Below are 72089 nucleotides of genomic sequence, written 5' to 3'. Positions count from 1 at the left end.
AAGCACACGGTGGTTGAATATACTCGGTAACGACTTATGAACTCTTCACAAGCTCCACCCCCTAAACCCCACTGCATGTGCCTTCCGTGCCTGAGCGATCTAAAACATATTTGACGAGAGGCATCTATGCAATCAAATGAAATATCGCCTCCCTTATGACGTCAATGAGCTGAGCTATCGTAATTGCTGGCGCGTCTATGCGGACCCTGTCCGAGTCTGACGGCGGTACAGTTGCCACTGCACTCTTAACAAGCCATTAGTGAAGGCAGCTGGTCAGAGACAAAAAGGGCGCGACAAATTTAACGACTCTATTCTGGTAAAACTCTTGCTTGGGCTAGTTGGTTCATGCTTGAATTAGTAAAGGCAAGGCGCAGAAGACCAGGACTAAAGAAGAACACAAACGACAGGACCGGCGCCGCTCACAACTAAGTTGATTTCCGCAACAAGCCTGCCTTATGTAGGTTAATCAAGCCGAATCACACACGAAACATTAGAAGTAGTATGCAGCCATCTATCGACCACTCAGGAATCATATCTGGCACAATATACCATATGAGCAAACAAGAACCACACGTGGAGCAGCACGGGAAGCAATTCATCGAGCATAGTCTTTCATCGAGCGTGCAATGGAACATTGTCGTAATCTGCGCAACAATGAAGGGAGCTTCCTTGCAGAGCATTGCAGAGACTGCATTAATTGCGGCCCTCGGTTGGACAAAACTAAATTTTCGAAGTTTGGAAAAGGCAGGTTCGAGCGGAAGATTGCGGAAGCCTATTTCATCAAGAAAGAGGGAAACAAATGTGTCAGCAGGCCAGCCACTGTGCTTAGTGACAAGGAGACAACCTTTTTAGAAGGTTTCATTTAGGCCTCATGTTAGAGTGATTTCATTGACGTTTTTCCGTCTGTCTTCCTTTTATTTATCTAGTTTTTATTTTGTTGACGATTTTCTAGTGGCTCTTACGCTTTTGTTGCGTCCTCTTTTTTTTCGTTTTGTACCAGACACTGTTCTTTAGACCCTTTATCGTTCAACTGGTCTGCCCTTTTCATTGTTTGTCACATGGTTCATTTTTCGCGCGGTCACACGTTCTATAAATTTTTTAGGTGAATGGCTATTAGAGATCTTAGTTTTGACGCAGATGCTGTACTTAGACGCCTTTATTCATGTTTTTTCCATGTTATTCGATGGTCATTATTCCCATAGTCGTGCGGGTTTTATCACTGACTGGGCCTTAGGCGTTTGAAGTGTGTTATGTTGCGGATAGTGTGATAGTGAAACGTAGACGGTACTTTTTATGTCTCGTTTGTTTCTCCCCGTTGGCTTGGAAAGACTATGCTTGATGAATTGCTTCCCGTGCTGCTCCACGTGTGGTTCTTGTTTGCTCATTTGATATTTTGTGCCAGATATGATTCCTGAGTGGTCGATAGATTTCTGCGGTTTACTTCTAAAGTTTCGTGTGTGATTAGGCTTGATTAACGTACATAAGGCAGGCTTGTTGTGGAAATAAACTTAGTTGTGAGTGACGCCCGGTCCTGTCGTTTGTGTTCTTCTTGAGCCCTGGTCTTCTGCGCCTTGCCTTTACAAATTCTATTCTGGTGCTCCTCGTTTCTCGTCTTTCGGGAGTGATGCGAGGAGAACTACGGATCCTGGTTCCGGCCAAACCGGCATCGACCAGTCATGGATCATAAATTGCAATAAACGAAACGAGTACTTTTACTACACTGGTCCAGTTATTGCGAATGAAGATTTTGTGAATCCGGCTTCCATGGATGACGAAGTGGATTAAAAAGGAATACATCATTGCCAACAGCCTAATTTGGAAACTAAATTGTTGCCGCTCTCTCTCGTACGTAACGAGCTCCCAACGCCTCCGCATGCTGAATCCGAAACCGGCTCATTTTTCTCGCCCGTTGTACAGGGGGTCTCCTGCTGCTATCATAGCCCGGCTGGCAAATTTACGCTATTGTGCGGAGACAATGAATGTATCACCGACAGGGGCAGAACCTGCTCTCTGCAGGCCATCAGGAGAACCGAGCGAAAGCGAGGTAGTGCTCTTCAAGCGACTCGAAGTAAAACGCCACTAAACGGTTGCCAGAGTCGAGCACGATGGCGTGGCATGCAACCAAAGCTGCACCGAGTTCGCTTCGCTTGATTGTTGGCTGTTTTAGCGTGCGGCCCAGACATTGTCAATTAAGCTTCTGGATGAAAACGTAGGAAACGTAGAAATTGAGACTTGTGGACCATCGCAAGCGACGGCAGTAGTCCTAATGTTTCAGTTCGGCGAACACTTAGAAAATCTTGTTAGTTCCGTCGTGTCACCGGCTGTGCCTGGATGGAGGAGACTCGAACGCACTTAAGAATGCTTCAAATGAGCAAACGTTGTTCGCAAACGGGGCCACAGGCAAAATTATTTCGCCCACAACGAACGAGCGAAAGAGAAAGCAAACAAAGGAATGAAGGGAAGAAGAGACAGTAAAGAAAGAATTAAGTAATGGGTTGACGATTGCGGCAGTTGTGCTCAACAAACGTAAAGAATGCGCTCAGAAAGGTACACCAAGACAACACGGGCAAAATAAAACCAGCAGAAACACTACATCGTGTCTGACACAGCGTCCCACGTCGGCACAACGCAAGGTTGTAGCGGGCCTAATTTGCCTAAATGCGTGGTTACTGCACGGCACCAAGCGGGTCACTGTAGCTCCATATGCGGCAAACTGCATTAATAAATAAAAGAGAGCTAACCTTCGCATGTCAACGTTGAAGCCGTACCGCTACGCTCATGTCGACGCATTATGACGTCGCGATTTCACATTTTTTCCGGAAATGTTGCGGGGTTAAATTCTAGCTCATGGACCAGGGCTCTGAAACTTCCATGATGATGATTGACTACTGACGCACTATTGACATCCCCTGTGAAACGGGGTGGCTATACATAGTCGCCGAGCATCGCTTGACCTAATTAGGCTGTACTAAACCAGTTTTAGTCTATCATTCTGCGTATCTCACCTCGATTTTGTCACTACTCACTAAAACATCTACCTCTAAATTGTACATTTAGCTATGCCTGCAACAACACCGGCTCTGTTCGTCTCTTCCCTACTTTTTGGAACGCAGCTCTTAGGCGCCCGTTCCTGTGTTGAGCGTCATCGTGGCTCGGCACCATAACCGCGCGAACGAGCGCAGCGAAAGATGAAAGCCCGAGCGCGGAACCCAGCGGGGGACGAAATTCGGAGAGAGTGAAGAGAGCGCAAAGAGGAAAGCGGACGAGGAGAGTGCAGAGGAAGCATGAGGGAGGAAAGTGGAGGAAGCCACCTTGAAGCACCACCAGATGACGTTCACGTTCAGCACAATGCGTTGGCGGGCTAGTTGGTGCGAACCCATGAATACTTTGTTTAGCGCAAAACAACACACACGCCTTGTCCTGTCGTCTTTGTTGTGTGTGTTGTTTTGCGCTAAACAAGGTATTCATGGACGTTCACGTCCGCGCATCCTCGGCAGCGGCGGCACCGTCCGTGCGGGGAAAGGGTTAAAAATTGACGCAGAAACTGCCCTGCAAGTTGTCGAAGTATAAGCATTCTACCACTTGCTTGTTTTCACGCAGCCCGGGTAGGAGATGAACAAGATCAATGTTATAAGGTCGATCCGGCCAGTATAAACAACCTCATTGCGGCGACACGAACTGGTGCGGACGGCGTCGCAAGGTGCATTGATAAAGCAAGCAAACAACTGCAGGTGGTGGCGCCAGGTGCGCTGTTGACGTTCCATTTATTTTAACCCGTTATCGCGTTTTAGCGCCTTATCCATCCGCGTGGTACCCTCATGAAACGTGATCAAAGATACTCCGGTGGCGGCTGGCCGCGCGGACCGTATCTTGAGGGCGATCTGCAATGCGGACAGAGAGTGCCGACTGCTGATAGCTGCGCGCGCTGTGTTTTGGCAGCTTCGCGTTGAAGAGAGACGCGCGGGCCCATATCTTGAGAGCGATCTGTGAAAGGGGCAAGGTGCAGCGTGGGCTGAGAGTTTCGTGAGCCTGTGTTCTCGACGCTCCTTTCGCGTTGAAGCGACCAAAAGCACTAACGTAAAGTCGCTCGCTGCTGTGGGCTCCATCTTGAAAGCGATCGCCTTGCATGACGAACGGACGAATAGAGGGACGGACGGACAGACGGTTTTTCTCGTTGGGTAAGCATAGAAATACTTACGCATTTACATAATAACCAGGCAAGTCGCCTTCGCGCCTAGTGTTGGCCGCAAGCATTTCCCGGTAAAGATTACGGTTGCGCAAACTGCTGTGGCCGGGAAGCGGCAACAGTGTGGCCGGTCGCCGCGCGTCATCGCTCTGCCAGTCGGTGCTGTGATCGGTGCGATGCGAGCATTTATCTAATGCGAAAGTACTAATGGAAAAACAAACTGCTCGTAGTAATCTGATACAGTCGCGTCTGGATGAAATGGAAGACAGGTCTCTGCGCAATAACTTAACCTTTCGCGGTATCACTGATGGAAAAGAGTATTGGCAACAAACAGAACCCAAGTTGTTTTCAGCCATAGCAGAAGTGGTGGACTCGTTTTCTACTGATTCAATAGGGCGTGGACGCCGCTTGGGTGTTTTCTCAGGAAACAGTTCCCGACCCGTCATTGCCAAATTTAACAATTTCGAAACGAGAGAACAAATTTTCTCACTGCGTGATCATTTCAAGTAAAAAGATATTACTATTAGCGAGGACTTCTCAAGTCGGTACCCGTATTGCCCGAAAAAAGCTTTTGGAATTCGGGAATAACCAGCCCGGAAAACCAAGCGTGAAGCTTCGTCACAACAAAATGTTCTTAAACGACAAATGTTTTATCTATGATACGTCTGTCGATCGCATCTGCAATGTAACCCGCAGCAGCAATAGCGGTGGTGATGACACTTCACCACGTGTATCAACTTAGGGACGCACGAGGGGTGATGAACAACCAACTTTACATCGTGTGTCAGTCCTATACACCAATGCTAGAAGTGTGCTTAACAACAAGCATGCATCGCTGCCTTCTGCTATTGATACCTGCTAAGCTCATATCATTGCTTTAACAGAAACATGGCTTTCGGTGCATGTTCACGATTCCAAGGTTTTTCATTACCCGCATCTTTTTTCTATTTATCGACGTGACCGCGACCGGTGGTGTATTACTTGCCATCAGTAAACAAATTCCATCCTCAAGTATTCCTATTCAGAGTGACCTAGAGATTACTTTTGTATCACTTACACTCGGTCATCTTAATATAATCCTAGGAGTGTTATCGCTCTCCCACTTACCCATCCTCGTTTGTTAATTAATTGCACGATTTCATTAATCTCACTCTTTTTTTTTTCACCTCTCTTTTTTTCATGGGAGACTTTATTTTCCGAATATTATGTGAAACTCTCAACCCCCGCATCTCTCACCGCCCTCTGTCCAGGCTCAGGAATTCTTGGACTTCTGTTCTTTATTCTCACTAACTCGGCTAATAACAGATGCAACCAGAGTATCGCTTAACGGTGCCAACACCCTTCATTTAGTATTCACAACTAATCCAGGCTTCGTATCTAACGCTGTTCATTTGCCAAGGATCAGTGATCACGGTCTAGTTAATTTTCACCTAAACACCCCGCATCCTAAAAGTCAGAAGGTAAGAAAAATTATGCTAGAATACAACCAAGCTAACTTCAGGCCATTAATAGCGATCTAGCCATTTTTCTCGACTACTCTTTAGCTGGCTTGAATAACCGATCTGTTGAAGCTAACTGAGATCTGTTTAGAAACAAAGTGCACCAACTAACAGATAAATACATCCCAAAACGGAGCGTTGCGACTAACCCACGTGCCCCTTGGTATATTCCTAACACTTAGCGCTTATCTATCAGGAAGAAACGTTTTTATCGTTTAGCTAAATTCTCGCAGATCAACTCAAAGTGGGCCCCCTATCAGTTAGCCTCCGAGGCTTACGTACAAGCACTCAAATCCGCTAATACTACCGTCATGTCAACAACTCTTCCATCTTTGTTGAAGGACAATGTTAGAAAATTGCGGCGTCTCATAAACCCAGCATGCCACTCATTCATTTCGCTTGAAAGTCATAAAGGTGATAGCATTTCCTTACTACTTATGTGCTGCGACTATAAACGACCAGTTTGTTAAAAACTTTTGCCCGGTTTCAGATGTAAAGCTACCAGGTCTGTACCACTTTGATTTTTCTTTTATACGTACTGTCTTTGTTCATGTACCAGGTGTTGCTAAACTAATTGATTTGGTACGTAACAGTTCATCTCCTGGTTACGATTATATATGCGCTAAATTTTTGAAGAGTACGCCAATCTATGGTTCTATTATAATAACAAAAATTTTCCAGCAATCTCTTGACACATCTATCCTTCCTACAGACTGGAAACCTGGGAAGGTGGTCCCGCTCCATAAGTCGGGCAGTAAAACGTCACCCTTTAATTATCGCCCCGTTTCGCTCACTAGCACATGCTGCTAACTACTTCAGCATGTCATATTTAAATAATTAGTTAGTTTGCTTGAAGATCATGCCTTTTCGCATCTGCACAACGTGGGTTTTGTAAAACATACTCATGTGAAACTCAGCTCTTGTCATTTACTCACAAATTACACCACATTCTTGACGAATCGTCCAGCGCGGACTGCCTATTCCTGGACTTCTCCAAGGCATTCCACAAGGTGTCTCATCAGCTGCTACTGCACAATCTAAGTTTTCTCAACCTTGACCCTAACCTTTTTAAGTAGATTGAATCCTTCCTTCTCAAATGATTACAATTTGTTAGTGCTAAAGGCCATAACTCCTCCTTCACTAACGTTCATTCCGGCGTTTCACAAGGGTCCGCCCTGGACCCCTTCTATTCCTAATTTACATTAATAATCTGGCTTCCGTTGTTTCCTGTGACATCCTTCTCTTCGCTGACGATTGTGTAATTTTCCGTGAAATTAATACCGATAGGAATACTAACGCTCTCCAATCTGGCATAGTTGCTGTATCTAAATGGTGTAAAACATGGCGAATGGAACTAAACGTACAAAAATGTAAGATTATGAGTGTCGCACAAAACACTAGCAGTCCTCCTCTTTATCTGTTGAACAACGTTCCTCTAAAATCCGTCACATCTTATAAATAATTAGGTATTCATACATAATGTGACCTAAATTGGACAGTGCACACAGAAAACATTATTAACAATGCTAACCATATGCTAGGATACTTACGTCGCAACTTTTCCACTGTTCCCTCTTCAGTTAAGCTAACACTTTACAAAACATTAATTCGACCAAAGCTTGAACACTTGATCCCTGTCTGGGATTCTATGCATGTAAAATTAATCACTGCCCTCGAACTTGTTCAGAATAACTCGGCTCGTTTCATTCCCTCTAACACAATATTTGTAACAGAAATGGCAGGCATCCTAAGGGTTACGTGGCCGAAAAGCTCAGTGTTATTGACTAAATTAGAAGCAATACAAATAATTCTTGAACTATTTCTATGCATTATACGTCGTTCGAGCGGTGTCCTCGTTGAACTGAATGAGGGACCTTATTTTCGTTTCGTGAGAGAAAGGGCCAAGCACCGGTTCATGTGTTGGCGAAATTCAAAGTTGGTAGGTGCGTTGCAGGTTTTTCGCAATAAGTTATGTATGCAAGTGCTACGGAGCGTGATGATAGTTCTATACGACCGCTCATGATTTAGCCTGTTTTCCCTAGCAGAACTACACATTTTACCGACATTAAATTTAGCGATAATGGAAGCAAGGCTACCACAAATTCGTGCGCGAAGTTAATTGTGTGTGCAATAAATACTGCTTTTGGAAAAAAAAATTAAGCATGTGTTCGAAAGTGCCAAACTACCGTTATCAGCTAGGCTTGCCGATCACTTGAAGTAAGTGTACGTTACGCCAGACATATTTCCTCAAGTCGGAGTCACGTTAAGTGCAATCTGTTACGAAACTACAACGTTCATGGCCCGATTAAAAGCTTGGCAAATATTTACTGAACATTCTTCTCTCTCTCTCTCTCTCTCTATCTCTCTCTCTCTCTTTGCGGTATAGGATGTTCGTAGCCAAGTTTCCACAGTATCCCCAATGAACTTGAAAATGTACATTAAAAGCGTGCTTATAGGTCACGTGTGAATGAGGTTCAGAGTGCGGAAATTTTTAATGTCTTCAATTACGTGTGTGGGCTATCCGGTGCGTTATAAGTTTTATTTAGGAAAACCTCAGAATTTACCCTCCGCCCTGTGGGAACTATAAACACACCCTAATCGAACCGCATCCTAGTGGAATGAGCAAGTATTCACCGAGCGAGACATGTAGGTCACATAGACCTTCCATAAGCGCTGGGATACATGGAAGCGTTAACAGGTCAGCAATCGAGATAAGCAAGAGACGTTTAGAGTATTGGTGAACAAAAAAATCACTGAAGATATTGATAATACCGGATCCATTACCCTAATAAGTAACGGCGCAAGAACATGGAAGAAAAAGAAGATTAAGGAGATTAAAGAGATTAGACAAAATGCTTGACTGAAGAGCATGTATAAGAGTACTCGATTAGCTCAAGTAGTCTAGGTCACTATTTCATACCGCCCCGTTTCAAAGGACGACGTCAATAAATTATCATCATCGGTAGCGTCAGCATAAAGATGCAGGAGGCCTACATTGAAGAGAACTCTGGAATTTTTATTGTATGAATAAGCAAATAATTTCACTTTTTTGAATGTTTCCGAATTTTAGTCATCTTGGGCAGCCTAAAACATACGTATTTGGCGTCGCTCCTTGTCTTCCGCTTGGGTTTCCACCTTCAAAGCATGGCCAGACAGAACTATTTCATGTTACGAATTAGTAACCTGCCAACACAGCCTAATAAATCCTTTCCTTCAGTTTCAGTACAAGAACAACAACAACAAAAAAAAGAGAATGTGAGGTATCGCCGCTTGCACACTTCTTACTCTTAAACTCGCATTTGCAAAACGTGAACCATCTCCATCTTCGTTTTTGCAGCACCCACATTTGTGGTACAGTGGCTATGGAGCTCTGTTAATAAGTACAAGGTCGAGAATTCGTTCCCGGCCTCGACAGCAGCATTTAGATGGCAAAATGAAGAAAGGTTTGTGTACTTGTATTTTACCAGGCGTTAAATAATCCTACGTAGACTTATTCCGAAGCACCTCCACTGCGGCTTCGTTCATATTTTGCATTCATAGTGGCGGCGCAATGTTGTATAAAACGCGCGTACAATGAGGGAAAACGAAATAAACAGTACAAGCGTTGGACATCAACTGATGCTTTACCAGCGTTGTTTTGTGGCATCAAGCCCCACCAATAAATCAAGTAAATTGATTTTCGGTGGTGTTTACAATGCGTTCTCTTGAAATCACACCTCGTCACCTTTCGATATGTTGCGAGCACTCGGATTCTCGGACACATTTCTGCATTCCCATTACTGCGCCTCCGATTTACATTTGTTTCCATCTCCTTTGTGAAATTATCCGCGTCTTCCGTCTTCCTGACTAGCTTCTCCGGTTTCATCTGATCCTTGTGCGAGAGACTGCATTCTTTCTCGAGGCCTGATCAGGTTCCTGTTCACTCGATGCCGCGATGCTTCTTTCTCGGGTATTGGTTTCCGCACATGCCCTACCGCCTACCGCCCCTTACCAGATTTCATTCTCTACCGCCACCGGTCTCCCCGTTCCCGAATATCCTTTATACCATGGCGCCGTCTGCCTCCTTACTCTCCCGTTGAATCCCAGCGAACACCTGACGACCAATGTCTACCTCCCCTCGGCTTCTGTGAGGCGTACCCGCAGGCAGCGCGCGAAGTAAAGAAGGAAAGAAAGAAAGAAAGAAAGAAAGAAAGAAGGGCGAAGTGTTGAGAGATCAAACGGCACCGACGATCGGAGAGTAAAGAGGAGGAAAGCGCTGAGGTTGTTTAATCCCGACCTCAGTATCACCTTTCCCGGGCTGAACGCGAAGAGGAGAAAAAGAAAAGAAGAGCAAAAAAAAAAAAAGAGAAAGAAATACGCGGAGTTGGAAAGCTAGCCCTGGAGAAGTACACTGCAGAACTGCCGAGGCAAAGGAATCAAGACGAGCAAATTAGGAAAACTGTGGCAAACAGCCAGATGAAAGAGCCAAATTTCAATCGAATGAACAAACAAAGTTACACCTGCGCAAGGAAAGAATAGGAAAGTTATAGGAGCCGAATGCTGAAAGGTGTAAAAATGCCCATCATTCTAGCCCGGAGTGCAGTCGGGTTTTTGCCACTCTAGCGTCCACGCACACACCTCGCTGGTCGTCTCGGTTTGCAAAAGGACATTTGTTCCCGGAAATCCCTCGTTTCTTGCGCTGACGACGGCAACCAATGAAAAAAAGAAAGGAGAAAATAGCGATGAGAAGTGTTGCCGGTAAGAAAGCGTGATACGAGCTCATCACCGGTGTAATCTGAGCACGCTGTTCAAAGGAGCCGCCTACAGTTCGCACTTATTTCTCATTCTCAGTGTTATTCTCGCAAATTGGTTCGCAGCTCATACGTTGAACTCCGGTTGACTGCGCAAGCGTTATCGTTCATTTCCTTTTGCTTCTTGGTATTTCGTGATTGGCTCGTATTCAGCTGCATTAGAGCTAGAAACATCGCGAAATTTGTGTCACCAAACTCACATGTACTCCACCTGCGCATTGTTTTAGACGTGGTATTTATGTCGCTGCACAAAATTTGCCTCTTTTGCGATTCCAGCGAGCAATTAGGGCTGCTAGGTCAAGTAAAGCGCTCTTGCAGTTATCACCATTGCGTTCGCTTAACAATGCGCCGCGAGCAGTGGAGTCACGCGTAGAGTATAGTCTCAGCTCTGAAGCATCCTTCAACTTATGTGAACAAAGGATACAATAACCTTCAGATTCGTGAGATACGCAAGCACATCACTGAATGAATGAATGAATGAATGAATGAATGAATGAATGAATGAATGAATGAATGAATGAATGAATGAAAATGTCTTTCGCATGCCCGGTTAGGGTCACACCGAGCAGGCTCTCTCTAGGAAAAAGGGTTGCGAACTCACAAAAGCGTCAATTTCATTTATAGGGCGTTCTATGAGTCGATTCTCAGTGATGGTGACATCATATCCAAAGGCCTTCGCTTTATCTTCTTAGATTTGATGTATTTCATGAACATAATAGGGCATTGCAAATGGCTGCAATGACTCCTGTCATAATTAATCTTTGTTGTAATCTGCGGACGGCTTGACCATCTTCCCTGCTTTTCATCGTCCTTCTTTCTTTTGCAGCCAAGCTGTTAGCCTCTAGTTGGTCAAGATTTTTTGGTGGGCTCGTTCTGTACTCACAAAAAAAAAAAGAAACAGTACCGTCACATAGAGTCCGTGGCCACTCAGACAGACCTCAAACGGCAGCTGGAAAAGGGCTTTGTGTTCGGGTTTCCGCGTAAAAAAAATTGTTCTTCATATATTCGAATGTCTGTAGGTTGTGTGTAAGTCGCACTTTACGCATTTTCTGGAGCAATTTAATTTTAACCATTGATTTAGTTAAATAACGCACCTACGCTTGGCTGAGGGCCTGCAGGAACGAGGATGCGTGCGTGCGGTGCTTTGAATGCGGTGCTGGTGCTTGCGTACCTGTCATCTAATGTAGAGATTCGCTCTACATCCCCATTCACAGGGTGGAATGGAGGTAGAATCCATACACAAGGGCAAGTTGTCCGTCGCGCGACCGTCCACTTGCTTCCGCAATTCAATTGTACAGACCTAGTACACAACCAATAAATTGTGCACAAATTGGAAAATGCTTACATTGAAAGCTTTCTTATTATACAGCAGGTCTTTTATCCCCGAGAGGGTTCTAGATTCGTACATGTGTGTAAATGTGAGATTTTCCACAATCCAGAGCTATACCATATCTATACCGCCTACAACCTGTCGTTGAAGCCAATCCTTATGGCAGGGTCACGAGATACCACTTTGTAAAACCTACATTCTTTATCAAGGCACCTACGTAGATTACTTTACAATATTTTTTAAAATCGTAATAGCTTGCAAAAAATATCTTATGTGACGCAATGCAATTGTAGACCTAGCATAAACGTGTTATCTGATTTCTGCTTGAGGAGAACATGTACCGCCTTTCTCTAATAGAAAAAAAAAATTAATGCTCCATTTCACTCTGTGAAGGTGACAGCGAAACTGTTTAGCGCACGACACACAGGCGATACCGAATTATGGACAAAGGCACGAACATATTGACGCGCTAGCGTTGAGGGAAGCGTGTCGCAACATATTCGATGTCGGCGTCGGACGTTGCTTGGCGAAAAATGATACTTAACCACAACCACGCAGGACCTCCGCGTGGCGCAGTGGCGATGAAATAATTGAATTCCTCAAAGTAAAGTGCGTAGAAAAATCGTAAAAAAAAGACCTGCACAGAACGTACAGATATGATAGCATCCGAGTTTAATTTCAATATACCAGAAAGTATACCTGTTACGCGGAAAATCTAACACAAACCCCTTTTGCGAGCGGCGCGGCTTGCTCGGTTCCTTCCAACAACAACATCGCACACCCCTCCGCGCATCCCCAAGAAAGCTAACAAGCAGTCGCGGATCGGTGAAATCTATCGCGTCCTACTCTTAAAGGCGAAGCTTAAGCGTTCTCCAAGCTTTTTATTGTCCAGATCTGTGGTCATCGTCACCGTATAGGTACGCACATACATTTGCGTGTCACCTTTGTTATTTCACTCAGGTCGACCTCTCCACCTTTCTGCCATAAAATATTCTCTCTCTCTCTCTCTTGTTAATAAATCCATCCGTCACGCAAGAAATTGAATGGCTCATACCCCTTTATGCAATGGCTCAACCCCCCAGAACGTGGCCTCCCCACTACGTGGACAAAAAAATTGGAGGACGCTTAAGCTTCGCCTTCAAGAGTGGAACGCTACAGCGTTCCCGTCGACCCGCCAAGGGGTGTAAGACAATGGGCTACGGCGCAGCCAATACGTGCCCCGCATCGGACGCGGTGAGCGTCGAGGAACGCAGCGTTCGGCGCGACAACGAAATGTGCGCCTGAGCAAGCGACGCACGCCTGAGCGTTTCCAAGGCAACACCGCGTTCACTAGAGGCGCTTTTGTACCGCTTTGAAGCATCGAACTCGTGGCTCAGTGGTAACGTTTCCGTCTCACACTCCGGAGACCCTGGTTCGATTCCCACCCAGCCCGTCTTGGAAGTTGCTTTTTAACGCGATAGCGTTAAGGAGCTCGTGTCGCAGAAAAGCCCGTGTCGTCGGCGTCCGCGGCGTTGGCCGTGAGCGATAAATCACGGCAGGCACTTCATAAATAAAAAGCAACTTCCAAGATGGGCTGGGTGGGAATCGAACCAGGGTCTCCGGAGTGTGAGGCGCAGACGTTACCACTGAGCCACGAGTTCGATGCTTCAAAGCGGTACAAAAGCGCCTCTAGTGAACGCGGTGTTGCCTTAGAAACGAGCTGTTTCTAATGCTCAGGCGTGCGTCGCTTGCTCAGGCGCACATTTCGTTGTCGCGCCGAACGCTGCGTTGCTCGACGCTCACCGCGTCCGATGCGGGGCGCGTAGTCGCTTCGCCGTAGCCCATTGTCTTACACCCCTTGGCGGGTCGACGGGAACGCTGTCGCGTTCCACTCTTGACGGCGAAGCTTAAGCGTCCTCCAATTTTTTATTTATTAAGTGCCTGCCTTGATTTATCGCTCACGGCCAACGCCGCGGACGCCGACGCCGACACCGACGCTGACGACACCGGCTTTTCTGCGACACGAGCTCCTTAACGCTATCGCGTTAAAAAAAATTCTACCCGTGAATGATGAGTGGCAACGGAGCTTGGTGTTGAAGACGGCGACGACGACGAACGCGTGAACAGTGGCACGAGCCCGTTCGCGTGGTTGGCGCCGAGAATTTTTTAACAGTCCTTTTCAGAAAGTTGTACGAAACATTCCTTTTTTTTCAAAAACGTCCATTCTTACCCTTGTGCCTGGGACCTCTTTGGGTCCCACGTGTCACAAGGGTACTTCAAGGGCGCGTTATAGGTCCCCGAGCCCCCAAGAGTATGTGCCATTGAGCTTGGACCCTTTCTGCACTCACCAAGATCGGCCCCCACATGACGATAGTTTCTGCACATAGACGTCGTCTTGCCGATAGGTTTCCGCTGCAGTCACCAGGTCGACCGACGCGCACCGTTGGCACTTGATCTGGTTGATCGCGTTTCGTGAGTATCCTGACCTAAAGAGTGAGAAAAAAGGGCGCTAACCGAGGGGCCCGATTTTCCTTAATCATATCATGAGAAGCCAACAAACACACCAAGGAAGACATAAGGGAAATTGTGCTTACTAAATGAATTAAAGAAATTGCAAATAATGGACATGAAGGTGGATTAAACAACAACTTGCCGCAGGTGGGCAACGATGCCACGTCTTCGCATTACGTCTGCGATGAGTGTATGCCTAAACAGTGTAAATCTTGCACCGTAGTCATCTTAAAACACTGCCCGTTCGAGCTCTCTTCAGCCAAAGAATGAGGGCATGAAGGACGCGCCCTTCATGCCCTCATGAAGGACGCGTTTCTTTGTTTTCTATGTACTACGTGAACAAACACAAGTAGTGCAGGCAAAGTAACACTTAACACCACATCACGACTGTCGTATGCCGTCAACGTCGCCGCCGAATACCGTCAGTGAACGCAAACAGCACAGAAAGCTCCCCTTACATCGATGCGCACCCCAGTGCGCGAAATCTGCATTATCTTTCTCTTAATGTTAGCTAGAATATCGGCTAATTTTTCTTTATTATTGTTCTTGATAAATACGTTACTTTTACGAACTTATGAGCGCCGAAAACTATAAACAGCCACGTGTATTTTTTTTTCATTGCAACACACTTTAACGAACCCGGCAGCCGCCAGGAGTGCACCAGTCACTAATACTGAAACTAAACCTTGCTATCGTACATACGAATGAGGACGCACCATAGATAGCTGTAATGAGATCTGAATAACAAAATAACTAAATTAGAAGCATACGGGCGCAGAGGCTCGAGAAAAGCCGCTGGTGGCGCATCTTGCGCGGCAGTAATGGAACGTTCGGCGCCAACTCCGTGAGGTCTCCTTTTCGGTGACAGCACATCGAACTGCCGCGTCACGTCTGGAACGACGACAACAGCGCAGCAAAGTCCTCGAATCAGCGCGTCAGTGTGACGGACACAAACGACACCCGTTGATGGGTGCACATCTGTGCACCCATCTAGGTGTCACAGCGAATGAACAGCGTGAAGCACGGCACGACCATAAACCTACCTAGGCAAAGAGCAGCCACTCGAGCCGTTTCGCGGCCGTGCAAGTAAGGGTCTGACCAACCACCAAGCGGCGTATAGTGATGTCCGCTTCCAGTTTACCTCAACGCTAGACAGCTTATCATACGTTCACCGGATTGCGCCGACAAGCATTCCGTTTCCAGAGAGACGTTGATGCTGCGCCGGTCATGCACGTGCCGATGGTTACGATCGCCCCACCGCGCTTTTCAACGCGTCACCTCGCTCCTGCGGTAAGGTGTTTCGTTTTGCCTGCAGAATAATTTTTGCTGTTTCTTGCATTAAAAACATTCTTAGCAAGACCTTTGTTGAGCTGGGTGAGCGTAATTTGCAACTGTAGCGTAGAGTATGAGCCGTGGCGTCCGTTTACCGTGCAGCCACCCGTTTGTTTTTGCACCTGCATTTTGCGGAAGAGCGTGGGTACTATTTCCAGCGCGTAATTTTCCACAGGTCACTCACAATACGAAACACCTTCGGTTGAAAGCACAGAGTTTGCTATCTGTGGCTCACCCGTATCATCACAAAAGCGATTTCTTTGGTGCGGTTCGTGCAGTGCAATGGGCGTTTGGGATCGTTTTGTCAAGGCTCTTTATCTTACTGTATATAGTGCACCTGTGCCAGTTCGCAAGTGCCAGTTTTACTTGACGCATTGCTTGTCATGGTTAAAACGTTCCTCTTGTGGTCTGTGTCTGTCTGTGTCTTTATCAAGTGTGTGATCCAGTATTTTCTCTGTTCAATTCACAGTTTAAACAAGCAAAAATAAACTTTTTTTTTTGTATGGAAGGTCTGCTTCCTATATTGTGCAACTGAGAAAACCGGTTCAAGCACGACAAGAAATTGCGATAGGAACAGCTCTGATCGCTTTATTATTATTTTTTTTATCTGCATGAGCTAATTCAGCCTTGCTTAGGTTCTTCGAGAAGCTTGGCGGTTTCTCCAGCATATAGAAGGGTTGCGATCAGCGAGTTTATTACGTCTGTATGAATGGCATGGTTAAACATGAAATATTAAAGCTCTTGCGCTCCACTATAGACGACGTAGTTGCACTGTTCGACAGCCAAACAGGAACATAGTCGAAAGCATTGCTATCGATATTGAAGCCAAAACAGTGCTAAACCACGCGTCCAAAATCTCAGAAGACGAAATTGGCGGTCTGAGCAGCCGTTCGGGGCGCTGGCGGCAGTACGGTAGCTCGGCCGCAGTGGCTCGGCCGCAGGGCCCTGCGGACGTGTCCGCTCTTTACGGATATGTTTCTCTATGTTATAACGCCATGGGGGATGCTCTTCTGGAGATAGTCGAATTCTGCCATATTGTCGAGCCCGCCACCTACTGGGCTCCGATTGGCCTGGGGAGATGGTGCTGTGCGGCCTCTCTGATTGACTCAAGATGCTGTTACAGAAGTCGACGACATCGCCAGATTTGCTGATGTCTATAATGGCCCCCAATTACACAGGATTACGGTGTGTCTGCCAGCTTAACTCTGGTGTCTTCCCGTTGTTCGCGCTGTTTAGTCACCCCAATGCGTTGTCTTGCACATAGGGTTCCATGCAACAAATACGAGAGGTAACTCTGGCGCCAGTATCTGCGGGAGCTGCATTGGGAGCGGTCTACCCAGCATGGGAATTATGGGAAGTATACATGGATTTGCCTAAACTTCGTCCTTCTGGCTTCAAGCGGCTTCGTGACTTTGTCGTTTTCAACAATGTACTGCGTAATAAACAATTAAATGAACCCTATTAAAACTTTCCGACGGTAGAATTCGAGCACGGGACCTCTAGCACGGACGCTCGATATTGAGACCATCACGCCACGGACGCATGCTTTGACAGGCGACATGTAATGTCCTCATGAATTTATTGTGGGCAAGCCAATGCCTTGACATGCTTGGCGCGTTTCGATTTGGCAGCCTCGGCAAGCTTAACCATTGCAATTAGTTGCGTTCTTGCGTGTTCGCAGCGTCTTCTGCACTTAGAAAAGTATAGAGCACTCTGAAATCTGCGACAATGAAGGCGCACATACCGTAATAAACAAATCCACAAGAACGTCTGAATCCTCAAGCACGAAGATCAGACAAATCCATGTACTTCCCATCATTCCGATGGTGGCTCAACAATTGCAGCGCCAGATTTCCCTCTAGTATATTGTGGGAAACTTTATGGTTTCGTCGATGTCTCTGACCAGAAGTGATTACTTATCATAGCCACCATTACTGCGTTTTTTTCCTCGAGCAGAAAACATGACGCCTTAATAGACTGCTGTGACGTATCTTGAAATTGTGCAAGGCTCCCCCACACGCTTCTAGTGCTCACATAGATGACGCTCAGGAAGCATTCACTGCGGCAAACACCTTATACAATATTTTGACATGATTCTAAAGTTGCTGTCAAAAGGCCGGACCTGACGTCATCAACATTATTGTGACGGCATGACAGAGCATAATTTGCTGACGCCGTGTATAAAGCAACGATGCTGGTATGATGACAATGATTTTTTTAAAGAATAAAAGGGCTGCGTCTGTTTATTCTGGCTGCGCTCGGTGTGCGGCAGCGTCAGAGATCTAGGGAAAGAAGCGAGCTATTTTAGCATGATGTCATGACGCATTCAGTTCTTCGATACCGACCGAAGATAGTTTATCGAAACAAGCATTACGCTAAATTAGTTAGGGTGCTCTGATGCTCCCAACTTTAGAGTTTAGAAGGTTTTGATATTCGCTAAACGCATATACAGGGTGTTTCTGAGAACACTTTCAAAAATATTAAAGAGTTGCCTGTGGCAGATATCACAATTCTAGTTGATGAGCTAGGCTACTCGAAACGGCGGACAATACTTACACAAAAAATTGATATCCAAAATCGCTAACTGATAAAAATTCACTAATTAAGTTTTGAACCAATTACATTATGGCCCGTATTGCAATTTACAAATTCTAGTCATGGAGTTCGCAAGGCAGATCAGCTTGGAACGAATTTTCAAGATGACACCAGTTTCGATATATAAATTTCCGAACTTTGCGGAGAAATGCATTGGCGTTCCAGTTAATCTGTTAACAAAGCGTCGTTTCATGCACTAAAGCACACAGTAACTGGAACGCCAATACATTGCTCGGCAAAGTTCGGTAATTTATATCTCGAAACTGCTGTCGTTCTGAGAATTAGTTCCAAGTGGACCCGCCTTGCGAAGTCGACAGCTCTAATTTCTAAATTGCAATATGGGTCATAAGATAATTAGCGAAAAAGTTATTGAGTGAATACTTGTTAATTAGTCGATTTTGCTTCGCAATTTTTTTGTGCAAGTAGTGTCCGCCGCTTCGAGTAGACCGGCCATAAACTAGAAATATATATATATATATATATATATATATATATATATATATATATATATATATATATATATATATATGTATATGTATATATATATTTCACTCTGGTGTCAAGCACTGGCGATACAGCTGGCACACCTATTCTTCTTCCTTACAATATATATATATATATATATATATATATATATATATATATATATATATATATATATATAGTTCGAAGTCCCAAATATTGCAGTATACAGTGCGCAGATTGTGTAAAAGGTATTGCGCCATCATTATCCTATGCTGTCGGTGCAAGCGCTGTTGTCTTTTTCGAACATTTCTTTTTACGCTTGCCACGGGTTTGGCACACTTCCCTTTATTGGACTTGTAAGCCTCGAGAAAAAGACCGTCCCACTTGCCACATGCTAGACCGCGCCAGTGCTGAACGATGTTTTTGCTAGACACCGCTTAGTTGTTTTTAGATTTCCCCCGAAGTGGGGGTGCTTAAACACGTCACCGCGCTTCTAAAAAGAGTAGGAGCACATCCTGCGAAACCACTTGGCATTAACTTTGCTTCCGTTGCACGCACGTCTCTGTAATTGCACTTTAAAAAAGAACAAAGATTTGTATATGTAAGACCTTTAAGGAAAATAACTTCTCATGTGCCTCTCATGGAGGCGAAGCTGAGGAAGTTCCTTCTGTGATCGAGTGCAAAATAATTGTACAAAACAAGAGAGAAGGTCATAAAAGCTGGCAGTTAGGGGAGATCGAAACAGACATGTGCAGCTGTAGTAATCCAATACGCAGATCACGCTCTGCGTTCGGCAACAGAATGTCGAATGCAAGAACTAGAATATACGGGGGTTTCTGTTTGGTTTATTTCGATTCGGCTCTCTTCACTGACAGGAAAAGAGAAACGAACAATTTAGAAGCTCCTATTTCCTCGCGATCTCGAGGAGTCGCCGGAGGCATGGCACTTTCTCGGCTGTGGCAATCCCACCTTAAGGCGATCACCAAGGCACGTTTTTTTATTATTATTGACGAAATGTTCGATTATTTCTTCACGTAATCACAGGCGTGCTTATGTGCGTTTTTTTAGCACAGTCGATGTCGATATTACTTACTGTTATGAGGCAGGCTTGAGCATGTTTTAAGGGCTTTGATTTCGGGTAACTGCTCTCCAGACTTCCAAAAGAACCTTTACTTTAGGATCTGAGTTTTTTTCTAACTTATGCGAAACGAAGGAACACTCTCATTTGGGCACCTCTGAAGTGGTTTGGATTAAACTTGTTGCACTTAGGCTATGGGAACTTGAAAAAGTTTGTCTAGCCTCTATGGGGGCACATTTCTGTCTTACCCATTCAATTCAGCACTGCGCTCCTCGTCGCACATATTTTGTCGGCTTCTTCTGCAGCCGCCTTCCCCCTAAAACATCACGCCCTCTACAGATTTGCAATTGAAGGGCTGAAAACACGCGTCATGTTAAAAAGAAAGTAAGCTTGCAGACACAGACACGAAACGCGGACACGGTGTTTGTCTTGTCCCTTTCCCTCTATACTTGTGTCCATGTCTGCACGCCTACTTTTTTTCACGCGTGAATCGCTACCACGGAACTCAAACATGAATGACCCTTCGTGGAACGAGGGAGTGGGCCGCTGCAACCGCTCGACGGAGAGCCTCATCAAAGTGTCCAGCAATCTGTGCGAATATGTGTAGATTCGAGTTCCATATGTGACGGCGGCAGCATGAACTGAAGAGCACGTGCTAAAATCCCCCTAGAACTTTACGTGTTCTTCTGTACTTACGCTGTGCTTTGCCGAATGCCCAATCAGAGAGCGAGAGAGACAGAGCAGACTAAACCCTGTGCAGGAAAATGAGGCGAGGGAACTGAAAGATGAGAGGGAGAGCAGGTCAGAGTTTGCACATGGACACGAAGAAGCTTATTTCCCAGAAAGTTCCTTATACGTGACAATCCGCAAATTTGGTCTATAGGGATTACAGCTTGTTCTGACTTTTATTTGCATTCTATTTCGTTATTCTATCTGGTTTATTAACGCGACAGCGTTAAGGAGCTCGTGTCGCAGATAAGCCGATGTCGTCGGTGTCGGCGGCGTTGGCCGTGAGCGAAAAGTCCCGGAAGGCAACTCATAAATAAAACCAACTTGCAAGATGGGCTGGGTGGGAATCGAACCAGGGTCGCCGGAGTGTGAGACAGAGACGCTACCACTCAGCCATGAGTTCGATGCTTAAAAGCGGGACAAAAGTGCCTCTCGTGAATGCGGTGTTGCCTTAGAAACGTGCCGTAGTAAGTTATACTGCGGTGTATATAGATAATTATGAGCATTTAAATTACAGCTAGAAGTCGCAGCAGTTACAGCTAGAAGCGAAGTACGTTTCCGCTACATTTCTTCTGCACTTGTCGTGCACCCAGAGCCATCTTGCGGCAAACACAGAAGACCCCCTCCTCGCAATGTACGGCGCTGCCCCGGCAGCTGGCTCGCCACTCGCCCGCTTCTAGAGGATGATCCTATCGAGGCATCAGCCCCATGATCGCGTCCGTCTTCATGGCGCGTCATGGCCCGGCTGTCCGTGCCGATGACGACGTTTGGCTCCCGTAGATCGTTTCTCCCTCCGAGACACCGAGTTCTTTGGTTCGCTCCGCTTCATTCACCGCCCACCGTTTGCACCGCCCACTCATTCGCCGAGCGAATGAGTGGGCGGTGCAAACGGGGTGCAATAACGCTATCGCGTTCCACTCTTGAAGGCGAAGCTTAAGCGTCCTCAAATTTCTTTAGGGTTTGTTGAGATGGCCTGTGTTTGCTACGCACCGTTTGTCTTGTTTGCTCTTTTGTGTGTTTGAGCACGGCTATCTTTGCTATCTACTGTTTGTCTAAGAGAGAAAGAGTAGGGGTCGTTACCCATTTGCCAACCTTGATTATGCAAACATATCTATAAAAAGAAAAAAAAGTGTATTTGTTACAGCAGCGAAATTGAAGAAATACGTTCGCACAAGAATGAATACATCTTGGCACATTGCGCTAGTCCTCTATTCTGCGGTTGTCAGCTTATATTGTCACGTGGTACTCACGGTGAAGAAAACAAGACTGTAAATGGCGAAAGTAGCGTTTTATTAGGCGTACTTGTGCCCCAGAAGCAAATTACACTCAAAGCACGGCAATAGTGGCGAATACGGTCGGTGGTCGTCAAAAGCTGATCAGCGGGTCAAGCGCGTCGGCTTTTATACATCAGTCATCAAAGATTCCAGAAATATCGCTGGTGCCCGCGTCTCTTCCAGAAAATTCTACATCATTCGCGCTGCGCATGCGTGAAATCAGATTACACAAGGTTCGGTGACAACAGACAGCGAATAGAACCATCGATAACTTTGGAGAAACTTCCGATACATGCAGGTGCCTCCTGCGCTGTGCGATAATATTTGTTGCGCGGTAAAACGTGGTCACCCGATAAAGAAGGACGCGTCAATACTAAACGTGCTGCTTTAATTACAACACTTAATTTCCTGCTAGCGCCCATCGGTACCTGCTAAACGACGGCCTTTGGTTTTGCCACGTAAAAACGCATAATTTAATTTTTAATTTTAAACGACTGCCTTATTTTTCGGCGGCCATTTCGCAGATGAAATGCATCTCACAAGTGCTGGATGTTTCTCTCCCGCATTGTGACAGAAATACAGCGGCACTTTCTCCATGCCACTCGAAGTTCTCATTTTCTCCTTTCATTCATCCGTATTGTTCGTTATTCCAGTCGCCTGTTTTTTATTCGCCTTGATTTTATCGACGCTCCACCGTCTTCTCGTCAAGATAGCCAATGTGTTGCAATACACGAGGAACGAGATTTTCTTTTGCATAAAAAAAGAAAGAATGCTTCGTTTTTTTTTTCCGCAGTCGCGTATGTAGCACCTGTAGTGTGCTAGCTGATAAACTCCTTCCTACACGGCAGCGACGCTATTTGGCAATCGACGCGGCTACCACTGTTATATTTTATCGTTGCGTGGTTTGCTAGTTCGCGAGGAGCGAGCAGCGAAAGAGCAAAAAGAAAACGTGTAATAAAACTACAAAGCGCCGCTGTATTGCGTCTCAAAATCGTGCAATGTCGTTAGGCAGATGGGGTCAACACCTCTCTTAGCGTTCCCAGTTTCATCATTCGCCTTAAGACGACAGCGCGTCATAAAGTCAGTGACCTTCTGCTTACGCAGCAAGGAACGCAAGCAGCCCGGGGCCATAGTCACGCACACGAAAATACCGTTAACCGACTCCCACCACGCGCACCGAACTGTGCGCTATTCCGCAATAACCCTGTTGCCTCAACGGCGACGCCTGCGACCCGCAGGCCGCCGATATCAGTTACGAGAAAAAAAGAACGATCTAAACAAGCCCAGAAACAGAGCATTCTTTTATATTTTTTTGAAGAAAGGAAATAAACAGTGTGGGAGAGGACCAGTTTCGTTGACTTTGAACCGTAACGTTTTCACCGCGGGCGACGTTGTACTCGGGTTTGAATCTGCTCTTCCCCAGAGTCACCCTATAAATCTCCTCAGCTCCCCACCCACCCTATCTATATTTTATTTTTATAACGAATGGAGAAATCCCCGCGGGGCAGAAGTGCGGTGAAACTATCATTGCAATCCCTCTGTACTTTTTCTGCCTCTCACGTGACGCATGCTACCCGTGCTGACACTCCCATTACCTTTCTTTGTGAATGCTATTATTATTATTATTATTATTATTATTATTATTATTATTATTATTATTATTATTATTATTATTATTATTATTATTATTATTATTATTATTATTATTATTATTATTATTATACCTATTTCTCTCCTATGCACAGATTCTAAATTATTCGAGTCAGCGCTGCACTCAATAATTCCATCCCTTATTGAAAATACTATCAGTCTTCAGCCGCACGGATTCGCATCGGGACGCTCCACTACTACCACCTCGTTAGCTTCATGCTGCATGCCTTTCAAGCAGTATATAAGGAATGACAGCGGGATGCAATTTATTTTGACCACAGTAAGACGTTTGATGTCGTGCGCCGCAAAATACTCCTTTAAAAGTTGACACAACTCGATCTGCACCAATCAGTCACACCGCTGATAAGAAGCTACCTACGCGACCAATACTGATACATTAGCGTAAATGGTCAGTCGTCAGAACTTTCTGCGGTTACAGGTGGAGTTCCTCAAGGGTCTCTCCAGGGCCCTCTTCTTTCCTCGCTGTTTATTAACCATGTTAGGGCAGTCATTCAAAACTCTTCAATTCTGTTGTATGCTGATCACGCCAAACTTTTCAATGCGGTAAAAAAAGTAATCATTGCACTGCTCTTCAGAAGGACATTGCAAATTTTGCATCGTGGTGCGCTGAAAACAAGTTGGTCATAAATGCATCAAAAACGAAAGCTGTAAGCTCCATGCGGAAGACTAAGCAGGGCTTTATTTCCCTATAGCGTTAAAGAGGTTCTCCTGCCAAGAGCTCAGTGAACGAAGGACCTTGGAGTGCACTTCGATAGCTCTCTGACTTTCTCGCCCACACTCAACAGATGAGGCAGTGCGCACTTCAAACGCACGGAACACTATGTCGGGCGAGGAAATACTTCAAACAACCGGGGCCATTTGTAACTTTATATAAGAGCGTATGCCTTCCAGTTCTTGAGTACGCCTCCGTGATTTGGGTCGCCACTTGTAGGTGAAATTGTGAACTTCTCGAAAAGGGGCACAAAAATTTCACATCTATATTTAAACATTGATTCTGTCAAAAGCCTCCCGTCTCCACAGAGCTAACACATACACTCACGTTACCTGCTCTCGCCTGTAGACGCAACAAATCGGATGTTCTTTTTCTTCACAAATTGATGCATTGGAAAATCTGCTGCTCGCAATTGCTTTCTAATGTGCGCTTTTGCATTCCGCAGGAAAGCACAAGACAGCAACGCGCCTTTCAGCATTCCGATTTTTCAGACCCTCTATGTATACAATGCAGGCGACATATAACGCCTATTCAGAGTGCCTGGATATTTTCATCCCTAATTTTAATATTTTCCTGAAAGGAGTTGCAAAGGGGTTGCAATAACTGAACAAAAAATCGCACATCTGTTGTGTCTTCCGCCATTCTGCAATTTTATCTTCTGTTCCTCCACTTTTACTTTGTGTTCTCTTCGAGTACACATCTTATGCTCTGTGAAAATCTGTATTCGCGAAATTATTATTTTTATTTTTATGTGTGCGCACGTGTGTGTCTATGTGTGTGTGAGCTTGCATTGTTCTTTCTGTGCATTGTTTTGCCGAGTGCGCAGGCAAAGGACCCTCGAGATTGTTCCTGGGCACTTTATAAACGCGTCTGGTCGATTTGAATAATTATTATTATTATCCTCATAATCATAATCATCATCATGACCATAATTCTGAACTGCCCTTCTCATTCTTCTTGTGTATTATACCTTGCGCATTATTGCATGTGCACACTTATTTGCAACATATTTCTTTATATATTCACTGTTTTTTTTTTGCTTATACTCTCCGGCAGTATTTTGGTTTTTCTTTATATTTTTTGTCTTTATTTTGTATGCTTGCACCAGCGCTCCGACCTTATGGTTGTTCCTTGGCACGGTAAATAATTGACTGACCGATTGATTGATTGATTGATTGATTGATTGATTGATTTTGCACCATACTTTCTAGGAACTCCGCAAGGACCTCACGCAGTTAGTAACACCTTTTGTATTCCTCGGATAGTAATTTCTAATGTGCGCCCTCTCCCTCAATAAATCTGCATAACATATTTGAAACAGTTAACTCGAGTCATTAAGCTACGAGGGTAGCCATCAATCCAATTCACTGACGCCTCCGGCGTAAGCAAAGTCAAATGGAATTAGCGCCACCTAGCCATACTCTCAATAACAAGACCTGTAACGAAGGTTGCAACGGAAATTGCGTAATCACTGCAAGTCACCTCCTTTATCCCTGTCCAAATTGAGTTCGCTGTAGGACAACATTCTTCGAGCGATCTTCAATTACACTCCTCTGGCGTCAATCGAAACTGCTTGCGATAATTGCACTCTCACTAGACCATCGTAATTTCTGCCCCTCTCGATTCTGAAGCCGAATTCACTGAGTATTTCAATCGTAAGTGCTCTTTGCCAATAGCTAGCTGCCTTCACAAATGATACGTCCAGCATCAGGATTGGCTAAAATTTGCTCCTACGAACAACTTTTACGTAAGAAGGTTCTGTGAATACTTGCACTGCTTTTTTTCCCCTTTGCTTTCCACTTTCATACTTTAGTAGAATGCCGGTATTCAGAATAGACTTGATCAGTAGCGATTCTTATGAAAGTTTGGTGGAAACAAGCTATGAATTTGGTTGTAAGCTATCAGATACTGTGACCAAACATAGCGCTTGATTTCGAAAGTAGAGGGAAAAAGCCACATAATCACAAGGCAGGAGATAAGGCATTCAACTGCCCTCCTTTTTTATTGCATTGTTCTTTTTGCCCTAAATTACAACTCAAGTGCGTCCTACGCGCTAAATGATTACGAAAGTTTCACCTTTACCTCTGGAGAACTTTTTCTTTTTCTGCGCATACAAATCCCGTGCGAGTGGTGTGTCGGGGAAACAAAATTATGCAGAACGCACTCGTGATTTCTTAGTTTTAGAGAACGGTGCATGGAAACACAGCACAAAATTTAAAGAATGAGCAGGCGTCTTTATTTACCCATTACGTCACTGTGACGCCGCAGCCCCAAAGTGCGACGAGAGAACGGAAGCGAATCGCCTCACCCCTCCATGATGGACCCTGCCGAGGAAGCGCAAGTTTTGTTGAGCATTAAAATTTGCAAGATATTAAATAAATTTTTCACACACGCATACATTAAAATGATGTTAAATCACAAGACACGTCATGCTTCACCTTGTAGAAATGCGCCATAGCGCCCCAAACATGCTGCTAGTTTGCGCGATGGACGCGTCTTGTGACTCGTACTCGTGGAGCAAAGTTAGAAGAGAGCTTCGCGCAACGCGATTGAAGCCAAACCTGTCGGCCTAACACGTGATCGCACATCAAAGTGCGCCGTTAGTTCTAATGTTCCCGCTCTGCAAACAGAAGCACGGAATTGCAGCCGAACAAGCGCGCACCGAATAAAAACTACTGGCATAGCTGCTGGGAAGCAAACGTCTCAGCGAATCTCAATTCTTGCTCTGTGATCGCGACACAAGAGGTTACGCGTTGGGCCACCACTGAACAAATTCATGGGCTTCACGAAGCGTTCGCTTGCCAAGGCTGGCAACGTGACGCAACGCTCAGCCCTAACTTTTTTTGTCCTACCTCCGTACTTCCGCTATTCGTCGTCAAATAAAAAATGGGCGCGCTCACTTGCTATGCAACGGAGCTAACTCGCCAAGTCTCTTAAAGGGCTGGTTTCCACGAGACAAGCATGTAATACTGTTTTAGCCACTTCTTATTTACTTATAATCTTTAAGCGTGCGTCCATGGCCAAATAGAGCGTCCCTCGTGAGTTTCTGGAACACGGCTCGAAACCAACCATCGGAAACGTGTATTATATACATGATTTCCAGGATGGTTTTCGTGAGTCGTGAGAGCGCGTCGCTTTGAAGTCAGTGTGCGCCTGCAAAGTCAGAAAGCGGTTGGAAGAAACGAACACCAAAGCGCGCGAGTGATGATCAAATGACCTTGGTAATGCTAACAAAAATTCGCTTAACAAAAATCTGAGGACCCCTAAGCACTTCTCAGTAGTTATGAACGCGAAAGCATGAATGTCCAATTGAACGCTGCTAAGCGGTCTTTAGGGTAAAGAACTCGCGGGCAGCGTTGTGGCGCTTGGTGCCTTTTGATGTGGCCTCACCGAGGCGAAGTTGGAACGCAGGCGAAAGTTTGCGCGAACAAGAAACGTACGGATGACACAGGCTTCCAAGCGCGAGAGAGAGCGTGACGTGGCGTCGCGTCAAGGCCCTTGCCCCTCACGCAGCACGTGACCAGCCAATGCACCAGCAGGATGCTCCCTTTCACTCGCTCTGCTGCGTCCAGGCGCGCTCGTCACGTGGGGTCACAGCCAGCGAGAATTTCCCCGCCGTTTCGCTGCTAGAGACGACAGACGGCGGCCTTTTCGCACAATCAGCCATTTGACGCCTTCGCATAAAACGAAAATGCCCCAGTGTACTCCGCAACACTCCAGCTAGAACGACACGTCCGAGAGTGTGGACTAAATGAGGCAGTTAATCTTTCTGATCATCCTGTTGCAAGCGAAGGCCCAACCTTCAGAATTTGCAGTTTTCAGTTTGACAATTTTCACAACTCGCGGTGAGTCATTCGTGAGTCTCGGGGTTTGTTCAAAGAACTAGCGACTGCAGTCCCCGTCCTGCCTCGTGGAGAAGTGCAAGTGACCGTGGTCCGAAGCAGATCATCATTTTTGATGGAGATTGCAATATATATATATATATATATATATATATATATATATATATATATATATATATATATATATATATATATATATGTATGTATATATATATGTATATTCCGTCCTTCCTCAGGGAGCCTTCGTCACACCGGACCCCGGCCGAAACGTATGAAATAAATCGCCGTTCTTTTCTTACGTGCGTCCTCAACCTACAAGTGCCTATCCAACTACTGAATCTAGGCATGCTCTCAATATGTATACACGACTCTACCACGTAACCGGCTTTACTCTCGTCATAGACATGCACATTTTTCTACTTTGGCACTCCTAGTACTAACGCATAAGAATTAAGTAAAAAACAACCCCAGTGGGAGTCGACCCTACAGGCGTTTTCACCGGGATGAGTGAGATGCTCCTGTCGGAAATGCGGCGCAAGAGTACAGAGGCACGCGTGCCAGAGTCTGCATTGCTCTTGCGGGGGGGGGGGGGGGGGGGGAAGGGTTCACAGACCACAGAGCATGACGTCGACCGATTCGGTCGCGCTCGTTAAAACCCTCAGCCCAAGCTACATGCACGAAGTGTTGCGATGCTCAATTAAATGAGCCGCGAGTTTCAAAGTGCGTGGTGAGGTTGTGCGCGTTCTGTGCTCGGCTGACGTGCAGTGAGGGAATAGGTATGTTAGAATCAAGTGGTTCCCGGCGCACGCGGGCAAACCTGCGTCAGAGAAGCACGATAACCACAACGAGACGGTACACGCAGTGGCGCGAGCGCTAACCAACCGCGCCGCTGCAACCGACCGTCCAACGTGGTGTAGTGCCAAGGACCGCATGACGACGTTCAACGAACTTGCACAGTTTCACCGTCTGGCTCGAAGGACTTTCCTACCCGCGCACCCGGTGCTGAGCCGAGCGGCGGCGGTGCTGTTCAGACAATTGCAAACTGGTTCCATACCCACCCCATTGTTAATGAGTTATCTGTGCCCGAAATTATTTGTGAGTATAGTGTGCCGTGTGTGACAGCGGGAGAGGGCCACCCTCACGCACATCCTATGGGACTGCACCAAGTTCCCCTTATGAAAATGGATTTAGAGTTCCTTTAGAACTCCTAATGAGTTCCTATGGAGTCAAAAGGGACTCTATAGGAACTCGCGATCTATAGAGTCGTCTGCATAGAATCTCTATAAGAAGCCTATAGAAACCTTTCTATAGAAACAAGTCATTTCACACACAATAGATGTGCAATAGAGGGTGTATTGACGTCCTATGTACTGAATTCTATAAAGTAATTTTTATAGAATGTCTTTAAAACTTCTAACGCGACCTGTCTATAGAATGGCTCTCCATTCGTTCTCTATAAATGTTCTATAGAGAGTGTATTGATATCATATGTACTAAATTCTATAAAATAATGTCTATAGAAAGTTTTTAACACTTCTAATGCGGCTTTTCTATAGACTGACTCTCCATTCACGCTCTATAAGCAGTCTATAGAGGGTTTATTGTCATCATATGTACAATATTCTATAAAATAATGTCTATAGAAAGTTTTTAACACTTCTAATGCGGCTTGTCTATAGACCGACTCTCCATTCACCCTCCATAAATGTTCTATAGAAGTCGTATTGACATTTTATGTACCAAATTCTATAGAAAAATTTTTATTGAACGTTTTCAGAAACGTTCTATAGAGGTCGTATTAACATATTATGTGCCAAATTCTACAGAAAAAAATGTTTATAGAACCTTTTCAGAACTTCTAATGTGGCCTGTCTATAGAATGGCTCTACATCCACCATAATAATTCTATAGAGGTCGTGTTGACATCTTATGCACCAAATTCTATAGAAAAATTTATAGAACGTTTTCGGAACTTCTAATGCGGCCTGTCTCTAGACTGGCTCTCCATTCCCGTTCTAAAAATGTGCCATCATATGGCATATGTACTGAGTTCTATAAAGGAACGTTTATAGGACATTAAACAAGCTAAAGTGCGGCCTGTCTAAGAACGGATCTATATTTTCACTCTATAAACAGTACCCAGTATCCAGTGCATCACCGGATTATGGGTCCAGTGCCGCGCGCTGGATGCATGGGGCGCTGGGCAAGCGTGGCGTACTGGGAGGCGCTGGTTACTGGTGCGAAAAACAGCTCTAGCGCGTTAAATACGCGGTGCCTAGACACCGTATGTATTTTTTGAATAGAGAAAGCAACAGAGAGCGTTTTAGTGCAATGAAAAACGAAAAAAAGAATATGTAAAAGCAGAAGTGCTCTGACCAGGATTCGATCGTCGCACCTGCAGATCCCCAGCCCGGATCACTACCGCTACGCCACGCCAGCATACGAACACAGGCGGATAATTTAGCATACCGAAATCGAGAAGCACTTTTAGTTTCACAGAGAGAAGTCTTGCACAGACGTGGTAGATGCGCTATCGCCCAGCAACTAAAACTCACGCCTGTACCACAAAGAAAAATTTGCTTTCCGTATTCAATAGTGTGCTCGGAAGTGCCATACCCTTACAAAAATTTTTAATGTGTTTTTTTAGAAAGTCTTTTGAATGTTCTCTATAGAACTCTATTGTGTTTATTTTGATTGCCTATAGAATTTTCCTATAGAGTTTCAAAAGTTATTTGGCCACCGCATTCTTATAGGAACTCTAAAGACGCATTTCTATAGAACATTTCTATCGAGTTGCTTTAAAGATGCTAAAGACAAATTTCTATAGAATATTTCTATCGAGTTTCTTTAGAGATGCTAAAGACAAATTTCTATAGAATATTTCTATCGAGTTTCTTTAGAGATGCTAAAGACAAATTTCTATAGAATATTTCTATCGAGTTTTTTTAGAGATGCTAAAGGCAAATTTCTATAGAATATTTCTATCGAGTTGCTTTAGAGATGCTAAAGGCAAATTTCTATAGAATATTTCTATCGAGTTGCTTTAGAGACGCTAAAGACAAAATTCTATAGAATATTTCTATGCAGTTGCTTTCGAGTACCTACAAGCAAATGCCTATAAAAGCTAGGCCGATATGTGTAAAGAACTTGCAATTTACCAAAGTTCTACTGTAGGCAATAAGGACTACAGTAAATGCAGTGGCAAAATAATTGGTGCTACAACCACAAAGTGTTCAGTTTGAAATGTTTATTGCACTTCAGACTAGATACATACTTCATATATGTGACATACACGCTTCAGACTAGAACTTGCAACACACAAACTGTAGCTGCCAACATGCTTCTCAGGTCAAGCTGGTGGTGCAAACACGCGAAACATGAGGTAAAAGAATCAGTGGCAGACTTGATTACAGTTGACACCTGGCAATAACAGGCTTGACTAGGACAAGAAACCATACCATTAAAACTGCAAAAGGAGTGCCTGTTCCAGCAGTGCACATTGAACGGTTGGATACTAAAGCCTGAAAATAGACTGATATGAATGTGCACTGCAATGTTGTGTCAGCCTGATGAAACGACACAGCATTTTAGTTTGTTTAAGTGCAAAAATAACACTGGCAGTCGCTGCGAAAATGTGGCAAATAATGGCTTTCACAGATAAGTACACCATATATCGAAACCACAGAGCATATTAGTCTATGTTTATGTGTAAAATTAGCACTGGCAGGCCCTGCAAAAATGTGGCAAACAGTGGTTTTCATAGAGCAGTACAGCATATATCGTACAAAGTTTAAAAGCTTGTATTTCGTTGTAAGGGAAACAATTTTGAGATCAGAGCCAATATTCTAATTAGGGTGAGAAATACAAACCAGACCGACACACGCAATGACTAAAAAAGAGAGTTAGCTCAGGAGCTCTTATGTAATGCACATAAACAGTAAAATAATTTTTCTCGGCAACTATGGAATCAATTTTGATGAGGTTTGATACATTTAAAAATGTTTAAATCATAGTTTTACATTAAAACCATCAATATTTATTAAAATTTGCTGAAAATAGCAAAACTTGAAGGAAAAGGACTTAGTTTGCAACTGTAAAAAAATAAAGAAGAACTAGCACAAGTTCGTTAGTTCTGTAAATTTTCCTACTCAAATACATCCAAAATACAGAAATACTTTTGAGACAACCACAGCACTAATCTGAAGTTTGTGGCATTTGAGAATTCAACTTGTTGCAGGAAGAACTATTTGGCAGGTTTAAGAAAAATAACACCACGAAGCTTACTAATCCCCGTCTCTGTGCCAGAAAGAGGTATCACAGTTCTGCAGACTCCATCTGCTATGTCTAAAGTCAACAAACTTTATATATGAATTTACAGCTTACATGAAATTGTTGCAATGTTTGACAGTTTCGCACATCTACTCATAAATTAGTGATTGTATATTAGAGCAGCATATGGTATCTCTAATTTGCCAGATTAAATTATGGTATTAGGTCCAACAGAAATGTGATCTCATTTTTTAGTTATGAGTAAGATTTGTTAACCTTACTGCTCTGTTTCTTCAAAATTTGCAGTTTTCATGAATTCGTATCAAAAGCAGACTAGTTGTCTGAAAATGTTTTATCATGGTACTGTGCTACGTGAATTATGCTTTTTCAAATAACATGTTTACTTTGACGCAATGATATTTCTTTATTTTATCTGATTCCGTGCTGAAAAACTGCACAGTATTCACGAGATATGAATAAATAAATATTAAGTGAATAAGTAAACAAATAAATATTGCGGTTTGTCTTATCATTCCACCACCAGCATGACCTGTATGGAGCTTTGGCTACTGCTCACATGTTGCAAGTTCATTCTTACATGATCACCTGCTATTTCACTTCCCAGGAAAGGAGCGAGGAAAGGCTAGTTTTTGGCCTCATTTGGTCCGTCTAGTAACGGCGACGCTGGAGCCTGGAAAATACAATTGAAATTAATTTTCAAAAGGTGTAATGAACATTCAGCCATAATGTATTAGCAGGCACAAACATGCCACAAATATCTATATAGTTGTAGCATTATGCTAAGTTTCATTTCAGTATTTTAGAAAAAAATTATAACAGAAAAGTGGCAGAACACCCCACCTCCCCACCACTCTGCCAAACAGTGGCAGTTCTTTTGAGAATCATTTTTGACAATATCTTTACTTTCCCAAGATACTGTGACATCAGCACTGGGCCAATGTGCCTGGCAGTAGAATATCATTGCTGATGACAAAAAGCATCTCCAAACGACAACAGCCTAGTCACACATTAATCTCATCTTGCGATGACAACACATTCCCCATTTATAAGATAAGCAAGCAGGAACACCCATGAGCTAAGAGTCCTATACAGACGTCACACTGTGCATAGGAAACAAATTTTTTGAAAAGAAGGGAATGACCTACTGGCTTCTATTGCTGAGCGGTAGACAAAATTAATATTCCATCCGCTGTTAGCCATAGTTGGTATGTACTATGCTTAATATGCCAATAATAAATTTCTCACATGGAGCTTGAGCAATCATGATGATGCATGTAAGTATCCATTGTATGGGGAACAATAATGTTTTAAGTTGTTTTCGCAAATTATGACGGATAACTGCCAATTAGTGGTATTTGGAACACAGTCGCAGTGTCACTGTCAGATACAATGGACACAGTATATTCGTGCTTTTTGAGTTATTGAAATAATTAGTTTCTAATCTAGTACAGGTATGTACACTGATATGTATCCTAAACGCAATGATAAGACTTCTCAATTGCAATTGAAAAGTTAATTCAGTTTTAATTAAAAAGGGTCCTTCTTGCAACATGGCATGTGAAAAACAGAAAACAAAAATTATACTAATCATGTCTCTTTGAAAATTGATTGCATAACTGCTCTGTAGGTCAAGCAGAAAATTTAACAAGAAATAACGTGCCTAAAACTAGTTGCAACAAACAAATTTGTTCCTACGAAGGTTGCAGACAATTCAGTAAACAGATTGTGACCCAGTCTTTTTATGTGGCATTCCTCAGCGAATTTGTTGGTCAATTGGTTGCCGCAGCTGAACAAAACAGATGAACAGTCTAAATCTGGCGTGCAGCCCCAGTCCCATCGGTGCATGGTCAAGTGGGACGAACATACTGATCCGGGGAGTGAATTATGGTGCTGTCTTAGGCACGTCTTAGGCAATCTGCTGCATGTACATTTGACCAAATATACACATGATCACAAGAATAGACTACACTACCTCTGACAGACACAAGACAAATTTAGTGGTATCTAAGCAAGCCTTTCTTGTCGGGGTGCCTATATGCACAGCAGTGTGCAAGAGAATTGAGAAAGGCAAGCAGGCAAGGGAGGCTTGCTCGGTGAAAGATACCACCAAAATTGGTGTGTGTGTCACAGGCAGCGTACTGTATCCGTTTCACATGTGGTCAAGTGTACATAGGGCAAACTGGCCGGTACCGTATGTGTATAAGAGACCACCATATTTCATTCAAAAGACCAGTATGGTCATCCAACTCGGCCGTACATTTCCACAACGGGGCTTCATGTTGGATTACAATCGTTCATCTGTTTTCATCCACTGTAAAAATTGACAAGTGAAATCGATGAGGCATACCACATATATAGTAAGACATGTGGGTGAGCCGCCATTTTTAATGCAACAAACAAAAAAGGCATCCTGTGTAGGTCACAAGGTATCTATATCAGTCTGTGCCTATGTACTACTGAAGTAAATGCAGCATAGTAAATACTGACCATCATATTAATTTTCAAGAAATTAAAGCTCACCAAATGTGTATTTCGCAGTGGCTGTTAATAAGGGAACAGAGAAGTAACAGTAAAGATATCAATGATAAAAAAAGGTGTGCGCACTACGTGCTTAGACCTGTGACATATTTAGTCCACTACACTTCGAATTCCTACATGCACAGAAAACTGCACGAGATTGTAGCACAAACAGAAAAAAAATTATGCAAATAAGGGGTACAGCATAGGAAATAGTTTTCAAAGAATAAAACCACAATAAAAAGTCATAAATACACTACGTACAAAGCAAAAATTATATTTAACTTGCAGGTAAGCAACTTACGCAAAAGAAATACTAAACATCAGGAAAGGTTAGGTATAGTTTTATACAGAACACAATAATGTGGGCATAATGGCTATGCACACAAATAGGTAGCAAGTTCAATAAGGTTGCATAAATATTTAGTCTCTTTAGTAAGCTGCAGTATGGAATGTGTTGACAAAATTCACGATGAATGACACCAAGCCCCCTTTTTGGAACACATACATTTCATACACACCTGACATGACCATCCAGATCACACGCCATGCTGCTGCAGCCATATATCCACAGGGTCTGCATTTCTGGGGGCTCCTCGATCTTGTAGTTTATGTTGTGGGTCACGGCCTCGCCACTACAAAATGAGGTCTATGTTAGCTTATAGCAGTGGCACAATAAAGCTGTGATATCGTGATAACATGCAATCAGCACCTAAAAGGGTCATGAAAACAATGTCTGCACTAATGTGGAAAGAGAGCAAATGCTTGAAATTATCGAATGTCATGACAATAGGGACCTCTACATCAAATAAAGTTTTGGACGCGCCGCAGCAGCAGATTACAATCTAATCTTAATGTTTTTTCCATTACTTAGTATAGGCAACGTTCCCCTGTCATGTTTAGTTAAGTCAGTTATGACAACACATCTTGTCTTGGAAATAAAGCTGTACTAGTAGCAAGCTGTGATTGGCTTACATTTTTTCCCTAGAACTGTTCGTTAGCCAAAAACCTCGTAAGCAGAGATTGTGCACAACGTCGAAGCATTTATGTGAGGAAACGTCATTGAAGAAAGAATCGATGAAGAGGTAGACGGGTCGTTACTATGCAACTTTAACAGACAGGCGGGAGCTCACGCACAGCTGCACAAGGTGAACACGATTTCCGAAACTTTTCTCAGCGGAAGCAAACGCTTATCAGGATTATCAATTCCGCACTGTGGCAATAGAGTTGCGTACACAATTTTTACAACCAGCGCGTAGCAAGTATCAGCACAGGGTTCACTGTTGACGTGGGTGTTCCACTTGCTACGTTCGCAAGGCACTCTATACACACACGGGAAGCACACACAACACGGATGAACGCACGTGTAGTTGGCGAGCACGATTGCTTACCGTTTCAACAGTACGGCGAGGTCGAAAGGCGCTCTCCAAGTTTCCAGTGATGCGTCTGCGATGTTACTTGCAGCAAACAAGCTGCTGGGTAGTGGACGAGCTGAGGCACGCTAATAATACGCATTACTTCTTTGCGCCGTCCACCAAGCTTTCCACGACAACCAGCGGAGACAAAGGAAACGCACTCCACGGCATGAAAATCGTTGGTTTACATTTAGATGGCGCGCCACGCATACGGCGTGCTTACAGCGAGACTCAAGCCATCTTCTGGCACTTTCGTGCTCGCGAACTACGTCTCATTTCATTACAGCAAACCTAATAACACACGATCAAACGAACACATCGATGCAGCTCGCACAACAACAGTTGAAGACGGAGCAATTACAACACGCCGTATCTTCGTATTCTGTCTGTCGCGTTGAATACGAAAATACCGGCGCTGCCAGTGCCGTCTGTATAATAGTGCGGCTGTTGTGGCCTCCGTGATTCCTACAATAATACCCATTACAGCAGGTTTTGTGCCGTTTTGGGCCGAACTACATACATATGTTGCTAGACAAGAAGAAACATTGACATGCTCATATTGTGTGCTATAGTTTGGGGCAGAAATAAATTACATGCAGTCTTCTTGCTTTTGAATCGCTTATGCCACATGAAGTCATCAAAAAGCATGGCCTTCAAGATCCGGACAATTTACCCTGCGTAAGCTATTGCTGGGGTGTGATTTTAACGATTTCAACCTCGGTCACTGGCCTTAAAACCCTAACTGACTTTATGCGCAGCCGTTACCTGCACTACATGCGCCCTCACTTCGTTTCTCATTGAAGTAACTTCCTGCTGTCGTTTAAATGTAGCCCAGAAATTGTCCACACAACCTCGGAGGTACACATGTGCAGTGTGTGATGTTTCCGTGCGCTTGTGTCCGTCGCACAACAACATAATTTATATACGATGATTTTTAATTTGACCCGTGAGGCACAGGTTACGCTTATGTGTTCCCCATCTTGCTTTCGTGGCGATGTGCTTATCATGCGCGGATCGCGCTCATGTGGTCCGTGACTTTTCAAGATTCCTTGAAAAAAAAAAATCGTTTCTGCAGCGTGCATTTGTCGCATTTGAGTGGTGTGTGCCAGAAATGTGCGGCGGCGTTCGATGTGTTTCCGCCCCAAGTGCTGCAGTCACTGCATGCCAGCAAATAGATATGACGCGATTGCTAAGGCGCAGTTTTGCTTAGTTTTTTTTTGTATACATCTTTGTGATTTACCTGCATATGCGATATAAACCACAATGCGCGCTTCCGTTATATTTCTTTGGTTTTCCTAATTTCGATTAGTGTGATGTTTGCCTTCGTCAATGAGTGTCTTTTTAACGATACTCTTACTTCATAGTAAAAAACCTCGGAAATGCCGATTGCAAGAAACAGCGTCTTCCAGTGCCTTCCAGTGTGAAATCAGCGCGTTATTTTTTTGTTTTTTTTTGAAGCACTGGATTGCACTGGGTACGCTGGCGCTCGCTGGGACTCACTCGAGACCAGTGAGAACGCTGGATAAGAGCTGGGTCACACTGGAAGAGACGGTCGCATTGGAAACTGCGCTGGTTGTGTTTGTGCCGCGCTGGTTCCAGTACGCAAGGACGAGCGCTGCTGAATATTAAATGCTTTATACAATTTCATCACTTCATACTAGTCTCTTGTCCTAAATAACGCTATATCTTAGGGTCATAGAACTATTTCGTGTCGCAGCATGGAATAAAGGTGCGTGAGCTGCCTTGTTTATTCCTGCACATGTGACAATGAAAATCACTTTTGTTTTTTGCATTTTGCCTTTTGACAAGGCGGATAGCTAAATTCTTGAACGAAACCATGCAAACGCAGAGGACGCCGCTTTTTTAGTATTTCGCATGTAACATATGATTGGGAGTTATCGCCATTGTCGCAGTGTTGTGGAGTGGACATGAAATCCAGAAGTCGTTCAGACGCGCTCGAACAGACCCCGAGTTCGAAGCCTACCGCTGCTTGATATTATCGCACCGATAACAAGGCTGAGGCGATTCGTGCGCTTCCACTTTCCCTATTGTACTAAAAAGAGTTCTGAGGCTCAAATACACACATTTTAGCTTTCGCCAGCTACCCGCGCCGAGATCAGTCCCCACCGAAGCTTAGGCATAGCGTATCCGCCGAGTCCGTCTGCACGCTATCGGCGCGTCTAACCTCAAGAATCAAGGAGTCTAACAAGGATAAATTACTTTATATTTCAGATTTCGCATCGGTGCTTTTAAATAAACAATTTTTTCATGCCTACAGTGCCAGCACAAGAAGTGAGGAGCGCCGATGTGACGCGTCATAAACGCAGGTATATGTGCTGTCACCGAAGGCTCCCAGCACTAGCCTGCGCTTCTCTGACGAATATATATGACTAGACAGACGTGTAGACTGAAAGACATCACTGAACTAAGAAAACATAGCATACCCCTCGCGTGAAGAACAAGAAACGGCTATCGAAATCGGCAGTAACAGCCCATTCATGCAGCGTCCCGGGTCGGTGGTTCATTTAGGACTTTTTTCGAAGTTAAAATACCAATCGCAAGTGAAAGTCGATGTTATGGCACTTCCGAGCACACTATTGAATACGCAAAGCAAATTTTTCTTTGTGGTACAGGCGTGAGCTTTAGTTGCTGGGCTATAGCGCATCTACCACGTCTGTGCAAGACTTCTCTCCGTGAAGCTAAAAGTGCTTCTCGATTTTGGTATGCTAAATTATCCGCCGTGTTCGTATGCTGGCGTGGCGTAGCGGTAGTGATCCAGGCTGGGGATATGCAGGTGCGACGGTCGAATCTTGGTCAGAGCACTTCTGTTTTTACATGTTCTTTTTTTCGTTTTTCATTGCACTAAAACGCTCTCTGTTGCTTTCTCTATTCAAAAAATGCATACGGTGTCTAGGTGCACCGCGTATTTAACGCGCTAGAGCTGTTTTTCGCGCCAGTAACCAGCGCCTCCCAGTACGCCGCGCTTGCCCAGCGCCCCATGCATCCAGCGCGCGGCACTGTACCCATAATCCGGCGATGCACTGGATACTGGGTACTGTTTATAGAGTGAAAATATAGAGCCGTTCTTAGACAGGCCGCACTTTAGCTTCTTTAATGTCCTATAAACGTTCCTTTATAGAACTCAGTACATATGCCATATGATGGCACATTTTTAGAACGGGAATGGAGAGCCAGTCTAGAGACAGGCCGCATTAGAAGTTCCGAAAACGTTCTATGAATTTTTCTATAGAATTTGGTGCATAAGATGTCAACACGACCTCCATAGAATTATTATGGTGGATGTAGAGCCATTCTATAGACAGGCCGCATTAGAAGTTCTGAAAAGGTTCTATAAAGATTTTTTCTGTAGAATTTGGCACATAAGATGTTAATACGACCTCTATAGAACGTTTCTGAAAACGTTCAATAAAAAATTTTCTATAGAATTTGGTACATAAAATGTCAATACGACCTCTATAGAACATTTATGGAGGGTGAATGGAGAGTCGGTCTATAGACAAGCCGCATTAGAAGTGTTAAAAACTTTCTATAGACATTATTTTATAGAATATTGTGCATATGCTGACAATAAACCCTCTATAGACTGCTTATAGAGCGTGAATGGAGAGTCATTCTATAGAAAAGCCGCATTAGAAGTGTTAAAAACTTTCTATAGACATTATTTTATAGAATTTAGTACATATGATATCAATACACTCTCTATAGAACATTTATAGAGAACGAATGGAGAGCCATTCTATAGACAGGTCGCGTTAGAAGTTTTAAAGACATTCTATAAAAATTACTTTATAGAATTCAGTACATAGGACGTCAATACACCCTCTATTGCACATCTATTGTGTGTGAAATGACTTGTTTCTATAGAAAGGTTTCTATAGACTTCTTATAGAGATTCTATGCAGACGACTCTATAGATCGCGAGTTCCTATAGAGTCCCTTTTGACTCCATAGGAACTCATTAGGAGTTCTAAAGGAACTCTAAATCCATTTTCATAAGGGTAACATCGACTTTCACTTGCGATTGGTATTTTAACTTCGAAAAAAGTCCTAAATTAACCACCGACCCGGGACGCTGCATGAATGGGCTGTTACTGCCGATTTCGATAGCCGTTTCTTGTTCTTCACGCGAGGGGTATGCTATGTTTTCTTAGTTCAGTGATGTCTTTCAGTCTACACGTCTGTCTAGTCATATATATTCGTCAGAGAAGCGCAGGCTAGTGCTGGGAGCCTTCGGCGACAGCACATATACCTGCGTTTATGACGCGTCACATCGGCGCTCCTCACTTCTTGTGCTGGCACTGTAGACATGAAAAAATTGTTTATTTAAAAGCACCGATGCGAAATCTGAAATATAAAGTAATTTATCCTTGTTAGACTCCTTGATTCTTGAGGTTAGACGCGCCGATAGCGTGCAGACGGACTCGGCGGATACGCTATGCCTAAGCTTCGGTGGGGACTGATCTCGGCGCGGGTAGCTGGCGAAAGCTAAAATGTGTGTATTTGAGCCTCAGAACTCTTTTTAGTACAATAGGGAAAGTGGAAGCGCACGAATCGCCTCAGCCTTGTTATCGGTGCGATAATATCAAGCAGCGGTAGGCTTCGAACTCGGGGTCTGTTCGAGCGCGTCTGAACGACTTCTGGATTTCATGTCCACTCCACAACACTGCGACAATGGCGATAACTCCCAATCATATGTTACGTGCGAACTACTAAAAAAGCGGCGTCCTCTGCGTTTGCATGGTTTCGTTCAAGAATTTAGCTATCCGCCTTGTCAAAAGGCAAAATGCAAAAAACGAAAGTGATTTTCATTGTCACATGTGCAGGAATATACAAGGCAGCTCACGCACCTTTATTCCATGCTGCGACACGAAATAGTTCTATGACCCTAAGATATAGCGTTATTTAGGACAAGAGACTAGTATGAAGTGATGAAATTGTATAAAGCATTTAATATTCAGCAGCGCTCGTCCTTGCGTACTGGAGCCAGCGCGGCACAAACACAACCAGCGCAGTTTCCAATGCGACCGTCTCTTCCAGTGTGACCCAGCATTGCCCAGCTCTTATCCAGCGTTCTCACTGGTCTCGAGTGAGTCCCAGCGAGCGCCAGCGTACCCAGTGCGATCCAGTGCTTAAAAAAAATAATAATAACAACGCGCTGATTTCACACTGCAAGGCACTGGAAGACGCTGGTTCTTGCAATCGGCATTTCCGAGGTTTTTTACTATGAAGTAAGAGCATCGTTAAAAAGACAGTCATTGACGAAGGCAAACATCACACTAATCGAAATTAGGGAAACCAAAGAAATATAAGGGAAGCGCGCATTGTGGTTTATATCGCATATGCAGGTAAATCACAAAGATGTATACCAAGAAACACTAATCAAAACTGCGCCTTAGCAATCGCGTCATATCTATTTGCTGGCATGCAGTGACTGCAGCACTTGGGTCGGAAACACATCGAACGCCGCCGCACATTTCTGGCACACACCACTCAAATGCGACAAATGCACGCTGCAGAAACGATTTTTTTTTTTCAGGGAATCTTGATAAGTAACGGACCACATGAGCGCGATCCGCGCATGATAAGCACATCGCCACGAAAGCAAGATAGGGAACACATAAGCGTAACCTGTGCCTCACGGGTAAAATTAAAAATCATCGTATATAAATTATGTTGCTGTGCGACGGACACAAGCGCACGGAAACATCACACACTGCACATGTGTACCTCGGAGGTTGTGTGGACAGTTTCTGGGCTACATTTAAACGACAGCAGGAAGTTACTTCAATGAGAAACGAAGTGAGGGCGCATGTAGTGCAGGTAACGGCTGCGCATAAAGTCAGTTAGGGTTTTAAGGCCAGTGACCGAGGTTGAAATCGTTAAAATCACACCCCAGCAATAGCTTACGCAGGGTAAATTGTCCGGATCTTGAAGGCCATGCTTTTTGCTGACTACATGTGGCATAAGCGATTCAAAAGCAAGAATACTGCATGTAATTTATTTCTGCCCTAAACTATAGCAAACAATATGAGCATGTCAGTGCTTCTTCTTGTCTAGCAACATATGTATGTAGTTCGGCCCAAAACGGCACAAAACCTGCTGTAGTGGATATTATTGTAGGAATCACGGAGGCCACAACAGCCGCACTATTATACAGACGGCGCTGGCAGCGCCGGTATTTTCGTATTCAACGCGACAGGTAGAATACGAAGGTACGGCGTGTTGTAATTGCTCCGTCTTCAACGGTTGTTGTGCGAGCTGCATCGATGTGTTTGTTTGATCGTGTGTTATTAGGTTTGCTGTAATGAAATGAGACGTAGTTCGCGAGCACGAAAGTGCCAGAAGATGGCTTGAGTCTCGCTGTAAGCACGCCGTATGCGTGGCGCGCCAGCTAAATGTGGACCAACGATTTTCATGCCGTGGAGTGCGTTCCCTTTGTCTCCGCTAGTTGTCGTGGAAAGCTTGGTGGACGGCGCAAAGAAGTAATGCGTATTATTAGCGTGCCTCAGCTCGTCCACTACCCAGCGGCTTGTTTGCTGCAAGTAACATCGCAGACGCATCACTGGAAACTTGGAGAGCGCCTTTCGACCTCGCCGTACTGTTGAAACGGTAAGTAATCGTGCTCGCCAACTACACGTGCGTTCATCCGTGTTGTGTGTGCTTCCCGTGTGTGTATAGAGTGCCTTGCGAACGTAGCAAGTGGAACACCCACGTCAACAGTGAACCCTGTGCTGATACTTGCTACGCGCTGGTTGTAAAAATTGTGTACGCAACTCTATTGCCACAGTGCGGAATTGATAATCCTGATAAGCGTTTGCTTCCGCTGAGAAAAGTTTCGGAAATCGTGTTCACCTTGTGCAGCTGTGCGTGAGCTCCCGCCTGTCTGCTAAAGTTGCATAGTAACGACCCGTCTACCTCTTCATCGATTCTTTCTTCAATGACGTTTCCTCACTTATAAATGCTTCGACGTTGTGCACAATCTCTGCTTACGAGGTTTTTGGCTAACGAACAGTTCTAGGGAAAAAATGTAAGCCAATCACAGCTTGCTGCTAGTACAGCTTTATTTCCAAGACAAGATGTGTTGACATAACTGACTTAACTAAACATGACAGGGGAACGTTGCCTATACTAAGTAATGGAAAAAACATTAAGATTAGATTGTAATGTGCTGCTGCGGCGCGTCCAAAACTTTATTTGATGTAGAGGTCCCTATTGTCATGACATTCGATAATTTCAAGCATTTGCTCTCTTTCCACATTAGTGCAGACATTGTTTTCTTGACCCTTTTAGGTGCTGATTGCATGTTTTCACGATATCACAGCTTTATTGTGCCACTGCTATAAGCTAACATAGACCTCATTTTGTAGTGGCGAGGCCGTGACCCACAACATAAACTACAAGATCGAGGAGCCTCCAGAAATGCAGACCCTGTGGACATATGGCTGGAGCAGCATGGCGTGTGATCTGGATGGTCATGTCAGGTGTGTATGAAATGTATGTGTTCCAAAAAGGGGGCTTGGTGTCATTCATGGTGAATTTTGTCAACACATTCCATACTGCAGCTTACTAAAGAGACTAAATATTTATGCAACCTTATTGAACTTGCTACCTATTTGTGTGCATAGCCATTATGCCCACATTATTGTGTTCTGTATAAAACTATACCTAACCTTTACTGATGTTTAGTATTTCTTTTGCGTAAGTTGCTTACCTGCAAGTTAAATATAATTTTTGCTTTGTACGTAGTGTATTTATGACTTTTTATTGTGGTTTTATTCTTTGAAAACTATTTCCTATGCTGTACCCCTTATTTGCATAATTTTTTTTCTGTTTGTGCTACAATCTCGTGCAGTTTTCTGTGCATGTAGGAATTCGAAGTGTAGTGTACTAAATATGTCACAGGTCTAAGCACGTAGTGTGCACACCTTTGTTTATCATTGATATCTTTACAGTTACTTCTCTGTTCCCTTAGTAACAGCCACTGCGAAATACACATTTGGTGAGCTTTAATTTCTTGAAAATTAATATGATGGTCAGTATTTACTATGCTGCATTTACTTCAGTAGTACATAGGCACAGACTAATATGGATACCTTGTGACCTACACAGGATGCCTTTTTTGTTTGTTGCATTAAAAATGGCGGCTCACCCACATGTCTTACTATATATGTGGTATGCCTCATCGATTTCACTTGTCAATTATTACAGTGGATGAAAACAGATGAATGATTGTAATCCAACATGAAGCCCCGTTGTGGAAATGTGCGGCCAAGTTGGATGACCATGCTGGTCCTTTGAATGAAATATGGTGGTCTCTTATACACATACAATACCGGCCAGTTTGCCCTATGTACACTTGACCACATGTGAAAGGGATACAGTACGCTGCCTGTGACACACACGCCAATTTTGGTGGTATCTTTCACCGAGCAAGCCTCCCTTGCCTGCTTGCCTTTCTCAATTCTCTTGCACACTGCTGTGCATATAGGCACCCCCGACAAGAAAGGCTTGCTTAGATACCACTAAATTTGTCTTGTGTCTGTCAGAGGTAGTGTAGTCTATTCTTGTGATCATGTGTATATTTGGTCAAATGTACATGCAGCAGATTGGCCGGTGCCTCAACACGTGCCTAAGACAGCACCATAATTCACTCCCCGGATCAGTATGTTCGTCCCACTTAACCATGCACCGATGGGACTGGGGCTGCACGCCAGATTTAGACTGTTCATCTGTTTTGTTCAGCTGCGGCAACCAATTGACCAACAAATTCGCTGAGGAATGCCACATAAAAAGACTGGGTCACAATCTGTTTACTGAATTGTCTGCAACCTTCGTAGGAACAAATTTGTTTGTTGCAACTAGTTTTAGGCACGTTATTTCTTGTTAAATTTTCTGCTTGACCTACAGAGCAGTTATGCAATCAATTTTCAAAGAGACATGATTAGTATAATTTTTGTTTTCTGTTTTTCACATGCCATGTTGCAAGAAGGACCCTTTTTAATTAAAACTGAATTAACTTTTCAATTGCAATTAGGAAGTCTTATCATTGCATTTAGGATACATATCAGTGTACATACCTGTACTAGATTAGAAACTAATTGTTTCAATAACTCAAAAAGCACGAATATACTGTGTCCATTGTATCTGACAGTGACACTGCGACTGTGTTCCAAATACCACTAATTGGCAGTTATCCATCATAATTTGCGAAAACAACTTAAAACATTATTGTTCCCCATGCAATGGATACTTACATGCATCATCATGATTGCTGAAGCTCCATGTGAGAAATTTATTATTGGCATATTAAGCATAGCACATACATATCCATACACATCCAAACAGCGGATGGAATATTAATTTTGTCTACCGCTCAGCAATAGAAGCCAGTAGGTCATTCCCTTCTTTTCAAAAAATTTCTTTCCTATGCACAGTGTGACGTCTGTATAGGACTCTTAGCTCATGGGTGTTCCTGCTTGCTTATCTTATAAATGGGGAATGTGTTGTCATTGCAAGATGAGATTAATGTGTGACTAGGTTGTTGTCGTTTGGAGATGCTTTTTGTCATCAGCAATGATATTCTACTGCCAGGCACATTGGCCCAGTGCTGATGTCACAGTATCTTGGGAAAGTAAAGATATTGTCAAAAATGATTCTCAAAAGAACTGCCGCTGTTTGGCAGAGTGGTGGGGAGGTGGGGTGTTCTGCCACTTTTCTGTTATAATTTTTTTCTGAAATACTGAAATGAAACTTAGCATAATGCTACAACTATATAGATATTTGTGGCATGTTTGTGCCTGCTAATACATTATGGCTGAATGTTCATTACACCTTTTGAAAATTAATTTCAATTGTATTTTCCAGGCTCCAGCGTCGCCGTTACTAGACGGACCAAATGAGGTCAAAAACTTGCCTTTCCTCGCTCCTTTCCTGGGAAGTGAAATAGCAGGCGATCATGTAAGAATGAACTTGCAACATGTGAGCAGTAGCCAAAGCTCCATACAGGTCATGCTGGTGGTGGAATGATAAGACAAACCGCAATATTTATTTGTTTACTTATTCACTTAATATTTATTTATTCATATCTCGTGAATACTGTGCAGTTTTTCAGCAAGGAATCAGATAAAATAAATATCATTGCATCAAAGTAAACATGTTATTTGAAAAAGCATAATTCACGTAGCACAGTACCATGATAAAACATTTTCAGACAACTAGTCTGCTTTTGATACGAATTCATGAAAACTGCAAATTTTGAAGAAACAGAGCAGTAAGGTTAACAAATCTTACTCATAACTAAAAAATGAGATCACATTTCTGTTGGACCTAATACCATAATTTAATCTGGCAAATTAGAGATACCATATGCTGCTCTAATATACAATCACTAATTTATGAGTAGATGTGCGAAACTCTCAAACATTGCAACAATTTCATGTAAGCTGTAAATTCATATATAAAGTTTGTTGACTTTAGACATAGCAGATGGAGTCTGCAGAACTGTGATCTCTCTTTCTGGCACAGAGACGGGGATTAGTAAGCTTCGTGGTGTTATTTTTCTTAAACCTGCCAAATAGTTCTTCCTGCAACAAGTTGAATTCTCAAATGCCACCAACTTCCAATTAGTGCTGTGGTTGTCTCAAAAGTATTTCTGTATTTTGGATGTATTTGAGTAGGAAAATTTACAGAATTAACGAACTTGTGCTAGTTCTTTATTTTTTTACAGTTGCAAACTAAGTCCTTTTCCTTCAAGTTTTGCTATTTTCAGCAAATTTTAATAAATATGGATGGTTTTAATGTAAAACTATGATTTAAACATTTTTAAATGTATCAAACCTCATCAAATTTGATTCCATAGTTGCCGAGAAAAACTATTTTACTGTTTATGTGCATTACATAGGAGCTCCTGAGCTAAATCTCTTTTTTAGTCATTGCGTGTGTCGGTCTGGTTTGTATTTCTCACCCTAATTAGAATATTGGCTCTGATCTCAAAATTGTTTCCCTTACAATGAAATACAAGCTTTTAAACTTTGTACGATATATGCTGTACTGCTCTATGAAAACCACTGTTTGCCACATTTTTGCAGGGCCTGCCAGTGCTAATTTTACACATAAACATAGACTAATATGCTGTGTGGTTTCAGTATATGGTGTACTTATCTGTGAAAGCCATTATTTGCCACATTTTCGCAGCGACTGCCAGTGTTATTTTTGCACTTAAACAAACTAAAATGCTGTGTCGTTTCGTCAGGCTGACACAACATTGCAGTGCACATTCATATCAGTCTATTTTCAGGCTTTAGTATCCAACCGTTCAATGTGCACTGCTGGAACAGGCACTCCTTTTGCAGTTTTAATGGTATGGTTTCTTGTCCTAGTCAAGCCTGTTATTGCCAGGTGTCAACTGTAATCAAGTCTGCCACTGATTCTTTTACCTCATGTTTCGCGTGTTTGCACCACCAGCTTGACCTGAGAAGCATGTTGGCAGCTACAGTTTGTGTGTTGCAAGTTCTAGTCTGAAGCGTGTATGTCACATATGTGAAGTATGTATCTAGTCTGAAGTGCAATAAACATTACAAACTGAATACTTTGTGGTTGTAGCACCAATTATTTTGCCACTGCATTTACTGTAGTCCTTATTGCCTACAGTAGAACTTTGGTAAATTGCAAGTTCTTTACACATATCGGCCTAGCTTTTATAGGCATTTGCTTGTAGGTACTCGAAAGCAACTGCATAGAAATATTCTATAGAATTTTGTCTTTAGCGTCTCTAAAGCAACTCGATAGAAATATTCTATAGAAATTTGCCTTTAGCATCTCTAAAGCAACTCGATAGAAATATTCTATAGAAATTTGCCTTTAGCATCTCTAAAAAACTCGATAGAAATATTCTATAGAAATTTGCCTTTAGCATCTCTAAAGCAACTCGATAGAAATATTCTATAGAAATTTGCCTTTAGCATCTCTAAAAAAACTCGATAGAAATATTCTATAGAAATTTGTCTTTAGCATCTCTAAAGAAACTCGATAGAAATATTCTATAGAAATTTGTCTTTAGCATCTCTAAAGAAACTCGATAGAAATATTCTATAGAAATTTGTCTTTAGCATCTTTAAAGCAACTCGATAGAAATGTTCTATAGAAATGAGTCTTTAGAGTTCCTATAAGAATGCGGTGGCCAAATAACTTTTGAAACTCTATAGGAAAATTCTATAGGCAATCAAAATAAACACAATAGAGTTCTATAGAGAACATTCAAAAGACTTTCTAAAAAAACACATTAAAAATTTTTGTAAGGGTCCCCGACGAAGCTTCCACAAGTACAACGATTCCGCCGCGACTCGCGGCTGCGGCGGCACGCTACGACCACGAAAGCCAAAACTGGGCCATCCAGCTCATGAAAGACAAAGGCCGAGCGAAACCGACGGAACGTTGCCCCTCAGGGCGACCAACCGCGGGAGTAACACGCGCTCGAGTTGAGTAGAGACCACCCACTGAGAAGACGTCAGGGCCCGCGTCGCGGAGCCATTTAGTCATGGTGTCGTTCTGCAGGCGACTAAATAAAGCTGTTTCTCTCTCTGTCTCTGGATGCTTACATTACCTGCAAACGTAATTTATAAGGAATGTCAACCAGCGTGATTCGCGAGCACAGCGACGGATGTGGAACCTCAGCCGCAGGTGTTCCGCGATGGTGCAGCGGGTACGGCGTGGCGCTGCCGAGCATTCTTTCAATCAGAGCTAAAAAGTATGGCAACGCAAGAAACAAAGGGCGGGTTTCCGCGCTGATTCGAAGAATGCATATATTCCAATTCGCGCAGCTTTCCAGGTCGCCGCTGAGCAGTTCGCGACCGCCGTTTCCATGTATACGGCGGCGGTCGCATCTCGATGGGGACGAAACGCCAAAACGCTCATCTAAGAATTCAGTGCACGTTCAAGAGCTCCAGGTGAAAGAAAATAATGCAGAGGCCCCCACTACGGCCTTCTCCATATAACCAGGTCACGGTTTTGGTTCGTGAAACCCCAGAATTTATTTTTCATTTGACCGCAACCGTGTCGTGCTATAGGTGATCCAGGAACAGTCAAAAAGCAAGTTAATTCTCGCACGCTGCTACGTCAAGGCATTCTTAAATGTACTTGCATGGGACACTAGTCGATAGTCCCGCGACGTAGCAGCTGTAGTCGCTGTAATTTTCCCTACTTGCGCTTTAGAGTATTTCTTATATTCTGCGGGAAAGCTCAATCGCAAAACCGAAATGTGAATGAGGGCGCGACTCACCTCCATGCGTTCGAGAATACCCTTCCCTACAAATGCAGCGAAGTTTCTACCTGTACACTGCTTGATTGAAAGTGGCATCCGACCACGAGCTTCGAACTACCGCGTTATGTATACAAGCAGGCGTGGACGAAAGCCTCTGAGAACTACACAACAGGAAAAGCTGCAAGAAGAGTCGCGTGGGGAGTCACGTACGCCATTAATTAATTATGCAACTCGCTAGCCACCTAATCGCCTGTGTCGTGCTAGCCGTAGGCCTTAACGGGCAGGCGCACACAAAATTTGTTAGGCCCCAGCGACATCAACCTAGAAATACACACACACACACACACACAACTTCGCGCACACCGCTCGCATGCACACATGCACACACAAACACACACACCGCAGTCATGCAGATTAGAAGACAAAACCCGTCGCCTCGTCAGCGAATTTGCCATCGCTACGACGTATTAGGCATTCTTTATGCTTGACATGTGCGACAGCTACCGATGTTTAGTAAGCGAAGCCCCGAACACGAGCCGCACTTTGAGAAGAGAGCTTATATATACTCGTGTGGCAACTTTTTCTATCGTCATCTCCCCTTCACTTTAAGACATTGGGCCACATTTCTTTCTTCATTTTTCAATGTCCCTCTCTTATACGCAGGCGTGCGAGCTGCAAGTGTTATGAGCAACTTGGTGTCGCGTTGGGCATAAGCCTGGATAACTTTCCTGTTTCGGCCACGCCACCATCAATAGGCGCTTCCGTGGCTGTCATCACATAATTAGGCAGTGAGTAATGTCTCATTTATCCAGGGAAACAAAGAAAATAAATGAGAACCAGCCGTTGCATTTATCACTCCACAGTAGACGAGCACGAACGTGTGAGCTCATCTAGCAATTTCAGCGTCTGTGATATCCGTATTCCATTGTATCAACGACAATTAAAAAAGAAAAGGAAAGGTGGCGTAAAAGGCCCAGTCAAGCACTAACTCAACTAACCTGAACCCACCCTAGTTATATCTTTTATGGAGGCCACGTGACGCTAGAAACAAGTCGTTAATACATTGTTCTTATAGAGGCCGTGGTGAGCCGCAAGGAAGTTAGTAGAGTAACAACAAATAGTTTGATATCAAACCGAAGGCTTCAGTCTCAAATCTCATCGGCGAGATTTTATTAAGAAGAATAAATCATCAATCAGAAGGGAAAAAATCGTATATAACGACATGTAGGGCATCAATCCTGCACATAAGAAAAGAAAGAAGATAGATTTATGCCCAACCCACAAGGTATGAGGGAAAGTACAATGGATGGCACATTGCGACCCCTTGGCTTTTCTTCTTGGCAACTAGGCATTGCCGTGAACAATATCCACCACCACGTCGTCAATTATTGTTGATACTTCGCACTGAAAACACCCCAGCCATTGAACGGGCGACGCGGGAAGTAAAACGCGCTTTATAGTGTTACTTTTTTTATACAGAATTAGATTCACCCCTTCCCCCTCTGTCGTTCGGGTGTTGGTACATAACTCACGCTCCTCGCTACGTATTTCCATGCTTCCTATTATTTTTTTTCCTCACTTACACAGCATCCACGTGCACCTATACCACGTGCTTTATTTTTCGCTCATTTATCTTTCCCTTATGCACGAGCAGCACGCGAACGCATACCACGATCACTGGTACGAGCTATGGCTGAATTTCCGATAACTTGCCCACATTTCGACAATGGCTATGGCCATCGCTCACCCAGAAGTCTACAATCATCGCGTACTTCTCGCCGTCTCACTTACTTTTTTCCCCTTAACCACCCCCGCCTGCCCGGTCTCTGCTATCTCGCTTCACAAACACATCCGCAACAGCGCCGCAGTTACCAACGCCACCTCATTTCCGAAACCAGTTTTTTCACCTGAGCCCGTTACGACAGAGATTTCGATTTCCTGTCCATCGACACCTTTTCCACCCTTGCCGCGTATTCCTCGATGATAAAACGATGCGGCTGCGTATCGTGCACATTCTGCGCCTCACGATTGTTTCTTTTTTTTTTTGTCAAGTTATTACTGACTACCCTCTTTTGCTAAATATTGGTATGTGGGGTACGCGCTAACCATCGTTCTCTGCGAAATCTGTGTAGTCGCGTCTATGCCACATTTTTTTCTAAGTTTATTTTTCATTAACCATCACGCCTTATTTCCCGTTTTCCGGCTTCGGCTATATACAGTACTTGGACGCGCTAAATAATACTAAAATCGAAATTCGTCTTACGCAGGCCGTTCGCTTTCTTTTCCCCCATCGGTACCGCACTGTCGGACCGAGCGAGTAATGCTCAGCGGCTACAAACTCAATAAACCCTTACGTCACGCTGCAAACATCGCAACGGCAGACCCGTGAGGGAAGTTCCCTAATAATGAACTGAGAGACGGAGAAATAAACAAAGGACTTCGGCGAAAATCTCGCTGGCTGACTATATAGTAAAGAATATATACCACGTGATATTTTCAGCTGGTGTGTGAAGAGCAAAGTGGAGTAAAATCAGAGGTTTAGCGACCACGAACCGCACTGCAAGCGTGGAATCACAGGGCAGAAATGATAGAGATGAAAAGAACTCGCTAAAAATTTTACGTTGACGAAAAGAGCAAGTGGTTGTGTCTTTACGAAGAAGAAAGGCGCTGTAAATAAAACTGACGTAGGAGCAGCAGCAAAGTGAAGTTAACATCGGGCTTTTTTTTTAAGTTTTCTTTTGATCCCCTAGCGTTTCACTTAATTGTCTCGCTTATCTCTCCTTGCGTCCCAGAAAGTTTACGGCGTCTAGAGGTAACGACCTACGTTCCCGATAAGCTTGCGTATCATTACATAGGCGATACTTTGCACGACAGAGCGATTTTCTTTTTCCTGTCTAATTTTCGTTTTCGCTAAATATTCGCATATCGTGCTGCAGCTCCAGTATACAATGTGACCCTTCGTACAAAGCTTTTCCATAGTGGCAGACCCCAGTCGTAAACATGTGTTACTGCGGTGCTTTGGAAGCTTGCCGTTCATGATAACTTTCGACCAGATCTGACACACGCTTATATATTTCGAAATCCCTCCTGTCAAAAAAATAGCAGAAAAAAGAAACTCTTAGCAGGTGTATATCAAGAATGGCTTTTTATCTTATTGCTATGAACATGAACGTAGTTGTCACGGTTTTCTGGCGACGGCTACACTTTCTTTATTTGGTTATTATAAAAGGTAATAACATGAAGCAACAAAGTGCAGCGCCAAATGTATGGCGTACACACGGTGTCACAAAGAAAGTCAAGGAATTTACGCCGCAACCACGATATTGACACGTGCACTTGTTTATCATTATACAATTTTAGTACTGCGTATGTAAGATCGCTACGTTCTGCAAAGGGCGCATGTGCAGAAAGAACGCAACACGAATGGTACGTGATGCGTACGCGGCCGCTGCGTAAGCACGCAGCCGATTCTTGCGTGCATCCTTGCGTGCTGCTCTCGTGGTTCTGGTTTGTTCGGGAGAGCACGAGACAAAAGAGTTTCCCAAAATGGCAGCGTCAAAGGCGACCAGCGGAAGGCTGTACTTTTCAATGGCCTACGATTCGGCTTTGCTGCGTGAAGTGAACGCGCACAAGCCAGTCCCGGATCCTGCACGGTGGAAATGCATAGCAAAAATATGAACTTTGTTTTTGAGAAGGTGTTCAGTGTGTGCTGTTTGCGCGAAAGGCTCGACCTGCTTTTGGCGCAGTCCGTCGCAAATGACCGTGCCAGCCTCAGAAAGCAACTACTCGGTTTTTATTTCTCGCGATAGGATTCGTGTATTTCATCTGTATTAAAGGTAGAGCCTCTTAAAGGCCTAAATATAGTTCGACGAAGCAGGAACGCGCCCACATGTTACATCACGTTAGCGAAGTCAACATCGTCTAGCTCGACCGACGGTTCGACGTACATACTGGCGGAAGCGGCCAATGCACTCCGACGCGCCCGGCGTCTAACGCTCGCCAGCTTACGTACGTACGTAGGCATTTCGCAATACTAAATGCCCTAATGCGACACGCGCTCTTACGTTCCTCAGAGCACTTGCGTGCTGTGTGCGTATCGTCATGGCGCAGTACTAAAACTGTCTATCATTGAGTGAACGAGTTTCACCGTCAGAAGTGTTATCGCTCAGTGCACAAAGCGGCTGCATGTATCGGAAGTTTCTCAGATGTTATCGAGGGTTCCATCTTCTCTCTGTTGTCATTGTACCTAGCGTAATCCGATTGCTTATATGCGCGACGCGAAGTGTGCCGAACAAGACACGCGGGTACCAGCGATTATTCTGGAACCTTTGATTACTCAGGCATAAAAGCCGACGCGCTTGCCCCTGTTACGGTCGGCGTGTGGCAACACGTGCAGAAAGAAATTTCACCCGACTTCTCACCATGCCACGTCCAAACGAGGCCTTACTTCTGCTACGGTCGACGACTGGCCTCACCTGCAGAAAGGAATTTCACCCGACCTTCTTTCACCATGCCTCGTCGAAATGACACGTGACTTCTCCTGCTATGGTCGGCGTCTAGCACCTCGTGGAGAAAAGACTTTCTCTCACCCGACCTTCACCCACCATGCCTCGTCGGCATGAAGCGTGACTTCCTAATTCGCCATGACCATTTCCAGTGTCTGCCGGTCTGGCGGAAGCCCCGCAGTGTTTGCAGGCCTCTTTTGTGTGTGTGTGTGTGTGTGTGCGACTTTAGAGGGACTGTTTCCTCGAACGCTCAATCTTTACGGGAGAACTTATACGAACCAGCAACGCTCAGAAGAGACGAACAAGCGTCGGGAATTTCAGGAGGCCCGGTACCACCAGAGGCGTGGTATAACCGAAGGCGGGGCCCTCTTTCCGCCAATCAGACTCTACGCCGGTCACGTGACGTCTACGGAAGTACGATCCCTCCCACGATTGTAGACAGCCTATTTAAGGGGCTCCGAAATGTACTTTTAATCACTTCGTTCTCTTCTGATCATCTTTCATCAACCTTTCAATAAACCGTGCAAGTTTCGCACTAGAAATCGTCTCGTCCTTGCCCGGTCGCCATGGTCTACCGGATGCCTGCAGCCCGCCGACAATGCCACGCTACCCAATAGTAACGTCGGTTGAGCTTCGATAGGCAGGCGTAGCTACAACTCGGCAGCAGTACGATACGCTACCCTGGAGTACGCGACACCCCGCAGATCGCATTTCGACTATCGCCGACCGCGTTCGCCGCCATCGCTGTGCTTTGAGTGTAACCACCTTTTGCGGGAACAAGTTCGCCCAATAAAAGTTAGTTTCGTCATTCACAGATTGGCAGCTGTATTATTCACCCTCACTAGTACGTGACAATAGGATTACGAGGCGCCACGTAGTGGGGAGCTCCGGAATAAGTTTGACCGCCTGGGGTTGTTTAACGTGCTCGCAACACACGAGGCACGAGCGTTTTTGCATTTCGTCTTCATCAAAATGCGGCCACCGCGGCCGGGATTCCATCGCGCGATCTCGCGGTAAACAGGCCAACATCGTAGCCATTAAGCCAACCAGACGGCTAGCACACGGTGTTCTGGAGTTACTGAGGGTGATATTACCCTACTAAAATTTTCAGGGGAAACGAAGCCCGCGAGTATCTGAGGTTTCAGACGCTCGAATGAGACGTACTCACGATTGCAAACGCTCTTGTGGAGTAAACGCGCATAACATCTGCTAGCCTCTTCAAATATTTGTTGAAGACCTTTCATTGCTTTGTGATGCACTGCTTTTGATGGGCCGCGGATCTAACATTTTGACTTGTGATAAAAGAACAGCGTTATTAGAAATTGAACACGTAAGCCTTCCCTGCCCAAATATTTATCTTGCATCTATTTATCGGCATCTAATTCAGAAAAAGAAACATATAGATTTTTGTAGCATATTGAAGAACTCTATCACAAACGCAGCCTATTTTACTCAGCTTGTGATATCAGTAAATCGCCAAATTTGCAGTCTTAAGTGTGTGAGCTATGGTCACTAATTAATTGAAGGGCGTTTGCATCTCTTCTATATAATGTAGCCTGCCTTTGGTAGTAGACTCCAGAAGGCCAGCACCGAAGACTAATCACACTGGATGTCAAGGTGTGGACATTTCCAATGTTTCAGAAGAACCGAAATTATCTGTGGCACCAAGTGGATATATGCCCAGCAGGCTACCATGCGGCCGGGAGGCGTGGCCTTGCGGTTCCCACGTAGGAGCGGCCCGCTTCGTGATGGCTCACGATGTGCAGGACCTCAATAACATCTTATCATGCAATATCATACAAAGTCTATATAAATCAGGCAAGCGATGTGGCTGGAACTGTGACCTCACACGCAAGCTGTAACATTTCCTCAACAACAAGTGCGTAATGAAACAGCACGAAGCCACACAAAAAATTATGCAGATCCAGCGCACGCGATGGAACCTATGTGAGACAAAGCGTTCGTGAAAGAGTGTCAGTTAACTTCTACAGAACTGAATGCAACGCGTGCAAATGTAATTATTTTACAGCGAAGTCGTTAACCTCCGCGTGGGCGGAATTTTCGGTGTCCGCGTCCATGAGCAAAAATGTGGGCCGATCCCAGCTGCAGTGCAAGGCAGGAGCTCGTATCCCTGTATGCGAGCTCCTGTATGTATCCTTCGTACACGTAGGCAGAGGTTTGAGGCACTCAGCAAAGTGAAACGAGAAGTGCGTGCATTCTTCCGAATCACACATACAACATGCAGAACAGCATTTGTTTCAATAAAGCACAACACAAGCATCCGGGCCGCATAATTGGTGATAAGGCACCACTGAAAACAACGCGAAGCCCGTAGCGCTACCCGCACACGTATCCCGGCAAAGATTATTGTTGCTGCGAAAGCGCCCGGGGCGACGTCAGGTTTCACGCGGAATGACGCCCCTATCATTTCTTACATAAAAGAACCAGCCTAGCACCTGATTTAAATCCTATTGTAGCACCGCTACGGGTAGGCAACGCTTTCTTAGCACTCCCGAGGAGCAGCGTGAATACAAGGAGCGGCAAAGGAAGAAATCTCAGTGCCTTTCCACTCTGTGAAGAAGGATGACCAGTGAAGGTGTCTATGTGGGCCCCTTAATGGCGAATGGCACCTCCGCCGTGAGTCGGCCCAGGCATTCCACTATCTCTGGGATCGGTCCACGTATGGGGAGTTTTTTTCCTTACGACGCGAAAATTTTCTTCGACGGTAGAGCTATACAGCTTCGTTGTAAAAAGGAACGGCATTACGACCAGCGGCGGCGTCGTGCAAAAATAACGATTACTCCCGTTATTACCATTACTCTAAACTGCCATTGCCATCATTACTCTAAAGCAATAAAGCATTGCATACGCCCCTCAGCAGTTGCAGTGGTGGGTTTCAGCAGCTTAGCTGGACCTCATCTTTCATAGGATCGGGATGACGAGTCAGTATATTTCAAACGTAAGTTAGATAAAAGGTTTATGCTAGATGTACCACCAAATAACCCGGATGAGTCGTTTTGAAAGATATTGGGATGTAAAAGTATACATGTGGAAAGTAATATACGTAGATAACTTGAGAAACTGTATTGGTTACACAAAGTGGTGTCTCGCGGCCATGCCATTAGCGTTGGCTCCAATGGCGGCCGTATGGCTGAGCAGTGCCACTTGTGCGAGGTGTCTCTCTCAGATCCTTATTGTACGTAACAATTGTCTACACCTTAGTTTATGTGTAACTAATTTTCCCTTGGTTAGTGAATGAGGACTTGGACTTTGAAGACGTGCCGTGTATAGAAGGCTTCGTTTCTTGAATATGTTATTGTCCTGGTGCAATTGTGCCGTGACTGTGATTCAGTGTTCGTATCGTCTCTTGTTAAAATAAAGTTTTTCTTAACACACATGAAAATGTTGAAGTAACCTTTCTCTCAACACACGTATAAAAATGTGCTCCCAAAGCATGACAACTAGAGCGGTGGGGCATAATCCCACCTTCGTTGTCTCCCAGTTGCCCCCTTCCAGGAGAAAAATGAGGAGAAAATAAAGGAAGGAAAGGTAGGGAGGTCAATCAGACGCACGTCCGGTTTGCTACCCTACACGGGGGAGGGGTTTAAGGGAAGAAAAGATAGGAGAGGGAGGGAGGAAGGTACTATCGGTGAGAATACGTGCGCATATCCATAACTTCCCGCCTATAACCGGTCACTGAGGCAAGTCGATTTCATGAAACGTAGCAGTGCCCGCGTCGCTTTGTAAGCGTGTGACGCGTGGTCGTTGTCCGAGAATCTTTTCAGGCCCAACCCCACGCAGCGCGGGATACGCGTCTCGCTACGCGTACACGTAAGCGTACGCGTCTGCGTGCGCGTGCGCGGGGGACGAAGGGAAGGCAGGCCAGCCACACGATACGCGCACACGTGCGCGCTTCGCTGCGCGTTGCACCGGGCTGACAGACCAGCGGACCAGAAATGGCGGAAACGTTCGTCTTTGGCTTTGAGAAAATTTTATCCTTAATTTCATTATGGCTAGCCATTCTTATTAAATTTATCAATATTAGAGCTAGTACATTGTTTTTAGGTTGAGAAATGCACGCCGTTTGTATCTACACATCCTTATGGCAAGAAAAGCTGCATCAATGATCAACGTCACGCGCGATAGCGTCTGCTTGCTCACGACTGCAGCTGACATCAGCGCGCGACCACACACGACGTTGCTGTCGAGCTTTTGCTTAGACGCTTGCTTCGCCGGCATCAGCGTTCTCTTCCCGCAATGTACCACATGAGAAAGAAGCTTTTGCTGCGGCTGCTGTTGCAAAGGCGGCGGCAGCGCAGAAAGCGTCTGCGGCGACGTTGGTGAGTGCGGCCAGTCTTTCAACTGCGTAAAGAAGGACTTTACGGCTGTGAGTAACTTCATTCCTTTCGATGATCTACAGTGGTAGAACTAGGAGCCAGTGTTTGGACATAGGGACTTCGTCAGGACAGCAATAACTTATCAATGTGTTTAGGTGCGCGCATAAGGGAAAGAGTTAAAGTAGTACTGCGGGATCGTACTCGCCGCGCGCGAACGCCCGATTCGCAGAACAGCATCGCGTCGTCGGTACAAGGTTCGTCCAAGTTGACAGCACCGATCGAAACGATAACGTGACGTACACGAACAAAGGGAACGACAAGAGCATGGTGTAGTTCGGAAAGCGCAAAAGCATAGGCGAAGATCAGGCTGATTAGCCGCCGGAAGCACACAGATCGTATATTGGATACGTGGTGACAACACCGCACGATGTTTCAACAGCCGTCTGTCTAACCCGTGTAGGCAGTACAACATACCGTCACTAATTCTTCAGCTTCAGAGGGGAAGGAGCACTTGATTCTATTTACCAGACGATCTGTAATAGTAATTTGGATCTTCCTTCATTATTAACAGTAGACCATACTGTTTATACAGAGCTTGTGTAGCACACTCTTTTCTTGCACAAAATTTCTAAGGATTAAGTTTTGCAATACATTTCCTGCTATTCGATATTTTATTTGATATCCAGCTCATCTTTTCTTCATTTGATTCGATATTTGATTCTAAATCTACTTTTCGGTATTAGCACACCCCTACAAAAAGTTAAGGACTGCTAGTTATATTCGTGCCATTAGTATAGCAAATAGTCTCAATAAAACCTTTTTACACGTGTTGGTTGTCATATATGAAGCTTGTGGATGAGATACGATTTCCTATATTTTCTGTCTCTCAGAAGTGAGACTCTAGAATATGAAGTGTAATGTAATTAAATTGTGACCTGGCAGGTTAAAATGCTGTGCAACTAATTTCGGAAGTTTCTCGGCAGGGGCCACACGATTTTTCTTTAATATACCGTTGACTGGCTCTTCTGTTTTGCCGACACACTGTTTGTATTCAAGCATATAGCAAAGCAGGGGGTAAATTTTAATCAGGCTAGTGGCAATGCATGTGTGTCAGTGAAAGGTGTACAGCACCTGATACCTGCGCGTGTACGTGGGCAGGGCGTGGTCTTGCTGCCAGGTAATGCAGCATTTTTTTTTCAGATGCAGCGGATACGTCAGGACGACCACAGATTTTTCTACAAGTTCTTTCGCAAAACGCCACAGCTCTTTGGCAAGCTAGTATTGAGCTTTGTCGCAGAGGACTTCACACGGCAGCACCACATTCTAGAAACCCGTGGAGCCTGAGAACGACTTGCTGTAGCATCGAGGTTCGTAAAGGATAGTTGCCCCTAGTGTAATAATGTGCGATTGGAGGAACACAAAACACTGTTTCTTTGTCATTTAATGTATCATTTATTTTATTTAATTTACATGATACAGCTCGCCACCTTTTGGCAGCCAAATCAGGAAGGGGTCACAAAACATTGAAGCAGAACAAAAGAAAGAATGAAACGACTGACAATGAGAGTGCATAAAAATGCTTATACATTATCTAGTTCGTTATACTTAACTAAATAATTATTAAGTCATAAACAAATCAAAAATGGGACACAAAATTCTGATACAAAAGAAGAGAAATAGTAATGAAGGTACTGACAATGCGCGTGAAAAGAAATACCAGAAAAAAATAACACGATCACAGAGACTGAAAGTTTCCACGTAGTGCATCACCAATATAGCAGTTATGGCTAACTTAATCACAAAACTGCCATCGAATGACATCGCACAAAAGCTACTTCAGTGCTTTTGATCTTGCGCAACCTGTAAAACATGCACTGAGGAATGCTTGCACATGTAGTATTAAACCAAGGTGGTAGCTAGCCTACACAAATGAATTTTGATCGTATGTCACCCAAAAAGGGCCCCCACAGCCGTGGAGATCCCTGTCAAGAAAAGTCATGTCATCATAATTAGTATGCAAACCATTGAGACATGGGTACTAATTTCTTTTTTTCATTTTGCATTCAAGCTACTTGGCATCCAAGCAAGACATAAAAGACCTTGCCTTGGCTTACTGTGCGGGGATTTAGGTGGCTAGACTCTGCAATGGTGTGTAAGTCGTATTGTGGCGATCGTACCTGCAAAGTATTAAACAACTGCAGAACAGCACGACAGCAGCAGAAATTCCTTACATTTTTTTCAGCTTAAGAATTTTTTAAAGCTCACAAGCTGTTCACGGTGTTGCGTACTCCAAGGTAGCGTATCGTACTGCTGCCGAGTTGTAGCGGCGCCTGTCTATCGAAGCTCGACCGACGTTACTTATTGGGTAGCGTGGCGTTGTCGGCGGGCTGCAGCCATTGATAGACCATGGCGACCAAGCAAGGGCCAGACGATTTCTAGTGCGAAACTTGCACGGCTTATTCAAAAGTTGGGGAAAGATAATGAGAAGAGCATGAAGTGATCAAAAGTACATTTCGGAGCCCCTTAAATAGGCTTTCTACAATCGTGGGCGGGATCTTGCTTCCGTCGACGTCACGTGACCGGCACAGAAAGAGGGCCCCGTCTCTAGTTATACCGAGCCTACTGCAAGGAGGAGATCGTCACGCCTCCTGGACTTGTAGACGCCTGTCCGCCTCTTCTGCGCGTTGCGGGTTCGTGGAAGTTCTCCTGTAGTCTGTTCGAAGAAAGGTTCTCTCTAAACTCGCATAGACACACATACACAAAAGAGGCTTGTACACTGCGGGGCTTCCGCCAGACCGGCAGACACTCGAAATGGTCATGGCGAATCGGGAAGTCATGCTTCATTTCGACGAGGCCTGGTGGAAGAAGGTCGCGTGAGAAAAAGTTCTTTCTGCACGTGGTGCGGGACGCCAACCATCGCAGAAGTGACGCCTCATTTCGACGAAGATGGTCGGATGAAATTCCTTTCTGCACGTGGTGCCAGACGCCAACCCTAACAACGGCTCCCATCAGGTAGCCCTGCTTCCTGCCAGAAAAGCAGGGTCATACGCATATATGTCTCATTTACGCACTGTCTTCAATGTCGCTGATTACGTACAAAGATTTTGGCCAAACATCCCTTGCAGAACATCCAAAACAAATCCTAGAACTGAGCCACGCAACACCAAAAAAAAAGAAAATTCATGGAATGTAGCTTGTGGACGATAGTTGTGGGAGAGGTACAGGTTGTCTATGGTTGGCAGTGAACCTCGCCTCCTGGCTAGGTGGTGGCAAGACTTTTCCCTTTCTGCTATCTCTTCTAATAATAATAAAACAATCTGAAAAATGCTTGCGCTGCGGGAACGACCCGACACGCTTTACAACTTGCAGCCTATAACCCAAATTTTCAATGGGGACTGGTTGAAGTTTAAGTTTCTTTTTCTTTACAGGCATGTTCAGGCATCTCTAGATGCACGCAGAAACTCTACATGCACAGGTGGTGAACTCACAAAGGTTCATTGCTGCAAGACAGGCTGAATAAGTAAGGACATATGAAAGCGATAAACATCTGTCTTGCAACAACAAACCTTTAGTTGCAAGCCAGTGCTTGCTTCTCTAACGTGGGTGTGTTCCTAAAACATGTTCACACATCTATACAGCAGGAATAGCCAACCAACCAGGCCCACAGATATCAACTTTATGAAATTATTGAATAATAATGCACAAAAATACGAATACAACACAATGCAAAATGAAGCAAAAAGAATATCTCAGGGTCTTTGATATGACAACAACAGACAAGGAAACGTAGTAGAGCATAAAGGAAAATAACTGCCGTTTTATTTATAATGTCGACATCACAAGGAGAAGGGAAATGAAAGTGGACAAAATATAACTTGCCACTGGTGGTAACTAAACCAAAAACCGATTCAGCTACACTGGAGGCTATTCCACCATAAGTTTCCTTGAATGTTTATGCGTACTAGATTAGGCTCTGGGAGTGTTCTTGCACGAGTAACACTGGCTAATACTACCAGGGCGATATCTAGTACATGCACATACATGCTCGAGAAAGTTTGCAGTGGGATAGCCATGGCTGCAGCTCTACTGGTGAAGGAATGCAAGCATAATTCAAAGGTTGTGGGTTCGTCTCCTATCAATGGGAAGTTACCTTTTCATATACTTTTTTTCTCCTTATTTCTCCATTTCAATATAAAGTAAATAAATTCATCAATGATTTTCTTTTGTTTTATTGTCTATTGGCTTTATTATACAAAAGGTACACATTAAAATACATTAATCTTTGAATGGCTTTACTACTTTAATTTTCATCTCGAGATGCTTTGCCTCACTGACCTCCCTCATGTGTTTGAGCAGAGAGACGGCAAAAGTTTGAGGTCGTCCGGTGGTTTGCATCTTTTGATTGCACCTGAAACATTGCCTCATTCCTCTAATATTACCTGATTCTCATCTTTTTTCCTTTTCCTCCCTCTTGACGTCGCTTCAGAAGCAATGCTTCCCAACGTATCCAGCCTGCGACTGCCTGCTGAAGCCAGCGATGCTTGTGACTGCGGCCTGCTGTGGTGTGCCTCAGAAGCCTCAGGAACCAGAAATTCTTGAAACATCGATGATTCAAGAGATGCCAAAATGTCCGGAAACTGCACAGACTCATGCGAGGCCGAAGACAGAGTCGATGCTGGCGCTTGCGACTCTTCACTTGACGGTGATGGCACTTCAAGTGTTGCCAGATCGGAAAACTGGCACATTTTTCGTTAAGATGTCTGCCGTGCTTCCCTCCTCACCCGATGGGGGCACTGGGGGAAAGTTGGCGGACGTCCTGCATGCGAGCGTAATAAGGTTTGCACATGTTCTCAGTGTGTAAATAATGTGCCAATCTGAATGCAAATATATATGAAGGCTCAAGTCCATCCACATTTGATTTTCAGGTGTTATTTCTAGCCGTTTGTACGGCTAGATCTAGCAGATCTAGCCGTAGAAGTATTTCGCATCAACGATGAGCACCTTCCTGCAGACAGGCGCATAGTGATGGCGAGCACAATGGGTCATCGGGCGCGAGAGATAGCCTTAGAACCCCGAAACAAGGAACATATACAAAGGGAGAATTGTCACCGGCGTATTTCTCGCACACACAGTGGCACTTGTAAATAAATAACGCAGTGCTCTTGTGCCGCAGAGATTAAGGGACCAATGAAGGATGGGATAACTAACTAACTAACTATCTAATTAACTAACTAACTAACTAACTAACTAATCACTTGAAGAGTAAAGGAATAGTGCGTTGCAACCTGACTTTTAGAAAAGAGACGAAGAGAAATAAGAAAAAGAAAAGAAAAAGCAAGAATCAGCGAAGAAAGAAGGAGTGAGGGATACGGTTTGTGTGACGAAATGCCATCCACGCGGTGTTTGCTCTCGTATGACGGTAGTCGTCTTTCGGGTGCTCGCTTATTGTTTTTTCTGAAGATTGCTCGCGCTATTCTTATCGTGCTTCAGCCGTGCTCGGCTCGATTCCTTTAATTAGGAGAAACTTAGTTCAAAGAAGGCGAGGCCAGGTCGGCAGAATAGAAAATCAAGCGCGAACGAGCCGCGTCAATTAGGAAGAGTCCCTGGAGAGAGTGGGGCCAGCCTAATGAAATCTCGTAACCTGAGTGCGCCCCAACTCTCTTATCACACTACACTGTCCCTCTCGGGATCGCGTTTGGTGTTGCGAAACTTTCGAAGCTTGTGTTTAGGTTGCCGTGTTAGTAGTGCAATTGCGCTTGTTTGTTCACGTGTATGCGTGTGAGTCCGCTTTAGAACGTGTGTGTCTGCGTGTCGACGCCCCTTCGTCGCTCGTATAAAACACAACAGGAGCACTCTTATAATTACACAGGGACCTGATTTTGTACTTACTATACTTTGACGCCTTCTCGTACGTGACTTGCATAATCGCTGACGTTGTAGCGTAGCTGATACTATCTGTGTCGTGCACCTTTTACTTTGTGAGAACTTATTTGTGCTTTCAAGGCGTTTCTTTTCTTTTCTTTTTTCCTTTGTTGTGCCCACTTCCAACGAGAGCATAAAAACATTAATATTCGCATATGAAAATATAGAAAGGAGCAAAACCTAAACTGATTACAACCCAATTTATTAAGCAGAGCTGGTATCACGGCGCAAGTGCTGCGAGTGGCGCTCCGCCTACGTTATCACCAAGATCAGTAAATCGTGAGCAGTGAACGATAAGACAACAGTTTAGGCGAAATCTAAAACATGGAGCCTATGATGTGTTTCCGGCTCTGCAATTGCTACTGGCGTATGCAGTCGGCCAAAGCAGCGCCTTCGACATCGGCTTCTGTTATCCAGAGAGATTCGTCGTTGAGGCGTGGATTTGGACACAATCTATAGAGCCAAAGGAATCGTTACAATATACCAGCTCTATCCGCATGCCTGGTCTGCCGTTTGTACTGCCATGAATGGATGTATACTGGGGCTGAATTCACGAAGGTTTTTCACGGGAACAGCTTTTCTTCCTTTCTTTTTTCCTTTCTTTCTTTCTTTCTTTGTTTCTTTCTTTCTTTGTTTCTTTCTTTCTTTCTTTCTTTCTTTCTTCCTTTCTTTCCTTTTGTGACGCTTGTGTGGCGCTTTCGCTGTAATAACATGTCAGCCATCACAAGTGTCTAGTACCTGCTCTCACGAACAGTTCTGGCCTAAGAACTTCCTTTGAAAACGGGCGCGTATCAATCAGAAACAATCTTGACACGAGTGTTTCTAGGTGGCGATGTACCTATGGGCTGTAATTCAAATCGAGTAATTAATATCGTTGGTACAAGGGTGTAAATTTGTGACGGTCGGAAAAGACGTGAAAACCTACCAGTGCCAGCCTTGAGCAGGTTTTTGGGCACGGAACGTGGCAGCTCATTAACTCATTTGCGCATTGAGTGGGCGAGCTAGCAGACCGTTGTCCAATAGCTGGCTTCGCCATTCCAATTGGAGTACGCGCATGTGAAGGCAAATGACGGCATTTGTAGATAAGAGGGCCTGGCTTTCTGGTCCAAGAGGCCATTGGGTCGCGGCTGAAACGCGATCGTATAAGCCGGAAACGCGATGGAAGCGTGCTTGATCGAACCCAAGTACCGGAGCGGGCCTCTTTAGCTTACACGCGGCCTGGGAAAACACGCCGGTAATTAGGGCCACCTCATTAATTGGTCTGGTGCTCGCGAAGTTCCCCGCAATCGATGGCTTGCCGATGAATGAGGTGGGAACAATGAGCCTTGTACCGCGGCACGTTCTGTTAATTTACTGTTTCTTAAAAGGCTGAGACAACTGACTAGGAGTAGGATTTCCACCTGAGGCAGCGGAGATTGGATATCTTACTTTTTTTGAAAAATTAAGTGCCCTTTGAATTTGTGAAAAGGATAACCAGCGACGCTCTTTTGGCATCGCTATATTGACAACTATATTGATTTATGTGGTTATTGCTATGTTGATTGAATAAAGGCACATAACTGTAACTTCGTGGTAGTTATCGTCTTTATTTTGTCTCATTCGTTATCACAGTGACCATAGCTTTGTGGTCGCTGTGGTACACCACGATCGGTTGTACTGCTACGCTAGACACGATCTTACCGAAGGTTAAATCTATACACGACCGGTGACGCGTGGCCGGCACGTTGACGTCCGTGTAGCACAGAATTCCAAACAGTTCTAGCAGGAAGGATACAATCCACTTGCTGTCGGGGTGTGCTAGGTCGACGTTAACGTCGACAATTGGTGGGTACACTATAGCGTTTCATTTAAATTTTTTACAGGGCGAAGAAGGAACACTTTCTCGCTGTTTCACACAATAAACGTTCATTCCTCCTCCTCATTCCTCCAATAGCAGCGAAGGAGCGCCGCCATCCCACGTTTGATATATGCCCGCGAAGGTCATGCGCCATAGCATGGTCGATATGATAATAACATTCAGAGAGACCGCCGCGACTGATAACATCACGCGGAGACAGTTGGACGGCTATATACAATTGTACTTTTCTGACAACGGAGCTGTTATAAGTCGAGCCTTCGCCGTCCGGCGTCCTCTGTACCAAAGGATGGAGAGTGGGAGCTAGCCTCCAACTTCGAGAGTAGGAGGCCGAGCAGAGACGTCGACGCAGAGAGATTCCTCCCACGGAGGGTGCCGATGGACGGTTCAAGAGAAAATTCCTCGACCGTGAGTGTGGCCACAGATGCGAGGCGTGTGACAGACTGTGGGACTGAAGAGTGAGCGCAGCCCGGAACCAAAGCTTGAATCTTGCAAAACGATGACAATGGGACAAAACACTTTCATGAAAATCGCGCTAAACACGTGTTCGAACTTTAGGAAACGACCACTAGCTTCGCTAATTTGACAGCTTTTACTGTGTGGAACTGGCTTTACTTTTTTTCACTTCTACGTGGCTCTTGCCCACGGACACACTTCTCATCAGAACCAAGTCATATACAGCTTCGCTGTAAAATTGTGCAAAGACAGGATGCAACGGGCAAGAAACGGAATCAGCGAAGAGCCGAACAATCAACGCACAATCGGGAATTACATGCAGATATTGTCTAATAGCAGTGTCATTTATTAGTAAGCCGAACACAGACCATCCCACATTACGGCGACAAAGTCTCCAAAATAAATAAATAAGCAAACAAACAGATAAATAGATATGTACTTGTTCTAGTTTTTATTTGATTATGGGGAAAAGATAATATAGTTGCTTTTGTCAAACTGTTCGAATATAACTCGGTGCTTTCAAAATGCAGCTCAGAGGCGAAGAAAAGGAAACAAAATCGCAGTATGATTCCGAAAATGCTGCACATAAATTTTTTCCCATGTTTTTGTGCTGCGTGCCGCATCTATAACGGTCCCTACATCCCCGAACCCGAAAATTCTTGACGAGTCGTGTTAGATCGTTAGGCTATCGATCAGCGACATAAGCTATGTCGTTGCTGCTTCCGTCTCTATTCGAAGAATGATTGATGGCCAACGAACCAGTTCGTGCGACGGCTTGCCTGTTCGCTGTCATCTACGTGAGTCTGTTCAAATGCTCTACTTCCATTCTCCGTCCGGCATTTGAGTGACACAAAAAAAATATCGTTCATGTGAATCGCTTTTATTGCATTGTCCTATTCTTGCGTCCCATTCTTTGCTGGGCCAACTCTGGATATTTCCCTCCTCGTGTTGATTGCAGTGATTTGGCACGAAGGATTGTCATCTTGCAGGCTCTCAGATCGGATAAAGAGATAAAACGTTGCGAAAATAAACTTGTCCGAGTTTTCGCTGCCTGCAACGAACGCCGTATATCAAGGTAATGTGGTTCCAGTGATGGATGAAAGCGAACATCCCCCTGGCAAGGGCAATGCGAAGTTCTTTCCCTATGCGGAATTTTGAATGCTGGTGAGAAATGAACATAGGTTTCAAGGTATGATACAACAATGGTCTTTTGCTTTTTAGTATTTCTTTCTTAGAGTTCGAATCCGTGCGGTGATGTAAATGCATTGAAGAGCATAAACCAGACTGTATCTTTTGCTCAGTTTTCAAGTTCAAATTGTTAGGCTCAGGCCCTTAGGAGAACATGATAATTTGTGAGGCCGAATTCACAGAAGCTTTCTTTCAGAAGTGCGCTTTGCCATTGTCCAGTCGCCCTCCCTAATATAATGTCCAGTACCAGTATTGACCGAATGTTTTTCTTTCGAACAATTCCAGTGCCAACGCTTCTTTAGAATACAGGTGCTGCTCTTCAATGCCTTCACATTAGCGCATGAATTCGCGCTTTAGGCGATGGCCTGAATTCGCAAAGAGCTCTCACGGTAGAATTGTTCGTAATAGACTATTTCAGCCGATCCTGATGCTGAACCTATTATTAGCGAAGATGACTGGTCAATTGCCCGAGAACAGTTACCAAGAAAAAGCTTTCGGAATTCGGCCCCTGGAGTCGCAGAATTGGAGCGGCAGGCTGCGCGCGTACCCAGACATATACAGGTTGTCCCAGCAAATTTTAGCGAGAGTTTAAAAATATGCAAATGCCACGTAGCTGGACAGAACAAGAGTTATGTTTTTTGCTCTTGCTTAGAGATATTCAAACTTCTTTTTTCATACCGCCTAATTAGATCATTAGTATCATTTAAGCAACTTCTCATGTATTATAATTCGATGAATAGTGTCAATGAGAAAATTGTAGAGCGACATGAAAGACTCCCAATACAGCTTTCTGTTTTTCAATACATGCTATATAAAAGAGTTTTTCCGACCGTGAATGAAGCCCGCGAATAGGCGCAATATTATAATATTTGGGGTTTTACGTGCCAAAACCACTTTCTGATTATGAGGCACGCCGTAGTGGAGGACTCCGGAAATTTTGACCACCTGGGGTTCTTTAACGTGCACCTAAATCTAAGCAGACGGGTGTTTTCGCATTTCGCCCCCATCGAAATGCGGCCGCCGTGGCCGGGATTCGATCCCGCGACCTCGTGCTCAGCAGCCCAACACCATAGCCACTGAGCAACCACGGCGGGTCAGGCGCAATATTGCCGCGCGACTGGCCGCTCGAGGCTCTTCACATGTATTCGCGGGCCACTATCACTCTCGGAAAAACACTTTTATATAGCACGTATTCAGTAGCAGAAAATTGTATCGGGAGTTTTTCATGTCATTCTACAACTTTCTCATTGATACTTTTCGTGTAATTAAATATTTGAGAAGTTGAATAATTAAGAGCAATTATCTAATTAGGCGGTATGAAAAAACTACTTTGAGTATCTCCAAACGAAGCAAACAACATTATGTTTGTTCAGTTCAGCTGCGTGGCATTTGCATATTTTAAACTCTAGTTAAACTTAGCTGGGACACCCTGTGTACTTAGTGCTCATAAAATTATGCTTTTCTGAAAGAGAAGAATTCGCGCCTTGATGGACAGGCTTTGTGACTTATGTTGATTAGAACACTGCACAGGCCTGATTTTTCGGCCACAGGCCAGGAGCGCTGTAACGTAAAGCTAGTACAAACTTTTCTATTCTCATTCTGCAATCAGCCGTCCGCGATAGGTCAAATACTTTTTGGACCACTTTCACTTCGCCTGGCTGTCACTCGAAGTCACAAAAATCGTGATTGCTCCCCATCTGATATGACGTGTGCACACTGATTACGCATGATTAGAGCGAACAAAAAAGAAAAATTATTTCTCATTCGAAACCTTTTCTTCATTGGCCTTATGGTATTTGGTCAAAAGCTTTCGGGATGCACCCACTTCACCTGTCTATCACGCGACGTCACAAAACCGCAACAACTAACGCGTCAATGGGATGTTTAGGCCTTAAAGATGCATTAATATGCCGAACAAAACTGGATTAGTTCAGAATAGCCGGTGACTGCCCCGGTCCGAAACGAATGGAAGATGACTGCCGTCGATTGCTCAGACACTCGCTACTCGCACCTGCCGGAAAGAATCGGTTTATTTGCGTATAATGAAACTTTTTGCGTCGCCGGGTAACGTTATCGAGCCCTTTCGGCACGTTTCCGACATCGCTCTGCCAACTCTTCGTTGCTGAGGATCTGCTTTTGCGACATTCTTAACCTTCCATTGCACGCCGCCGCAATTTTCGATCGGCCACTGCAAGCTAAGTAAGGGAAAGTGGACCAATAGCAGACGTCTGCGCCACAGTCTTCATTAATAAAGAGAAAATGAGACATCTACCCAATGGAAGCAATTGCTGAGAGAGAAACTCATACGGGTTCCTCAAAAGAAAAAGCTCGCAGTTGAAGGAAAATTCCTCCCGGTCCGGGACTCTAGCCCGGGACCACCGCCTTTCAGAGGCAGCCGCCCTACAATCTGAGCTAACCAGGCGGCTAGCCCATGGCAGGGTGACATAATAGTTCTGCGGGAACCCGTAAGGTGGAGAGAAGTAAACAATAAAGGGAAAATGGGGCATTCAGCCAATCGTAGTATATGCTACTTATGAAACCGATACTTGTTCCTCGAAAGAAAAACCTCGCAGAGGAACCGTATCGGTTTCCTTTGTAGCAATTGCTAAGATTGGATGGATGTCTCATTTTCCCTTTATTGGTTACTACTCTCCACCTTGCGGGTTTCCGCAGAACTCTTACTTCAAGCTCTTGCCTTTGCTTCGAGTGCATCTGCTAGGCGCCCATGTGCTGAACGCAGTAGACCTCATAGAAGCCAGCTATGGAGGCCGTCGCGTCGGCGACGTTTTCGGGACCAACCACTGTAGGGCAACAACATGGAACACGTGGGCCTTCGAGAGAGTCCACGACGCTGTAGACGCCATGGCATGAGAGGTGGACGTCTCCGACGTGGAACACGAAGAGACGTCAGCTTTTGTTTCTTACGCGACATCGTTGAGGAACCCATGCCGCAGCAGAACTCTGCTTCCTTTTCTTCTTCTTGGTCAGAAAAGGTTTATTCAGCAAGAGACGTATTAACACTGAGTCACAATCACGGCACAATTTCACTAGGACAATCAGATATACAAAGTGAGAAGCCCTGTATACACGGCATGTTTTCAAAGAAGTGTCCGAGTCCTCACTCACTAAGACACAACCCCACAGACTCACGCAACACACAGTTACACAGAAACTAATTGTCAGGTTATATAAAATGATGTTGATATATACAATGTACAAAATGGTTATGTACAATGGTGATGCGACAGAGACATTTTAAATAATTTTGAAGTCTTGCCATGAAATGGGTATACACAAAAATGATCAGGTATACGAGATCACGCCCACACAGAAGTCACAGGCACCCACCATTCTGTGCACATTCAGTGAACACCTCTGATGGCCTGGCAACAAGAACCAGTCCGGTCGGAAACGTACGCGTCTATCAGACACAGGCAGGAAACGCCACGACCACTGTCGAAGGAACTCTTCTTCCCCACGGAAGAACAACTCCTCTGACAGAAACGACAATAGTTCAGAGTGGAGCCTCCCCAGAAGTGGAAACAAAGCGCGGCGACGACGTCCCGCGGCAACTGCCTCGCACCGGCTACGCCATAGACAAAAGGGCCCCGCAGCAATTAAAAGTCGCGCAAGGCGGCCACGTGAGCAGCAACCAGATGTAATAAAGTGGTTAATTCCAAGGCCACGGAAACGAATTTGTACGGCCCTCCAAAATACCCTGGCATCGACGCATTGCAGCATCACATGTTTATTGAATACCTGAAGGGGGCAATTTCGACACTGAGAAGATGGGACTACGCCCCACCGCTCTAACCTGTCACGAGTTGGAAGCACCTGCCACCCTAGACACCACATGAAGTCGCGCAGGTGGCCTGGCAGAAATGATGCCTTTATTGCATCCCACGACACATTATTGGAACGTGCGCGGCGCGCAGGGGGAACTAGAGGAAGCAGTAAGGCTGACATAAAATCTACAACACGGTTTTCGACAATGTCTGCATCAGGACATACCTGTTGTATGTGGCTGATAAAATGTCACGCCCGTAGAGTAAAACACAGGTGGGTATAATAGTTGTGGTCCGCGATTTAAGTGCACGCCCGGTAACACGTAACGAATTTTTGTGCCAAGTAAATAGCAGGCAAGTTCACGCGCAGGACTGTAATAGTTGAGGAGGACGTCGGGATGAAAAACTTGGGAGGTTTATTTACATTATTTACAGTGAGAGTCAATTAACAGTCTTAAAGTCATTACGGGCCGGCAGCAACTCGGACGCTGCGGTCCGTGGCAAGAAGCTCGAAAGAGGTGAATCAAGGAATGCTCTAAGAATGCTC

The 72089-nt window shown here is 44.5% G+C and overlaps 2 long non-coding RNA genes across 3 annotated transcripts; one reads left to right on the top strand and one right to left on the bottom strand.

The window, feature by feature from the left end:
* Window positions 1-31225: 31225 nt before the first annotated feature.
* Window positions 31226-36551, bottom strand: LOC142575456 (uncharacterized). Its single transcript, XR_012826650.1, has 3 exons — window positions 36192-36551; window positions 35322-35435; window positions 31226-32953 (listed from the first exon to the last, which is right to left on the bottom strand). It is a non-coding gene; the product is annotated as an uncharacterized LOC142575456 (long non-coding RNA).
* A 5891-nt stretch (window positions 36552-42442) lies between these two features.
* On the top strand, window positions 42443-47810 carry LOC142575455 (uncharacterized). 2 transcript variants are annotated; one of them, XR_012826649.1, is made up of 3 exons: window positions 42443-42845; window positions 43604-43730; window positions 46101-47810. It is a non-coding gene; the product is annotated as an uncharacterized LOC142575455 (long non-coding RNA). The 2 variants fall into 2 exon arrangements; XR_012826648.1 differs by having other exon boundaries at window positions 42444-42845; window positions 43604-43717.
* Window positions 47811-72089: the final 24279 nt, after the last annotated feature.

Source organism: Dermacentor variabilis, chromosome 3 (genome assembly GCF_050947875.1).
Source record: "Dermacentor variabilis isolate Ectoservices chromosome 3, ASM5094787v1, whole genome shotgun sequence".
Classification (NCBI taxonomy): domain Eukaryota; kingdom Metazoa; phylum Arthropoda; class Arachnida; order Ixodida; family Ixodidae; genus Dermacentor; species Dermacentor variabilis.
The sequence above is the reverse complement of the archived record's forward strand: the minus strand, read 5'-3'. Positions and strand labels throughout refer to the sequence as shown.